The sequence below is a fragment of the Cryptomeria japonica genome, chromosome 1 (genome assembly GCF_030272615.1).
Source record: "Cryptomeria japonica chromosome 1, Sugi_1.0, whole genome shotgun sequence".
Lineage (NCBI taxonomy): Eukaryota > Viridiplantae > Streptophyta > Pinopsida > Cupressales > Cupressaceae > Cryptomeria > Cryptomeria japonica.
Genome location: NC_081405.1, coordinates 682,073,947 through 682,146,035, shown reverse-complemented (window position 1 = coordinate 682,146,035; position 72,089 = coordinate 682,073,947). Strand labels below are relative to the sequence as shown.

Genomic DNA, 72,089 nt, shown 5'->3' with positions numbered 1-72,089 from the left:
AATTCTCATGTACTTTATTTAATGTTGTACTATGATAGAGTAGTTCTTTGATATGTTCATATGTATATGAAATCATTCATGGATAGTCTGTGTTATTACTTTCTTGTGGAAAAGTTAAATTTCATTTACTTGTGTTTTTTTTTTAATTTCAGTTTTATGTTTTGTCAATTGTTAAGACTTAGAATGTTAGTTTACATTCTTATTTTGCTATAAAAGTTAGCATGTTACACTATCCACTCAATTTATTTGACCTATAGTGCACATGGTAGCAAACACCCAATTGATAAAGATAGTTGTAGAGGGGAAATTTTGATTCGGCAATTTACAACATAGAAGGGAGGAAAAGTATCATCAAGTAGAGGAGGTAAACAAGTGAAGGGTCGAGTTGTCATCTAAGTCTCTGAAGCCTGTAAGTATTGCTCATGTCATATGATGTTAGAGCATAGGGTTGTGGAGTCGTGAATTAGATTCCTAGTTTGGTTAGCCCTAGACTATCAATTAAGTTGTTAGGGTTCCTTCTTCATTATGAACTCGTGACATTGACCTAAGCTTTCATATAACTAAGTTCAAACTTAAGAATTGATTTGATAAATCATTTTAGACTTATACTTTAATTTAAATGAAATATATTCAATACATAAATGATTATGTGTGTATAATATAAAGAGTATATATATACGTATATGTATATATGAATATACGTGTGCTACATGATAATGATGACACATTATGTATATGCATATACATAAATATGTATATACCTCATATTATATGCATACATAATCATAGAAGTATCGTGGTAATACTAATTGAATTGTATGATTCATTCTTTAAATCATGTTTGATATAAATCAATAAATTAATTGATGGCCATATTAATAAAAGTATGAATAACTTATAATTTGGTGGCACCAAGCATTTATGATACTTTCCCTCTGGTCAGTTACTATGGTTCTTAAAGATTAAGAATGGAGTCCTAATGCTATAAAATCTAAAATTCTCATGTACTTTATTTAATGTTGTACTAAGATAGAGTAGTTCTTTGATCTGTTCATATGTATACGAAACCATTCATGGATAGTCTGTGTTATTACTTTCCTGTGGAAAAGTTAAATTTCATTTACTTGTGTTTTTTTTTTAATTTTAGTTTTATGTTTTGTCAATTGTTAAGACTTAGAATGTTAGTTTACATTCTTATTTTGCTATAAAAGTTAGCATGTTATACTATCCATTCAATTTATTTGACCTATAGTGCACATGGTAGCGAACACCCACTTCATAAAGATAGTTGTAAAGGGGAAATTTTGATTTGGCAATTTACAACATAGAAGGGAGGAAAAGTATCATCAAGTAGAGGAGGTAAACAGGTGAAGGGTCGAGTTGTCATCTAAGTCTCTGAAGCCTGTAAGTATTGCTCATGTCATATGATGTTAGAGCATAGGGTTGTGGAGTCGTGAATTAGATTCCTAGTTTGGTTAGCCCTAGACTATCAATTAAGTTGTTAGGGTTCCTTCTTCATTATGAACTCGTGACATTGACCTAAGCTTTCATATAACTAAGTTCAAACTTAAGAATTGATTTGATAAATCATTTTGGACTTATACTTTAATTTAAATGCAATATATTCAATACACAAATGATTATGTGCATATAATATAAAGAGTATATATATATATATATATATATATATATATATATATATATATATATATATATATATATATATATATATATATATATATATATATATATATATATATATATATATATACGTGTGCTACATGATAATGATGACACAAGTATGTATATGCATATACATAAACATGTATATACCTCATATTATATACATACACAATCATAGAAGTATCGTGGTAATACTAACTGAATTGTATGATTCATTCTTTAAATCATGTTTGATATAAATCAATAAATTGGTTGATGGCCATATTAATAAAAGTATGAATAACTTATAATTTGGTGGCACCAAGCATTTATGATACTTTCCCTCTAGTCAGTTACTATGGTTCTTAAAGATTAAGAATGGAGTCCTAATGCTATAAAATCTAAAATTCTCATGTACTTTATTTAATGTTGTACTACGATAGAGTAGTTCTTTGATCTGTTCATATGTATATGAAATCATTCATGGATAGTCTGTGTTATTACTTTCTTGTGGAAAAGTTAAATTTCATTTACTTGTGTTCTTTTTTTTAATTTCAGTTTTATGTTTTGTCAATTGTTAAGAATTAGAATGTTAGTTTACATTCTTATTTTGCTATAAAAGTTAGCATGTTATACTATCCACTCAATTTATTTGACCTATAGTGCACATGGTAGCGAACACCCACTTGATAAAGATAGTTGTAAAGGGGAAATTTTGTTTTGGCAATTTACAACATAGAAGGGAGGAAAAGTATCATCAAGTAGAGGAGGTAAACAGGTGAAGGGTCGAGTTGTCATCTAAGTCTCTGAAGCCTGTAAGTATTGCTCATGTCATATGATGTTAGAGCCTAGGGTTGTGGAGTCGTGAATTAGATTCCTAGTTTGGTTAGCCGTAGACTATCAATTAAGTTGTTAGGGTTCCTTCTTCATTATGAACTCGTGACATTGACCTAAGCTTTCATATAACTAAGTTCAAACTTAAGAATTGATTTGATAAATCATTTTGGACTTATACTTTAATTTAAATGCAATATATTCAATACATAAATGATTATGTGCATATAATATAAAGAGTATATATATATATATATATATATATATATATATATATATATATATATATATATATATATATATATATATATATATATATATATATATATATATGCGTGTGCTACATGATAATGATGACAAAAGTATGTATATGCATATACATAAATATGTATATACCCCATATTATATACATACATAATCATAGAAGTATCGTGGCAATACTAACTGAATTGTATGATTCATTCTTTAAATCATGTTTGATATAAATCAATAAATTGGTTGATGGCCATATTAATAAAAGTATGAATAACTTATAATTTGGTGGCACCAAGCATTTATGATACTTTCCCTCTGGTCAGTTACTATGGTTCTTAAAGATTAAGAATGGAGTCCTAATGCTATAAAATCTAAAATTCTCATGTACTTTATTTAATGTTGTACTATGATAGAGTAGTTCTTTGATCTATTCATATGTATATGGAATCATTCATGGATAGTCTGTGTTATTACTTTCTTGTGCAAAAGTTAAATTTCATTTACTTGTGTTTTTTTTTTTAATTTCAGTTTTATGTTTTGTCAATTGTTAAGAATTAGAATGTTAGTTTACATTCTTATTTTTCTATAAAAGTTAGCATGTTATACTATCCACTCAATTTATTTGACCTATAGTGCACATGGTAGCGAACACCCACTTGATAAAGATAGTTGTAAAGGGGAAATTTTGATTTGGCAATTTACAACATAGAAGGGAGGAAAAGTATCATCAAGTAGAGGAGGTAAACAAGTGAAGGGTCGAGTTGTCATCTAAGTCTCTAAAGCCTGTAAGTATTGCTCATGTCATATGATGTTAGAGCCTAGGGTTGTGGAGTCGTGAATTAGATTCCTAGTTTGGTTAGTCCTAAACTATCAATTAAGTTGTTAGGGTTCCTTCTTCATTATGAACTCGTGACATTGACCTAAGCTTTCATATAACTAAGTTCAAACTTAAGAATTGATTTGATAAATCATTTTGGACTTATACTTTAATTTAAATGCAATATATTCAATATACAAGTGATTATGTGCGTATAATATACAGAGTATATATATATACGTATGTGTATATATGAATATACGTGTGCTACATGATAATGATGACAAAAGTGTGTATATCCATATACATAAATATGTATATACCCCATATTATATACATACATAATCATAGAAGTATCGTGGTAATACTAATTGAATTGTATGATTCATTCTTTAAATCATGTTTGATATAAATCAATAAATTGGTTGATGGCCATATTAATAAAAGTATGAATAACTTATAATTTGGTGGTGTGTACGGGAAAAGAGGGTCTATGAAACTCAAAATGTGAAAAAGTGGTCTCAAAGAGGCTTGCTCACACACCCACAGGACTTCTTGGTGCAAGTTATGGAGTCATGAAGAATTACTCAACTTCCCAAGGCTAGTTCCATGGTTCTCTATCTCAAAAGGTCCCTCAAGCCAATGCCTTTGCTCTCAGATCATTGAGCAAAGTGACTTAGGGATGGCTAATGCAAGAACAAGGGATGCTTTAGATTGATTTAGTTATGGCAATGCATCCTAAGCTATGCATGATTCTATAAATGCAACAAACTAGATTATAAGATTAGTGGAAACACTATCCTAACATGATATACTAGTTGATGTTCTAAGATAATGATAAAGAAAATACTCTAAAAATGCTTATTTAGACTATTTCCTAATACAAAAGAGGCTAAATGTGTGAGCTCTATTTATAGTGAAAATAGGGCAATGGATGGCCAGGATTGAAAGAGTTAATCAAGGGTCAAGTTTGAAAGTTGGTAATCCATGTTTACAATTTCCACCAATGAAATGGTGATAATTGTCAACATAAGACCAGTTGAGAGGAGAGGTAGGAAGCATTAAATGCTTGACAAGACCTCATGGTTACCCTAGGGGGTAAGGGTTAAAGTTAGGTTAAGACTATTCATTGGATAAAGCTTTTACCCAAAGGATAAACTCTTGTGCAAGGGTTAAAGGGATAACCATGGTCAAAGCAATGAATGCTTGATGAGACCCCTGGGTTAGATGTGGGTTGAGTTTAGAGAAAATCTCTAATCATGCTAGAGGGTTGAGTTAACCATTAATGGTTTGGAAGACTTTCAAAGTTAAGTTGTTGAAGCCTTTAATGGTTTTCAAAGACTTTGAGGGTTTGAGAAGTGACTTCCCCTTGCTTAGGGATGTGACAATATTTAGGAGATGGGTTAGGCTAATTTAGAAGTGATTAGAAGAGTCTAGAAGGGGGTTTAGGAGGCAAGTGGGAGATGTAGGATTTTGCAAGTGGATGAGGAATAAAAGGATTTAATTAAAATAAAATGTTTTATTTCAATTTAGTTATAATTTGGGAAATTGAATAAATTAGATTTATTCAATTTGGGGTAAACTATTAATTAAATATAAATTAATTAAAAGTAGAGAGAAGGGGTTTAATTGAATAAAATGATTTATTCAATTAAATAACATAAGTGAATTTAACTAAGTAAATTGAATAATTTACTTAATAAAATAGAAGAATGTAGGTAATTTAATTAAATTAGATTTAACTAAATAGAGGAATGAACATAAAATATTCATTTTAGGAATATGGTCATTTTTATACGTCTACATTTTGCCCCTCTTTGAAGTGACGTGTGTGCACATGTTAATTCAAAGAAAATGATGTGTCGTCAAAATTTGATTATGATCAGTGTGATGTCGTTTTAAGATTTTCATGTCGTGCCCCAGATTTGATAAATGATGTTTGATAATGCCCCCTTGAGAGATGAATCAAAATTTGGAAAATTTGATAATTTTGTTTCCATTTTTAAAATTTTGTCAATGTGGAATGTGAAAAGTTGATTCATCTCCTGATAATAATGGTTGTTAGGGTTAGACAAAGACCGCAAGCAAGATACATGCCCCATCTCCAAACCCTAATTTCAATTCACCCTATAAAAGGGGAAAAGTGCATTGTTTTTGTCTCATTTATGCTTGTTGACCTTGGAGAGAGAGACTTTTGGAGAGAAAGACAAAATGTCGGTTCCTTTCTCTTCTCATCGATTTGAGCACATTCGGAGGTATTGAAGGCCTATTGCGTATGGACCACCGGTAAGTCAACCTTTTTTACCCCTTTTTGATTTTTGATTTTGTCATTTTTTATCATGTTTTGAATTTTGTCATGTGGATTTTACGTTTTAGCGCGTCGGGCTCGTTTCGTAGTGCATACAATAAATTTCATAGCGCATAGGGTTTGCCAAATTAGGTAGCGTCCAAAATAGAGAGGGTAGTGCATAGGTCAACTAGATTAGCGCATAGCAGTAGTTTAGTGCATTAGGTGCACAAGATAGCGCATTGGGTAAAACAAGTAGCACATCGGATAGACCTGGCGCATAGGGTTAGATAGGTAGCGCAAAAGCGGGATAGGGTAGCGCATGGGGTAGTTTCAGCGCATAGGGTAGATTGGATGGTGCATTGGAAGGAAAGAGGAGCGTTTAGGGTTTGTCTAGCGCATAGGGTAGGTTGGGTAGAGCATGAAGAGCACAGGTTAGCGCATGAGTATATTTTTAGCACATAGACAAGTTTGTTTACTGCATAGGGAAAATTTTTGCGGTAAAGTGTGATTTTTTGGATGAAGAAAATTGGTAAGTGGAGGTTAGTTCTGCCAGGATAGGTGTGAATTGTCCGTTTGTGTGTCTATTGTCATAAGTTGTCCAATATGAGTTCTAACATAACTTGATTGGTTTTGTGATGTTTCAAGTTATTATAGATTTGATGTGGATTTAGATATGATGTGAAACTTGATTTAGATTTGTTCAAAGTTTTCAAGTTTTGGATATGAATGTGTTGGATATGATTTGCGGAGCTTGAGTTGTGTTACAAGCTGGTATGATTTGAAAACTTGAGTTGTATTACAAGTTGATATGATTTGAAACTTGAGTTGTATTACAAGTCAATATGATTTGACGGATTGATATGATGTGAAACTCGATTTAGATTTGTTCAAAGTTTTCAAGTTTTGGGTATGAATGTGCTGGATATGAATTGCGGAGCTTGAGTTGTGTTACAAGCTGATATGATTTGAAAACTTGAGTTAGATTTGTTCAAAGTTTTCAAGTTTTTGAGATGATTTTGATTTTGATATCTATGTTTTGATGAGGAAACTGCTATTGGACTTATTTTATTTTTTGACAGGAGCGTCTTGGAGTGGTGCAGTCGTGTGAGCGTTTTCCTAGACTGTGGGCATTGATACCACGATTGACATAGGATGACAGAGACATTATTGATATGTGTGGCCTGACCTCCTTATTAGATATGCCTAATTTTCTTGAGGACCGGTTGTTATTGACAGCGCTGGCTGAGAGGTGGCACAGTGACACGAATACCTTTCATTTGGCTATAGGCGAGATTACAGTGACGCAAAGGATTGCTACCGGATTCTTTGGATTCCCGTGGTAGGTTCATTGCTACTCTATGAGCAGTCGGAGGAGGGTGGGATAGAGGCACTGCATCAGATCTTTCAGGATGATACAGTGTGCGGATACGAGATCCCTTAGCAGGAGTTTCTGGATTTGGATTATGCTCCTCTTCCATCAGTACTGGCAGGTTTCATAGGTGGGTTCTTATGTCCCGATCGGAGATCGAAGGGACTGTCCGTAGGATGGGGATTGGTTCTGGAGGAGATGGTGACACAGGGCCGCCGCTTTGCATGGGGGTCAGCTATGTTGGCCCACTTATACAGGGATTTGCATGAGGTGGTATATTTGGGGTATGGTAGTTGATCAGCGGGAGTGACACTGTTACAGGTATGGTGTTGGGAGCATATTCCTGCAGCCAGGTCACTGGTGGACAGAGATAGGTCTGTTGGGTGTGCGTATGCGTACAGATACCAAGGGATAGTTGTCCAGCGTAAGCTGGGCAAGCTAGAGCACTGGAGGAGGGTTCTAGATGATATTGATACGGTCATCTGGCGACCCTATACAGGTTGTGAGGTATGGGCAGAGGATGGGATGGAGATGCCTTATGTCTTCATGTCCCGATTTTTGATAAGGCAGATGACCTTTGTAATTGAGAGATTTCTAGCCACTCGAGTTTTGCGACAGTATGGACGACAGCAGGGGATACCACAGGGGACCTACTTATATGCTTGATAGAGGCATGATATACTAGATTGGGGACCCACTATTGATAGTGTGGTGGTGGTAGAGGAGTTCGTTCAGCTAGCGGGCCAAATATGGGACTATGCCCCTGAGATATTAGATGCAGGCATGACAGAGGAGTTTGCCAGATTGTTTGCAGCTCGTGCAGTGGCGAGGATATCAGATCCAGTGGAGATGTGTCCTTTTGACGATGATGAGGAGGAGGGAGGTGGTGACAGAGGATTTGATGATGGGGGAGATGATGGAGGAGAGGGTCGAGGTCGACGAGGGAGAGGAGATCGGGGGAGGATAGGAGACAGAAGTAGAGCTGGAGGGGATAGAGGGATTCGGGTGGAGAGAGTGGTACGGCGGGCTGTGATGGATAGAGGGAGAGGAGGCTTGGCGATTATGGAGGAGGGGTGAGGAGAGAGTAGGAGAGGTGATAGCAGCGGTGGGAGGGACTGATGAGTTGAGATGGCCAGCTCAGAGGAGGACTGATGTGCTACCCCCACCAGTACCGAGGTCAGGGGGAAGGATGGGGAGTACTTCTTCCCAAGTGCCCCTTCAGATTCGGATCTCGACTCATCGGTAGGATGCACAGATTAGGGCCCTACAGTTGTCAATACAGTAATTGCAGGCACAACTATTGGCACAGCAGTGACGGATCACACAGCTGACCACGGAGCAGGATACAGTTTTGGAGCGGTTAGGCCGAGCTGAGGAGCTTGCAGGGAGTTTGTAAAGAGCGGCAGGTGGCCCGATGAGAGACACTTTGAGAGAGCTGGCTTTGAGAGCCAAGAAGGCAGAGTACTATAGGAGGCACTATGAGGACGCGGTGCCCAGGGAGCGCCGAGTTACGAGTTATACAACCTCGAGATCAAGTCGATCCCGAGAGACGAGGTCGAGGACAAATTGCAAGATAGCATAAGCGTCAAGGTATAAGTGAACCAGGACAACCTGAATGTTGCTTGCGGATAAACAGACAAGATTAAACCATTTGTATGTGCAAAGTGGAATCATGTCTTCAGTGATGTGCTTTGAATCACGTCGTGAGACAAGTCTTTGTACAATACAAGTGATCACCTCCCAAACAGAAGACTAAAAAGATATTGGAGTCCTCATTACTTTCTCTAGCTCGATGCATCGTTGAGAAAATGTAGAGGATCCAATAGTTCAAAAAGAGTTCAAATGCAAAAATAGTCAAAACTTCATGCAAGATGCAAACATTTGTTACTTCAAAAAATCATCCATTATGTGTTGTGAATTCGTTAAATGTATCTGTGTTTGATTCTCCTCATGTTTTGTTGAATTTTTGGTTGTGACATGATTTGCCTAGTCCGCCGCAATGCGTGATGTTGATAGGACAGGATGCAGATCAATGTTGCCCCTAGCGAAATGCATGGCCTAACATGGATATGTATAGTGATTACCAAGCCATGGTGGGATATGATGAAATAATTTGTGATAAACAAGGACAGTGACTACGCTCAGTATGTCTTGGATAATGCTTAGTTTGATAAAGGTGTTGGTCAATGGCCAATAGTACTTGGATGTATGGATACAAAAGTTTGATGAGAATAGATGGAGGAGCCGTCCTCTCACAATAGCGCCTGTTTGCCAAGTTTTCACCATTTGTTTTTATTGCATCTTTTTCTTTGCTTTTTCTAATTTTATTTTTTTTTGCATTTTTACCTTTTCCGTGTATTTAGACTGCTCAAGTGTAGTATTTCTTCAAATGGATGTTGTTGGTGGGTTCGTCGAGAACATCTCCTTCTGAGGTAGTTAGTTGATAAGCGCCTGATCCATAGGCTGATATGATGACATAGGGACCTAACCAATTAGGTTCAAATTTCCCTTTCTTTTCCCGATCCTGTTGATTTCTAGGATTTTCTTTGAGTACTAGATCACCTAATTTGAAGTTTCTAGGGATGACCTTGTGGTTGTAACTTATGTACATGCATTGCTGATATGCTTTGAGATGAGTGTAGGCACGTTGGTGTCTTTCATCTAGAAGTTCAAGTTCTTGCAGTCGGTTAACTCGATATTCTTCATCTGGGATTAAGCCTTTCAAGGAGACTCTGAGAGATGGAATTTCTACCTCCAGGGGTAAAATTGCTTCTGATCCATACACCAATGAATATGGCATAGCTCCTGTCGGTGTGCGGATGCTATTTCTATATGCCCAAAGTGCTTGATTGAGTCGTACATGCCAATCTTTGCCTGCATCATTGACTATCTTCTTTAAAATTTTCAATATCGTTTTGTTGGATGCTTCTGGATGACCATTTCCCTGTGGGTAGTATGGTGTAGAGAAACAATGTTGGATTTTGAATCGTTCACATAGTTCTCTCACATCCTGATTTTTGAAGGGTTGCCCATTATTTGTGATGATGGAACTTGGAATGCCATATCTGCAGATCAGATAATTAAGGATAAAAGAGGCAATTTGTTTCCCAGTCACTGTGGTCATGGGGACTGCTTCGATCCACTTGGTAAAGTACTCTGTTGCAGTGATAATGAACTTGTACCCATTTGATGACGAAGGATGAATTTTGCTGACTAAGTCTAGTCCCCAGTGACAAAAGGGCCAGGATGTTGTGAATGGTTGCAGTTCCTATGCTGGTGCATGTATAAGATTGCCATGGATTTGGCATTTAGGACACTTCTTTGCAAAGTGATAAGAAACTTCTTCCATTGTCGGCCAGTAATATCCCATTCTTAGAAGATTTTTAGCAAGAGTAGTACCACTGAAATGTGTGCCATAGATACCTTCATGAAGCTCGTTTAAAGAGGAGTCAGATTCATTACGATCAAGGCAACAAAGAAGAGTACCATCTAGACCTCGATGGTACAAAGTATCAACAGTAAGGGTATAACGGGCAGCTTGTCGGATAAACTTACGTTTTTGGTTTCGAGACAAGTCAATGGGTAGGATATTGGTCTTAAGATACTCATATATCGTTCCATATAAGGGGGAGTCTGAACTAGTTAAGGCATAGATAACCTAGGATGTGGAATTGTCATAGGCTGGGGAAAACAATTACTCTACCAGAAATTCATAACGAGACTGTTGCTCTAGAATTTGCAATAGTGAAGTGATAGCAGCCATTGCATTGGCTGCTCTGTTGTCCAACCTTGGTATTTGTGCAAAGCTAATGTGTACAAAGTACTATTTGAAGTCATCCACCATTCTTTTGTAGGGTAGCAACTTGTCATCTTTCGTCTGATAGTCATCATTGATTTGATTGATAACCAGTTGTGAATCTCCATAGACTTTTAGTTCTATGATTTTCCATCCTACAACTATCTTGATTCTTGTGACTAGTGCTTCATACTCAGCAACATTATTTGTGCACGAAAACATAAGTCTGTAGGGTCTTGGTATGGTGTGTCCTTCTAGAGTGATGAATAAAATGTCGGCACCTGAGCCGTGTTGGGTAAATGATCCATCAAAGTATAGGGTCCATTGTTTTGTAGAGATAGCAAGAACGTCCCTGTCTGGAAATTCGATCTCCATTGGTTGTTTACCAGGTAGTGGTGCTTCTGCTAGTTGATCTGCTATTACTTGTCCCTTGATAGCTCTTCGCTTTGTGTAGTGGATATCAAATTCACTGAGAATCATGACCCATTTAGCCAATCGGCCTGTAAGAGCCACTTTGCTGAGTAAATATTTGAGAGGATCAATTTTTGCGACTAGCTTAATTGTGTGAGCTAACATGTAGTGGCAGAATTTTTGAGAGGTGAAGACCACAACTAAACGGGCTTTCTCAATAAATGTGTAATTGATCTCATTGTTGTTCAATATCCTGCTGATGTAGTATACTACTCATTCCTTGCCTTGTTGATCTTCTTGTGCAAACAGTGCCCCCAGAGATTTATTTGTTGTCGAAATGTAGAGAATAAGTGGCTTTCCTGCTATCTGTGGTACCAGAATTGGTGGGTTCATCAGATATTGCTTGATTTGATAGAAGGATTCTGCACACTTGGCTTCCCATTTGAATGGTACATTTTTATGTAGCAGATGATTGAATGGTAGACTTTTATCTGCTAGCTGAGCGATGAATCGCCTGATTGATTGGAGTTGTCCTTGTAGAGATCTGAGTTGGCTGATATTCTTTGGTGGTGGCATTTCCATGATGGCTTGCACCTTTGTTGGATCCACTTCAATTCCCTTTTCTGAAACTATGTAGCCTAACAATTTGCCTGATGTAACCCCGAAGACACACTTCTTAGGGTTGAGCCTGACTTGGAATTTTTCCAATCGTTCAAAACTCTTTTCTAAGATGCTTAGATGTTCTGCTTTGGTGAAGGATTTAGCTAGTAAATCATCCACATAGTCTTCCATGAAGGTATGCATCATATCATGAAAGATTGTTGTCATTGCTCGTTGATAAATTGCCCCAGCATTCATTAAGCCAAAAGGCACGACATTCCAACAATATGTTCCCCAAGGACAAGTGAATGATGTTTTATCTTGATCCTCTGGAGCGATCTTGATTTGGTTATATCCTGAAAAACTGTCCATTAGTGATAACATTGCATGGCCTGCTGTGAGGTCTACAATTATGTCAATACTTGGTAAAGGAAAGTCATCCTTTGGACAGGCGTTGTTGACATCTCTAAAATCTATGCATATTCTGATACTGCCATCTGGTTTTGGAACTGGCACAATGTTTGAAATCCATTCAGCATAGTCAATAGGTTGAATAAATCTGACATCTAATAGTTTCTTTAGTTCAGCTTTGACCATGAGTGCCACATGTGGATTCATTTTTCTCAGTTTTTTCTTAACCGGTTTAGCTCCTAGAGCCATAGACAAGTGATGCATGATTAATTGTGGATCAATTCTGGGCATATCTGCATATGACCAAGCAAAGTTGATATGTTTTTCTTTAAAAAAAATTATAAATTATGATATTTCTTCCTCCGTTAGAGAATCTGACAGGTGTATGTTTTTGGCTGCTTCTGTAGTACCAATGTTGATTGATTGAGTGGGCTCAATCAATATGGGTGATCACTCATGATAATGTTCAGGAAGAGTGTCAAGTCTCCCATCTTTAGGTGCCTTAAAAAGGTTTTCACCCTCAGATGCGTCCTTTATTTTTACTTTTTTGTGATCCATAGCTGCCATTGACTGTTTTTCAGCAATAGATCCCTTATTTGGTTATTTTTTGCGACTGAGAGACTTGGCACTCCCTTGGTTGCAGACATCGCTATTTTGTTCACTGGTAGAGCCCGTTTCCGGGTTGACGGTACATAAGTAATGGATAATGGATTCATCATTCGAGAAAATTGGTATATCATGAATTTCGGGTTCATCTGTGTCTATGAGGTCCGGAAAGACAAGTGGTAAGGAATCGTTTGGTGGATCAAGTTCTGCTGTTGTAAGTGTCAGGATAGAGGTTTCATTGTGATTGGTTTGGGTGTTAAAGAAGTCAAGGATTCGGTCGAGGTCTCCGATAGTATCATCTTTTGTATTGTCTTGTTCATAATGTTGCTGCTTGTTTTCCTTAGCATGATAGATATTTTGTGGTCCAAATACAAGTAGTCTAATTTCGGTGTTATGTTCTTCTTGAGAAAGGGATATAGAACTAGTATTTTCAGCAGTATCTTCAGTAGCATTTGAGTAGCTACTCCATTCATATTCATTGGAATCAGTCTCAGAGGTATCATCCCATATTATATTAGTGTTGTGAACTGGTATGTTATATGGTGAGAATAGGTCTTTGACGATTGAGACAAGTTTGATAGTTTTCTCTTATTCTGTGTCAGATCCTGCTTCAATCTTTTGTATTTGTTCATATATTGTCCCTCCTTGGTGAGGAATGATGTTATCAGGAGATGATACTGCTTTGTTGGATATTTATTCTTGAATATAATTGACTTCTATAGATGTTGTCTTCTTGTGAATGACGGACTCCCCTTGATGTTGCTTCCTTTCTTGATGTTCACGTTCCTTACGGATTGTCTCTGCTAACTCAAATAGTGCTTCTTGCTAGGATTCTTCTTTGTACTTTTTCTTTGCTTTCCACTGAGGTTTTTGATATTTGTGTGGTACCTTCCTTGGTAGTAGAGTGAGTTCAAATCCCAATCCCTTTTTGTCTTTACTAAATTGTGAAGGAGGATCCAATGGTTCTGTGACACCTTCCTGACGCTTACCAATAGGTCCTTTGCCATTGTATCCCATTTGCTGCATGATTAAGTAGCCTTTTCCATATAGGTGTGTGGGTATAGCTACTTCCATAGTAGTTGCTTTGTCTTCTTCCTCATCTTTGTATAGCCAACTAAGGATATCCTTTTCCTCGGATTCATGTGCTAAAGTGCTGAGTTGAATGAATGTGCCATCAAACTTGGTGATGGGTTGAGTTGCTTGATGTGTTGATGTTGTAGGTAATCCATGAGATCTAGGTGATGTGGGTAAGTTAGTTGAACACATGGGTTCCAAAGAGTATTCCCCCATGCCTTGTTCTTTGATTTTCATTTTCTTCTTGAAATCTCTAGGTAATGATTTAGACTTCTCTTGTTGAAGATCTGGTGCCGAGGAATTCTGTTTCTCTCTATTATGTGGAACCAAACTGTCCTGGGCTGCCCCCATTGCATTACAATGTTGAAATGGATTGTGATCAACAGATATAGAAACCTCCTGCCCATTATAGGGGAATTTGACGCACTGGTGATACGTAGAAGGTATTGTTTGCATTTCATGTATCCAGGGTCGACCTAATAAGATATTGTATGTGAGGTCTATGTCTAAGACCTGGCACATAGTATCTCTTTGTATCTATCTGACTTGAATCGGCAACACCACTGTTCCTTTAGAGGATCTTTCTTCATCATCATATGCCTTTATAGTAATCTTTTTGCGTGGATCAATAGACTCCTCCGAGAAGCCTAATGCACAGATAAGTTTTAAGGTACATATATTAAGTCCAGCTCCTCCATCTATTAATACTCATTTTACTCGGTGTTTATAGACTATGACTTCAATATGGAGAGGAGTATTATGTGGATGACTCAACGAGATATTATCGAGCTCAGAAAAAGTGAGATTATGAGGCCCTGTCATATGAGCGACCATGGCTTGGAATTTGTCAGCATCCAGATCTTGAGGTACATTCATTTCTAATGGCACTTGTTCCAATATGTCTTTGTGTTTTGGCAAAAGTTTCAGCAACTCTAGTATAGATATTTGAGCAGGAGTTTTGTGCAGTTGGCTGACTAGATCATATTGAATTTTGGGTACGGTGTTTGTTGTCGACGTATATCCCTTTAAGACATATTTTTGAGCTCAGGTTGTTACGTTGATAGATTCATGATCACGTTGATCTCGGATTGTGATGACATTGACTTGATTGTCCTCAGCTGATATATGATTGATGGTGTTATTGTAGATGTGATTGATACGAGATCCACATGTATCGTTCAAGGTTGAAGCTCCATCAATCATGTCCTAAACAATGTTTTTCAGTCTCATGCAATCATTTGTTTGATGACCTTTGTTGCGATGAAATTCACAAAAGTGTGAGTCATTCCACCAAGGTGGTTTGATTTGTGGTTCATAGTTGCTGATTGCTGGTAAAGAGATAATTTTGTTTGCTAGGAGTTCTCTGAATGCTGACTCCAGCGATTGTCCCAGTGGTGTGTAAATGTGTTTTTGAAAGTTGTTTGTATTGCTCCTTGAGTTTGGATTAGGTCCTCGATTAGTGTTATTGTTTTGAGCATTGTTGGCGTTGTTGGTATTGGGTTGACCTTGATTGGTATTCGGTGTGTAAGTATTAGTGTCTTGGTTAGCACCCTTTGGATTCTTTGTAGCTTGTGGATTTCCTGATAAAGCCAATACTGATTGTTTGGATTTAGCCTCATTAGCTTCAGTGCTTCCCTCGTTACCAATGTTCTTGTTTCTGGTCCAGAATCTGGATTTGTCTAAGTTGTTATTGTTTTGATTGTTGTAATTGGATGAACTTGTTCCTTCTTTGAATAACTTCAATGTTCCTTTCTTGACACGTGCCTCTTCTACTTGGATGCCATTTTCGATCAATTTGGCGAAAGATGGTATACATTGGAGCTTGAGTATGTAACTCATCTCACTATTCAAGTTGTCGATGAAAATCTCCATCTTTTCCTTTTCGGGCACATCACGAGGATATCTTGAAACCATACATCGCCAACGTTGGAAGAATACCATGAATGTCTCATTGTTTTTCTACTTGGTATTACAAACATCTAGCATAGTGATAACATGTTGAATGTTATAGGAATATTGAGTTATGAATTTGTTAACTAATTCATCAAATGATCTAACAGGAGGCGTGATTTTGGATAGCCATTCCATTGTTTGCCCTCCCAAGCTTCTTGGGAATAACCTCATCAAATAGGTATCATCATGAGCGAATTCAAGACTCATTGTGCAGAATTCTTGAACATGATCACGGGGATCGCTCTTCCCATCATATTTGTCAAATTTGGGAACGTTTGAGTTTGGAGCAAAAGGTATCATGTTCAATCTTTTGTCAAACGGATAAGGACAAATTTCATTTAATGAATACCATATTGTTGTCCCTTGTTGCATGTCTTGCATTTGTCTTTGATACATTTGCATTTGTTGAGTAAGAGCAATCAAAGGTGCATTGTTTTGTCGAGGGAAGAATTCTTCCCTTGCATTAATCCTAGATTGAATGGTGTATGGAACGACATGTTTTGCTCGGGGATGTGTTGTTCAGGGATGTTTTGTCCTGGTGTATTTTGTTCAGGCATGTTTTGTTCAAGGATATCTTGCTCAGGGTCACGTGCTTCGCGTTATCGTTCTTGATATTCGTAATGTTGAGATTTTGTTCTAAACATGTCTGTGTCAAAGTCTTCAGGAAGTTTAACCCCTTTTCTTGTGAGCATGAGTAGGTATTTTTCTTTGTCATTTTCCATGAGTCTTTCCACAAGTTTTTGAAATGAAGCACTTTCTTGACATTCTTGAAGAAGTTCTTCAGAAATTTCAGCGTCCTCTAGATTCAGATGCTCGAAAGGATTTGATAATCTTTGATTCATGCTGGATTCTGATTGCATTTTGCTTTGTTTGTTTTGTTGAGAGCGAGTAACAACAGGCATCTAGTAGAAGCTTTATGTGACAAAAGGAATGAACTCTTCTTCAATGTTTTGTTCAGGGGTTTGTGGTTCAAATCGGGGGATGTTGTAAGTGATGCACTCGTTGGGAAAAAATGCTGGATTGATCTTTCCTCCATGATTTATTTGTTGACTGAATGCAGATTTTTGATAGAATGCTCTAGTCTTCAAAGGTTCCTTGTCAAATTCCTTTGATTTATTCTAAATATATAATCGTACATGACGAAGGAATGTTCGATGAGATACGAAGAGTTGACGATTGATGTATAAAAATTTATTTCTTTTGGCAAGTTTCGAAGAACTTGGTTGTTGTTTCTTCAACTTAATGTTACGATAAATATTCTTTCCTCTTAGAATATAAGGATTATTCATGCACAAGAAATCAATGGTTTCCTTTGAGTTGTTTTGGATTCAGTTTACCTTGTTTTGGAAACTTAAGATTTACTTTATCAAGTGAAGGTTTTGATGCCCCCTCACAACCAAGTGCGTCAAATGATATGGAATAGAGCTTTCCCAATATGGAAACTCAGTTTGACAACTTGGAGTTTTTAGAACAAGTGTATTTTGGGATGAAAATCCGTGAGATAAGAAAGGGCCTATTTGACACTTGTGATGATGCCTCCTAATTCTGATAGGATAGATATGTTTATCGTGCGACCAGTTTTAGATTTTGGACAACTTTTGTTTGATGAGAAATTTACTTTGGAAATAACTTTTGATACTCTGTTTTTGGTATTCTGATTTGACGAAGCTCAGGCTGATGAAAGGAGGTTTCCGAAAATGTTTTCAAAATTTTCCAATTTGACCTCTGTTTTGCCCCTTGTTTTTCTGTTTTCTGTTTTCTGTCACGCGCTAAAACAGAGACGCGATACGCTATAGAAAGTTCTCAATGCACTAATGAAAAGACCCTAGGCGCTATGCTGCCCCCTTCTACGTGCTAACTGATTTATACTGTTTAACTTTGTTTCAGTTTCTGCTCAGAAGGTCATGCGCTAATATGGGTCTTCTACGCGCTAACAATTAAACTTCCATGCGCTGCACTGTTTTCAGAATGTGCTAACTACTACTGTTGATTTTAGATTTTTGATGAAGCTTCACTGCTAAGACTTGATGCGCTAAAGAGAATGTTTAATGCGCTAAGAGATGGTTCCTATGTGCTAAGAAGTTGCTCTTACGCACTAAAACTAGCCTGAAAATATTAACTTGGTTGTTTTCTGCAATTTTGGCAGTTTTTTTTGAGTTTTCAGTACTGATAGATGATTTTCTGAGATAACAAATGAAAGCACAACACCAAAGAGACAACCATTTTTGCTTAATCTAAACAATAAGTGTATGTTCTGCGAGGATGTGTTCAAATCCCCAATGTTTTAACAAATTTTGGATACAAAGAATACACTTCAAAAAGACTCTTTATTCAAAGGTCATAAGCAATATCATAGCCCACTAGTTTCGATACTCCATTAGCTTAAACAGTCGTGTCACTCCCTAGGGGGCGCTTGTTTCTTTGCCTTTTGCCAGAAATTAACTCAAAGTGAATTACTTTACAATTGAGTAGTTATCTTGGGAGATATATGGTGAGTGATCTTGGGGGCGGATTCTTCCCCACCCTTGCACTATGATATTGCAAATGTCTAGTTACTGACTCGGCTCAAAGTTTCTATACTATGGTTCGTAATCAAGCTTCCCATTCGGTCTTCAATGATAAAACTTCCTCGGGAGGCTTCCCAACCTTTAGAACAAAGGCTTTACGTATCTCAAGGATATTGGGGGAAGGCTAATCGCTGAGCAAAACCGTTGAAGGGACTTTCATCAACCTCCACTTTTGATTATAGTGGGTTGGAACTCTTGGCAACAAAGTTGTTCCCCACTTAGGTCATTCCCTTCACACCAGCCATAAATGGCTATAAGAGTTTTTCAACCCCCCGGGAAGGCGGGCCTGCTAAAGGATTTAAATACTGTATGACTGAAAGCGTAAGAGTAGTCTGGCTTTTTGATCACCCAATTAAGGGGAGAGCATATACCTTCTACTTTTGAGACAAGGCAAACAAGGTTCTTTTTACCTTTCAAGTCAATGATTTTCTAAGATCTATATGGAGATGTTGCTCCATAAAAACATGGTGTTTATTTCAACCTTTCATGGCAATGATTTTCTGATCTATTTGAAAAGAAAGGGTCAACAAAGTAAATCCGACGTCTCATCAACAAAATAAATCGATTGCTGGTCCACAAAATAAATCGATCCAAAGGGGAAGATCTTCCCTCTTTGGTTTCAAATGACCTTTTGACTTTGTGTGATTCTTTACTTTGCTAAAACCTAAAATGGATCCTTTTATACACCAAAGGATGGTGAAATTCTTTTTAAGCCCTTTGATTTTGCAAAAATGAAAATTTGTGTTGTTCTTTTTAGAGCCCAAATTGAGAATTTTTCTCCTAGAAAAGCAAGAAAAGATTGTTGTTGTGGTTCTTTTAAAGCCCAAACAAAAGTGAGTTCAATTTTAACAAGAATCAAAATAAGTTTATATCTTAACTAACTTGACTAAGTTAGTAAAAACGTAAACTAATTAATGATCCTACAATTAAGCTCCTATCTGCAAGAAATTTGTTAGAACCCTGCAAAATAACAAGCAAAATTGTCAAACATTCTGTGGACTTCAACAAGTCTAATTTTTTTTTTTTACACTTGGTTACAAGTTTTAGTTTTTGTCTCTATCTATGATGCGCTACAGAAAGCACTGCATGCACTAAGATATAATTTGAATGCTCTATCAAATAGTCCAGATGCTCTAAACTGTGTTTCAGATGTGCTACTCTGTATTCCGGATGCGCCGCTCTGTTTTCCTCCTACACCGAGACCTATAGGAAATATTAGTGTGAATGATGCACTAAGATAAAGACTTCAAGCACTATAGAATAGACACGACGTGCTAAACAGTGAGCATGACACGCTAAACAGTGAGCACGATGTGCTAGAATGTTAACTGGATGCGCTAAGGGATGTTCCCCACGCTCTAATTCCTGTTTCCCGCGTACCTGTAAAAGTGATTATTTTTAAAAACCAATTCGATTAATGGGGTAGTGCCCCACGGTGGGCGCCAAAAATGTGTGCCGGAAAAGCGGGTCTATGAAACTCAAAATGTGAAAAAGTGGTCTCAAAGAGGCTTGCTCACACACCCACAGGACTTCTTGGTGCAAGTTATGGAGTCATGAAGAATGACTCAACTTCCCAAGGTTGGTTCCATGGTTCTCTATCTCACAAGGTCCCTCAAGCCAATGCCTTTGCTCTCATATCACTGAGCAAAGTGACTTAGGGATGGCTAATGCAAGAATGAGGAATGCTTTAGATTGATTTAGTTATGGAAATGCATCCTAAGCTATGCATGATTTTATAAATGCAACAAACTAGATTATAAGATGACAAGATTAATGGAAACACTATCCTAACATGATATACTAGTTGATTTTCTAAGATAATGATAAAGAAAATACTCTAAAAATACTTATTTAGACTATTTCCTAATACAAAAGAGGCTAAATGTGTTGATAAAATTGAGCATAAATGAGATACTAAAGCTTGCATGGATCCTTAAAATGGAGGAAGGAGAGCTCTATTTATAGTGAAAATAGGGCAATGGATGGCTAGGATTGAAAGAGTTAATCAAGGGCCAAGTTTGAAAGTTGGCAATCCATGTTTACAATTTCCACCAATGAAATGGTGACAATTGTCAACATAAGACCAGTTGAGAGGAGAGGTAGGAAGCATTAAATGCTTGACAAGACCTCATGGTTACCCTAGGGGGTAAGGGTTAGGGTTAGGTTAAGATTATCCATTGGATAAAGCTTTTACCCAAAGGATAAACTCTTGTGCAAGGGTTAAAGGGATAACCATGGTCAAAACAATGAATGCTTGATGAGACCCCTGGGTTAGATGTGGGTTGAGTTTAGAGAAAGTCTCTAATCATGCTAGAGGGTTGAGTTAACCATTAATGATTTGGAAGACTTTCAAAGTTAAGTTGTTGAAGCCTTTAATGGTTTTCAAAGACTTTGAGGGTTTGAGAAGTGACTTCCCCTTGCTTAGGGATGTGACAATATTTAGGAGATGGGTTAGGCTAATTTAGAAGTGATTAGAAGAGTCTAGAAGGGGGTTTAGGAGGCAAGTGGGAGATGTAGGATTTTGCAAGTGGATGAGGAATAAAAGGATTTAATTAAAATAAAATGTTTTATTTCAATTTAGTTATAATTTGGGAAATTGAATAAATTAGATTTATTCAATTTGTGGTAAACTATTAATTAAATATAAATTAATTAAAAGTAGAGAGAAGGGGTTTAATTGAATAAAATGATTTATTCAATTAAATAACATAAGTGAATTTAACTAAGTAAATTGAATAATTTACTTAATAAAATAGAAGAATGTAGGTAATTTAATTAAATTAGATTTAACTAAATAGAGGAATGAACATAAAATATTCATTTTAGGAATATGGTCATTTTTATACGTCTACAGGTGGCACCAAGCATTTATGATGCTTTCCCTCTGGTTAGTTGCTATGGTTCTTAAAGAATAAGAATGGAGTCCTAATGCTATAAACTCTAAAATTCTCGTGTACTTTATTTAATGTTGTACTATGATAGAGTAGTTCTTTGATCTGTTCATATGTATATGAAATCATTCATGGATAGTCTGTGTTATTACTTTCTTGTGGAAAAGTTAAATTTCATTTACTTATGTTTTTTTTTTTTTAAATTTCAGTTTTATGTTTTGTCAATTGTTAAGACTTAGAATGTTAGTTTACATTCTTATTTTGCTATAAAAGTTAGCATGTTATACTATCCACTCAATTTATTTGACCTATAGTGCACATGGTAGCGAACACCCACTTGATAAAGATAGTTGTAAAGGGGAAATTTTGATTTGGCAATTTACAACATAGAAGGGAGAAATCACCAAATCAATTTTGCTTAAAAACCCTTTACATTCAAAAGAGGGAAGAGAATCCACTAGATTCAATCACAAATCAGATTAAGGACTGAATACTGAATGGATTGATCAATTGTTGTGGGATTTTTTCTCTCTTTTGTAAGTTGAAATGTTGATTTAGGGTAAAGTGCTGAAAAATGAAGGTAAAACTAAGAAAACAATGAGCTACAGATGCGGGATCAAGTAGGGCACCTAGAATTGGGCAATATAAACTGAGTCGGATCTAACCCTCGAAAAAACTCCTAAAAATTCAGGACCAGGACGCGGCACCACGGTCCTCTGAACTTTTTGCGTGTGTAAAATGGTTGATTTGTCTCTGTGAATGAAGCTTATTCTGAAGAGTGCAACTCTGTACCTGTTTTCTACACACAGAAAGAAAGGGGAAAAGGTTGGGAATAGGGGCTTGCATTAGTTCAAACCTCGACTCTGGAATTAACCATGAAATTGAAATAAAGATAATTTAAATGACTGTAAAGAAAGGATCTCCTTTTGAGGAAGATTTTGAATTATGATTGACAATTGAATTATTATACCTCCTTATGAAGTTTTGTTTGCCTCCACATGGAATTAGGGTTTCATGAAATGGGATGTAGATCTCCACTTCAATGCTTGAATCTTGACTTTATTGTTGCTCCAAGGCTTGAAGGAAGATTGAAAATGCTCAATTACTCTTGAATGCTTGATTGCTTGATCTCATGTATGCTTGATAGATGTATAGGATGATTAATGGATGCCTTAGATTGTTCAAATGAGAGGGGAAATTCTCTTTATATACTTGCCTATTGAGAAAACTGATTAATTTTTCAACATGCACCAATAGGGAGAGGGAATTCCCACTTAAATTTGAAATGTGAAAAAGGGTTTTGAGGGGCACAAAAATAAGGGGGACCATGGCGGGGTGTCCTGGTCCTATTGAGGACCAGGGTGCCACACCCTGGTCTTGCCCTATTTTGGGGCAAGGATCAAGTGCCTTATGCATAGGAAATGTCAAAACATGATGCAATACGGAAGGGACATGAGCATAATTAGGTCTCAAGCAGGCCAAGGGGTGCAAATGCTAAGGTAAGAACCCAATGTGGTCGAAATAGCAAAGGAATGCAATTTTAGGACCCTACAATAGCAAAATAATTAGCAAGACTTATTTTGTCAAATGTTAAAATAGGGATAACTTCAAGGTTCCTTAGATAACCTTCTATTCCCATGAGGTTCATATGAAACGAACGTCTAATTCCTCTGTGTGGTCTGCTTTGTTTAACAAAAGTATTGTTTATTGTTTTGTGGCATATATTGTACCACTTCATAAAGATAGCGGAATTTTTAGAAAGATTTATTTCTCAAACCTTAAAATAAGGACAACTTTAAAGGTCCTTAGATAACCTCATATGCACATGAGGTTCACATCAAAATAAGGTTTAATTCTTCTATGTGTTCTACCTTTGTTTAACACAATTTTTTTTATCAATTTGTATAACATATATTGCAAGGTTAATACAAAAATCTTATTGGTATTGTTCACGTAAACATAAACCATCAAGGATAGATGGTAATCTAAAAGCGAAGAACAACCAACTACTTTTCAACTTAGTAGAACTTAGTTTCTAGTGGATTGTCTCTACTCAATTTGTGAGATTTTCCTCAAGTTATAAGAACACCTACCATCAAAGTGAGCTAGTGACATAACTACCAAGCCTCTGGCAACCAACTAAATGGATTATTGGTTTCTAAAGGAAATATGATCCATCTCCTACCTAGAGAGCTAAAAAACATCATATGGTATATATACTCATACTATCTGTGTGGGTAAACATGGGCAGATATATACTATACCTTAAATAGGTGGCATTAAGGCTCTACTTTTGCATTTAAACCTTGTTTTTAGGCAATACTAGGATAAAGATTCATTATCAGTTGACATTATTCTTCCACCTTTAAATTCATATAGCAATATGATCAATTTGAAAAGTATAACAATAACAACTCATTGCTAGCAACTTCAATTCAATATTTTTCTTATAAAAATTAATGATATTAGTAACCTTATAGCAAAATGACAATGAAAAAAATTAAACAAAAATTAAGCAACTATTAATATGGAGGATAAAAGTACAATGAGAACAATTAACCCAATAATAATTATTAGTCATTTGTTTAACATCCATTTGTTTTTAGTTACTATAGAGCATAGTTCACCATATACATTTTAAAAACCGCAGAGACCAAAGTTGATTACTACATCTTTTGTCTTCTTTATAAAAGTGCCAACAACAGATGTAGACAAGGTAATATGTAGAGTTCACGAGTAATGTTGTGCAAACATAGATAAAGATAAACCCTATCAAACATTGTAGGTAGATAGGTAGACAGTAAATTTTACAGGCGAACTAAACTTCATGTAGAGATACCAGTAATAAACAGAGATGCCCATAGAGCAAGAATTTCATGTGACTCACTATTTGGGCGAAATACACTGGAAGGATGCTACCACACTTCCAAATGCCCATGCTAGCTCATCTCCATTCTATTCGCCCTGGCCCACACATTTGTTATCTTCCTTCTGCTACAACTTTGCCCTAAAATATATTTTATGGAGATCATGGCTCCTTTTTCCTGTCCTATGCTCCTTGTCCTAATTAGCAGTTTTGGACGGCCAGAGAGGAAACACCATGCCCTTTTGATTCTGTGGGCATTCCACAGCATACCCGCATCTTTCTCATTTATAATCATTGTTTTTATTTTCTACATGTTAATAATCAATTAAGAGAAAGGTGTCCAATGCTAAATTGTAGTTATTAATACTCAATTGATAGAATTGGAGGATTTAGTGATTTGTTTCCAATAATTCTTATACAGCGTTTATAAGGAAGGCAAGAGGTTGAATTGTTAAGAAAAGTGACTAAGGTTTAAGGATGCAATCAGCTTGCATTTCAATCTCTTTATAAAGGCAAGGTCAAAGGGCTTAAGATTGTTCTTAGCATGAATGGCTAAGTTTGCTTTTATTCCATTTCTATATCTGTAAAATTATTCCAATTTCTACACCATGTCGTAAATTAAAAGAAATCAATTACTTAATAACTTTTAATTACTCAATTAATGTAAAAAATAATAATTAAAGTATTAAATCTACAACTTCAATATTAGGCCCATACAACATTCAAATGGATCAACTAAGATTAAAATATCAACATTAGAGATCCCGCTTTAGTCTAATTACATCTAGACATCTAGAAATTAACACACTAAGATAATATAAGGTTTGTGTGGATGTGATAGATTGCCCTTAATTGCTCTATCATAATTCAATTTTATTGTCCCTTTCAAAAAAGAAAATCAATTTTCATTGCATGTTTCTCTCAAATTTTGCTTCTAATGAACCTCTTTATTTTTCTTTCCCCAAATCCTTTGAATAAGGGAAATAATCATTAAATTTTTAATTGTCTAGCTAACGTAACTTGGTCAATAAATAAAATTAATCTTTTAAAACTATAACCATTGAAGCCTAGAGGGTGACACAATTTTTGAATTTGAAAAATGATAAATGATTCAAAAATTGTGTGTTGAAGTATATGTATGTCAAGAATTCAAATAATGTGGGTTAAAAATAAATAATAATTTAAGTATTAAAATAATAATGAAGAATAACTTATGCTTTTAAAATCCAAAGAGTTTTGTCTCTAAACCCTTCTCACCAATTATTCTTGGTTAAAAAAAGTTTGTCAACTTCAAAGACAGTTGAGGAAAACTTTAAGATAACACAAACACATGATTTTATAAATATTTTAACTACTTTTGAGATTTTCACTTGCCTAAATCCAAAGTAACTCCAAGACATTTTTTTTGAAGGAATTCAAAGTCGAGCTAAATATATTAACACTTTTTTCATCTAAATGTTAACACTTTTCCATCCAATGGGTAATTTTGTCATTGCAATTGTTAAATCCATCATAATTTGGCACCCAACCAGCTATCAAATTCTAAAATCACACAATGACAACTCTTGTAGTCAAGTACCTTGATGGTAGACTATATCATTTACCAATTGCCATACTAACCAATCCAACATCAACACAAGAATTTTACACCAACATTATGCATTGATAGACATAGTAGAACTACACCATGAGGATTTGTCATCAACATCAAGTGATTTTGTATTCCTAAAATATGTACTGGTCAAGGATTTTACCTTTCTCTTACCATGGGGCACCGCCATATTATTTGTTGTATATAAATGTACATATGCGTCAAATATTTTGAGAACTTGCTAGCCTCTTATGTCATAGATCCATTCCTAATGTTTATAAATGTTTCCATTATCTAACTTGTTCTAAATCATGTTTCTATTGAAAATGAATAAATATTGAAAGATCATTAGGTGGATCAACTAAGTCCATACTACACTCCAACAAACTAGAAAATGAGATATAAAAGCATGTTCCAAATCCATAAAAGAATGATAGAATAAATAGGATTAATCAAACCATTGCAATTATCTACCACACAAATAAAGTTTAAGCTCAAATATCAATAAGATATCATCAAATTCTAACTCATAATTAGCAAGAAAGAAAGCCTTAAACATGTGAAGTTACAACAATAATGCCATTCAATCATGATGCAATAAATCCTCACTAAAATAAAATCTGTCATAACAAAATCATCGAGGACATAATGAAGCATTAATAACCTTTCCATGAGAAGCTAATGAACTAGTGTAAAATAAAGATCATCACCAAGCATATCATGATGTATAAAGTAGCTCACATAATTACCTTTATAGAGAAAGATGCACCATCAAAAGAACATGAACGTATAACAATAGCGCCATAATGGCAAGCAAGAGGAATACCGTCACTAGGTGCAATGACATTATCCTTGGGTGAAGAAGGTATATAACCTCATCAATATCCATCACATAAGGTGTACTGATGGAATGAAAGAGGTACCATATAAAAAGAATAGGGATCCATCGCCAAGGATTGTTTTACTCTGTTAAATTATTGCACAGACGTGTTGCCAAATAATGCTATGCCCATTTCTTAATCTCCAAAATTAATGCATCGCCAATGTTGTAAACACTATTGGATAAAAAAAAGCAGTATTTAATTTTTCATATTTGACATGTGATGTATATACCCTACTTCACTGTATAATCATATATTGAATTCCGGCTTTGTTAGCCAAGGCTTGTAATCTTGTTACAGATCAGAGAACGGTCCCAATGAGAAAATGCTCTGAAACTAATATTTTTGGATCTTAGTCCATTTTAATTTCCTTATTTCCTTACTGTTCTCTGGGAAATGGTTCTTTGTAAGTACAGTTAAAAAGAAAACTAAAAAAGAAAAGCTTGGTTTTGATAACAATTAAAAATATTGATGATTTGTCAGATATCTGATTGATTATGCATACAATCAAGATCTGTATGATTGATTACATATCCAATCAAGTATTCGTACTAGATGTACAAGTACACAAGGCATGTAGCTGTTCCCTTGCTGTTTCAGATAAACCCATGTAATCTGCAACCATGAGAAAGACTACAACACCTGAACACACCATATACCATCCTCTTTTACGGATGATATAATCAAAAGATACCAGAAATTCTATGAGCATATTCCAAAGCGCCTAAGTTCGAACATACTTGTGCATGCCAGATACCATTCTCTTTTATGGATGATATTATCTAAAGATACCAGAAATTGCTATGAGCATATTCCAAAGTACTTAAGTTATGACATACCTTCCTTTTCAAATGAATTACTCGGAAGGAATGAATTTCAAATTAAAAGAGCAAAAAAAATCAGAGGTCAGAGAACAACATTCTCAAGAAATTTCTTACAGGAAAAGTAGAACTTAATGTGGCACTACAACCACACTCAATCAAACACCATAAGTGGGAACACCAAAATGGCTTGAACACAAAAACTTAACCATGATGACAAAAACCACTTTGTTAGTGATTTGTGCTGAAATTGCTATTCAAGCATCTCTGACCAAAACCACAATAAAAATCATATTGTGCTCTGAATAAGTAGACATTTACAAAGAGAAACAATTGTTTTTTCAACAAGCAAAGCTTGAGTTTAAATTCCTCAGACTGTGACACTAAACTTCACAGCTGAACTCATCTTGACATGTCATCCTCCATTGAATCACCAAATAAATCATCATCATCGTCATCAAAGAGTGCGTTAGATTTGGAACTTTGGGACTTGGCAATTTCCTTGTTGCTTTCTGAGTTACTTGAATCAATCCCAGACGTGCCATTTGGAAGAACTTCTACCGTCACATTTGAAGTGACTTGTTCTGAATTGGCAACTCTTCCTTTTGATGTATTTGCCCAGGAAGCACCAACCTGACCAGCAAAGGAGTCCCCATAAAGGTCTTCATAAAACCCACCTTTTGCGGGGGACTTGACTTTGTTCAAACATTGTTGCAACCTTGATGTGACCCCTTTTGGTGTATCAGCCTCATCCTTTTGCATTACATGGTCCTGACCTTTAGGTATGACTGTAACCTGCACAAGGGACTCATATTTTCCAACAAGACTACCTTCCTTTACACCAATGGGCCCAGGCTCAGTGCTAACATCTGCACCATCGGATATTCCTACAACCTCTACTAACTCTCCACCATGTTGATCTCTAAAAGCCACTCTTACTCTCCGTTGTCTCTTAGCAGCTCTTTCAACTTGTGATTCAGATTCTTTGCTGCATGTAGAACCCATGCCTGCTTCTCTGCTCGGCTTTTGTAAGGCATCTGTTCTGCTTGCCCCTAGACGGTTAAGAAGAGTGTTATATGCCACAACTGCTTCTTCATCTGAAGGATCTGGGGGAGAAGGTAGGGTGAATTCTGCAGGCAACTGTTGCACAGGAAGAAGAGCAGCAGTATTTTTCCTCAAGATATAACTTCTTGAAGAAGCAGCAAACCGTAGAGACTGACCTATTTCAAGTTCAACGGGATTGTCCTTTGTCACACGCTCATTTGCAACAAACGTGCCATGCACTGAGCCCAGATCAATAACATAAATGCTGCACATATAACCAATAGATCCATTACAAATACTAGCTTGGAATTAATCCAGAAGATTTTGAATAGCAAAAGTTGGCCTACACTAACTGAATAAGATTTAACTATAGAAGATCATAGTGACTCGGGAGGGAGAATAAAAATATTTATTTATGCAGGTTTAAAAAATGAACGGAAACAGACATTATCACTGGATAGTTCAAAAACCATCCATCATAGTAAAAAGCTTTCAACCAAATATAGTGCTGCTCCTTAATTGCAGTCTCAGACAATGTAAAAATGACGAAATTAGATGGCTAGTGAGTAGCCAAATTGTGTATTGAGATGCAAACCTGCCATTTTTATGTTGCACAACAACTGCATGTTGTCGAGAAATGGATGGATGATCAAGCACAAAATCACAAACAGCAACCTGTCTCCCAAATATGTGCCTCCTCTTGTCCAAATTGATCTGGTCTAAAACCTCACCATCCTTCATCACTTCTAAACGATAGACACCTGGCCTAGGCTCCACAGCCCAGTCTGGTGGCTGCCAATTTGATTGTCCGCCCCCTATTGCAGTCGATTGAGTACTTGGTACTGCTGCTGGAGCTGGTTCTGGTGCAGCAGGCCGAGCAAACCCATGATACTGTACCTGTGGTTGAGTCACCTGTGATTGAAATGATCGGGGTATGGATTGCTGCTGCTGCTGTGGAGGTTGCTTAGTAATTGGATTAGCATTGACAGAAAATGGCTCTAAGGATTGTGCTTTCTTGAATCTATCCAGACCAGATCGGTTAAACATTTTGAAAACCAATCTGACAATCCTGTCTTCTATGTTTAAGAGCTTTAACACCAATTAAATTAAAATAATTGCTCTGATGACACACTGTGCTTCGCTCTCTCCTTCAAAACCTGAGTTCATCTATGACATGAATCTTAGCTTCAGCTTTCATTATTCTTGTCTCAAATACAAAAACATACAAAGTGATCCTTCAGCCTACTCTCATTTTCAACATTTGCAATGCACAGTGAACAATGTTGCCCAAAACTAAATGAAAAACTCTTTGATAAGCATATCAATCTGTAGTAGCCCACATGCTAGGGAACCCAGTTCACATACAGCTAGAATCTAACCATCCTGAAATGCAGAATTCAGAATCATTACTATCCAGATAAACATAAGCATGAAATTTAAAACAACAAACAGATTTGACTTCTGATTAATTAGCTATATGACTTATTGTCTGTTGTAAGAGATCTAAATGAATGCCAGGAATTTTTCCATGCAAAAAAATTGAAACCCTAACCACCTAATCTGCAAGTTATCAGTTGAAATTAGCCTTTGACAGAAAATACTGGCAGTGGCATAACTAGCACCTCCAAAATAAACACCATATTAAAAAGATCCATAGATTTTACAGATAAATGCTCTAATTCAAACTCTAGCCAGCACTAAAAACCTACTACCTCTACAAAATTCCAAAAGATATATAGTGAAGAAAACAGGTTTTACAAAATATTTAGTCATGTCCTCATATCTTATTTACAAAGTGCCTACTGGACAGTTCTCGTGAGTTATTTTCAGGACTGTCCAAAATAACCCTGTTTTGTTTTTCACTGTAGCACTTATTGTGGCACTGTTGCAAGCAGAGCTCTCTTTCAGGTATGATCCCAATAAAATTTCTTTTTTAAGAGAACTTTGTAGTTGCAACTTGTTGGAGGAAACTGACAATGCAAACCTAAAAATAAGCTCCATACGATGTCACTTCATCATGAATTCCAACTCTGATATTTAATCATGAAGTCGCCACCAAAAACATTCCTGGAAAGTACAGTGTTCAGCTATTATTTACATATAAGGGAAAAAAATGGTTTTGCAAATACACAGATTTTTGAGATGTTGTCGCCCATACAATTAGGGAGAGAGAGAGAGAGAGAGAGAGAGAGAGAGAGAGAGAGAGAGATTTAACATGTTTTAGGCCAACTTGGTTGATGGGACCTGTCGTAGTGTATACTAATATTCTTAATGGTTGTTTAAGTTTTAAAATAGTTATCCAAGTTTATTTTTCTAGGGTTTGACAGCAAACAAACTGTGTAGTTGTGCCTGATATGATCCCTGAAAAGCAAAAGGTACAGTTAATATCTACAAAAAGGGAAAAAGAACAAAAGAATTTTGTGCCTCCAAAGACTATAGAGATGTGCTGACCTCTGCAGCTAAAAAATAAGCATTCTCTCACCAAAATAAAAAGGCACAAACATCTTAAGGTATTAAATTTATAATTCTTAGGTCGATAATATTTTTCACAAAGCAATAATAAGTTAATAACATGTCAGAGGGTGAAAAATATAAACTAAATATCCACAAATAAAATACTAAAAGGTAATACACTATGGAAGCCCCTGATTACTTGCAACAAAATTATATTGGGTTGTGACAATCCCACATTGATAGTAACTCTGAGCTACAAAATACTTATAAGGTGCACCCTCATCCAAAAGATTGGTCAATGAGGAAAGAAGCTAGAGGGTGAGAAGCTTTAAAATTCATCATTCCTCCCCCTGCTAATAAATGCTTAAGAGGTAGCCAACTTAAGGCAGGAATCTTCAAATCTCCTAGCTACAATCACCAACATTTACTCCCCAAACAATCCAATGGACAAGAGAGAGTGCTGACATTCCATTCATGAAGATGCCATCCTCACAATCTTGAAAAATGGATTCTTGGAGAAGACTTAAACAATATCCTTGATCAGAATGAGAAGGGAGCTTACCTATCCAAGATAGAGAAAAGGGAACTATCAAAGACCTAGTAAATGCTCATGACCTATAAAATCTTAAACCAAAAATGGTATCTACTCTTTGGCCTTAAAAATGAGCAGGACTCGCCTCGATTGTAGCAAGACTAGATAGATTTTTTTATCTCAAATAGGCTTTTGGAGACTTTCCATATTACCTTGTCATGCTCCATCTTGACAATAAATACTTTAATAATTAGAGTATTTATTGTCGAGGCGGGGGCTTGACATTCCATAAGGAATTTGTTTATCTAAAACACTATCCATTATCATCATTGTCCTTAGGAATAGACTGGATTTCTAAAAACCTTTTCTCTCTTTTGCATTTTATTTGAAATCATTCTTAGAATAAGTTTAAAAGAGCATCAATCATTATTGCAAAATCTGATGCCATTGAAAATCTTGAGGTCAAGCATTTGCTAAAGTTTTCCTTAGGAAAGAATTGATAAAATCTTGAACAATTGTGTAAGTCCCTTTGTGCAAACAGCAAATCACATCGTTTTTCACTGAGTTTATCCCTTGCATCGTCAAAACCTGAAAATAGGAACCTTGGGGTAACCCTAATTGATCATATCTTTGGCATTTCAGGATTCCTTATTCAAGAGAGGATAGAATACTTAGCGTATTTTATTCTCTGTTGGAGAGACTCACAAAACACCAGCCAACAATTACCTCTGAGCCAAGGGAGAAACCATGCAAAATACTACCATTTTCTGAAACAATGAGCAATCGTTATTGCTATCTCCATTAGATTGTCCAAGAACAAGTGAGAGTCACATATTCAACTCCATGCTCCTCAAGATCTCCTCAACAAACAACTCAAGCCTATACTCACGGAAGCCTATACAAGTGATGAAAAACCTTCATTCCAAGACTCCTATTTATAGACAAACGAGCAACAAGCAAAGAAACCTTATTACTTTTCTTGCCACCATTATTTAATCCCCAAGAACGCACCTAAGTTTGCAACCAAGACAAATGACAACACATTCTCCGAGGCACCAAAATTGTTCCCTCCAATTCTAGCACCCAAGTTTGACTTGCACACATGACCCAAGCATTAAATCAAAATGTTCTTTACAATATTAAATGAATTTTTGCAATTATCCCCAGTCATTAAATGCATATTCCTAGAATGAGCCCAATAAACAAGTGCTCACTAATCCATGACCCCCAAGTATTAAATGCAATTGCAACATTACACAACAATCCAATAGGAGGATATTAAGCTCTTCCAAAGTATGATACCCCACATCAACATAGACTACAACTTTACAAAATATCCAATATTTCTATGCAACATGTAAACACCTTATCCCAACAAAAAACTCTACAGCACTAAAATCTTGATGCTATCAGTAATCTAAAAAAATCAAATAAACGATGGATTGAATGAGTACAAGACATCACAAATCATTGGTGATGTGAATGGTGTTTACCACCAATCCAATTTCCCTTAGGGGTCCTTTTCATACTTGTTAATTAAGACTAATTGAGGCATTTATTTTTTGTGTCTCAATTCACAAGAATAACACAAATCATGATCTTATGTTGTCCTATGTCTCACCCTTGCTTATATATAGATGGGTTCCTCATTGTAAAGCAATGTAATCATTATTGAATATTTGCATCCTTTAATAAGATAGAATTATTCTCTCATTTTTGGGTCTCCCTATGCTTTCATTGAAGCTCCTTGATCTTGTGTGGCTATCTCCATAGACAATATTAGAGATTATGGGATTGTTTCTTGTTACTCTGATCTAAATTGCAAATCTTGTATTTTCTTGAAAAGTTGAGTATGTTTTTCTCTAGCATTCAATGATAACTAGAGAATTACAATGATAGAAATACCATATTTATGGCTATATATTGCAGGTTGCTTTGAAAGCTTGATGGAGCAAATCTAATCACACCACTGACTTCAAAGAATTTGAGAAAGTAAGTTTTGCCTTTTCTTGCATCCAGTTTGGACAATGCAAGCCAAATCTGCAAGGATTTTAAATTGAGAGGTGTATGCCAAAGCAAACAAGTACTTGATACTTCAGAGCACTTTGGTCAAATATGATCCTACCATGACATTTAAAAGGCCCAAAAACTCATAAGATCTATCAAATCATTGAAATCTGAGCACTTTTCCTTGGGCCATAAGGGAATTTTTTTTTCTCTCTATCATTCATTTGGTTGTACAATTCGTACTATAAAATTTGTAAGTTGTTGCAAGCACTTTACAATCAGCATCTACAAAGAATATTTCTATCTACATTGCTATTTGCATTAGCATTGCATGTTTTCTACATCATAGTACATTTTCAAGAAAGTTGCCACAATTTGATTTGTTGCTAAGTATTACCTATGTCACTTTTATATGAGAATTGTGCACTACTCATGCCGGCACTATGCCAACAAGGGCCTCATAGATGACATTACAAGTCCACAATGCTAGAGGGCTAAAGCCTCTACTCATCTACAAACAGCCTTTATATGCTAGCCATTGGCCTACTTTAGAGGGTAGGCCAACCTCGTGTCACACCCAAGTGAGGTGATCACCACTTAGCCACTTAGCCAGAAACTATCCATTGCCATTGTCTCCTCCACTCACTAGACACAAAATCACCACCTCATGAGCATCCACTACCACTCCACTCACATGGCCCAATCCAACCACTACCCGAATCCACCACCAAAGCTTCACCCAACTAGTGACACCACCATCCTACCACCAAAATAGTGATAATCCATAAAGGGTCAAACTACTTTTTGAATCCATAAAGGGACAATTGTTTTGAGGCCTAAATTTCACACATGGAGCCCATTTTTATCCTTCGTATAGGCATTGAAAAGGTATTTTTGATCTCTTTGCAACCATCCATTTGGCTTTTCCAGACTTTACGCCAAGTACCTATTATTTCAAATTAAAGTCAATTTTTGAACTTTGACTTGTATTTTGGAAAAGTTGCATATAAGTGGCTATTTTTCATGCTAGGTGAGGGGGAGGTGGGGTTACATGGGGGTTACACTAGTGTTTTCTCTTTTCTACACTTCTTTCTACATCATGGATCAAAGTTTAATTCCTCTTCTTACACCATACACTATTATGAGTGGAAATCAAAAATGGAGATCCACCTTAGACAACTAGGATTATACTGAATCACTATGGATATGAAAGGTGAATCTATACATTGTAGAAAAATCAAAGTGATATAATAGGTGTCACGAAGCTTATGGAACATTATGCATGTCAATTTCCCCTAAAATTCTCTTTCACATTGGCCAATCAAACCTAGACTACATTGGAGGGTGGGTTTGGGCAAAAGGATACTTTGAGAGGTTATCAATTGGTGAGAGCTCATTACTTTGAATTCTACTAATGTTAAAACCATCAAAGACTTCTTCATCAAGCTCAAATCGCTGAGATTGCAATTAAAACACTGTGGTGCTGAGAAATAGGAGTCATGATTGATTCTTTCCATCCTTGCAAAACTTGGTATTTATTATTCACGTTTTGTTTCTACATTTCATACTGTAGACACCTAAAAGTTGCACAATGAGTTAAGTGAATTTTATTCATTTAATTATCCCTAATTCTTCCAATTAATTAAATTAAGATTTAATTAATATCCCTATTCTTCTAATTGACCTTTTAATCAAATTAAAGATTTGATTAAATCTCCTTCTTCTAGCCTAACCTATTAATTAAACTAAGGTTTGATTAAGTACCCTTAGCCATTTGATTGAATTAATCTTATTTATTTAATTAAAATCCCTTCTCATTTAATTAAAAATCCCCTTTGAAAATAAATAAATCATTATTTATTTGTGAATAGTCCCCCCACTTGCAAAATCCTACATTCTCCTAATCATTCTTCTAGAAGCCTTCTAATCCCATCCTAATCATGTCTAATCTCCTAATCATGTCACATCCCTAAATTTGGAGGAGTCATTTCCCTAAAAATGGGGAAAGTCTTCAAAATGTGTGGAAGACTCTACCTTCTCCAACAATTTAACTTGTTGAGTCTTCCAAAAATGTAGGGAGTCATTTCCCTAAAAATGGGGAAAGTCTTCAAAATGTGTGGAAGACTCTACCTTCTCCAACAAGTTAACTTGTTGAGTCTTCCAAACATGTAGGGAGTCATTTCCCTAAAAATGGGGAAAGTCTTCAAAATGTGTGGAAGACTCTACCTTCTCCAACAAGTTAACTTGTTGAGTCTTCCAAACATGTAAGGCTCTTTCAAAATCACTAGAGGTTTTCCTCTTTGGACAAGCTAACCTTCCAAAGCCTTCCCAAAGGCATTTAATGCCTCTTACAAGCCCATACCTCTTGGCCATGATGGTTCTCCCTTAAACCATTTTCCCATGTTGCACAAGAGTTTACCTCTTGGGTAATAGCATGCCTCCCTGGTTAATGACATTATCCAATGATGTCACTCCTTGAGGTTGTCCCTAATTGCTTGTTTAGCATCCTCTCAAGCACTCTCAAGGTGACATTTGTCAACTTGGGATTGGATTGAATCTATCCCATGGATTGATAACTTTAAATCCTAGCCCTTGTTGAGATTACTCAATCTCAACCATCCATTTCTCTATTTTCCCTATAAATAGAGCCCATTCCTTCTTCAATTCATCCAATCCTCTTGTGCATCCAAATTATAGTCATTTTGCAGATTAAGAAGCTCAATCAAGTCATCTTCAAGCATCCAAGCATTAGCATCATAGCATTTTAGCTTTATTTAGCATGTTTTAGGACATCATCTAGCTTAATTGCATATCTTTTCATAGCATCTTATCTTCATCTAGCTTAAATACACCATCTTAACTTTCAATTTGGAATCAACAAAGGTTCATATCATCTTCATCATCTTGAGCATTTAGTCTTGCATCGTAGCTTGCATCGTTCATCTTCATCTTCGTCTTTTAGCAATCACTAGAATCCTAGTTGCATCCATTTCGATTCTAGTAGCATTTTCCATATAACTCGTTCTCTAGGTTGTCATCTTGAGGATCAAGTGCTCTTCCAAGTGAGGGCCACCTTGACTCTTAGAGATCTTTAGAGATAGAGGACAATGAGGCCATTTTAGAGTTTTTAATCTATTCATGTGTTTTGATTTCTAACATCTAATGCAATGCTTCATTGGTGTGTTTGAAGCGTTTTCCCTCTTGTAGGTGGAAGACCACATTTCTAGCATACACATACTACTAAGGATGGTCTTTGAATTGCATGGAATATGCCTTCACTTGAAGCTTTTGCTACCTCATATCGAGGTAGCAAGCAAAGCTCAAACAAACGTGTACTCTTAAGTCTACAAATTCAAATGCTCTTATTGCTAATAAAGGCACAAAAAAACAAAAGGTTTCAAATAACAAGGAAAAGAAACATAAAATGGGGCAAAAAGAATAATTAGTAGGACAAGGAATGAAAATCCAAAGCAACCCCTAAGTCCCCCTCCTCTTCCAAAGGGGAATCGTCTACGGAAAAATTACAACGTGCATACTACAAAAAAATTGGGCATCACGAAAACATCAATGTTATGCAAAAGCATAACATCAAATTTCCTTCCACTATGTCAACAAGTTCATCTTCTTCATCATCTTCATAGTCAACAAACATGAAGACTAAGGCGCTTGTCTCAGTTGCAGATTTTGATTTCGGAAGATGTATCCATGATTCTAGAGCTTCACATCATATGGCTTCATCACATAGTATGTTTTCTTAATTCAATATCTGTTCTACACCAAATATCTTGATGGGCAATGGCACACATATGCCTATTTGTGGGAGAGGATCTATTGACATGGGTAAGGGATCCTTCAAGATGTACTTTGTGTTCCTTTGTTGTCAACTTGTCTCCTTTGTATCTATTAGATTACAAATACTAGAGCACGGAAGATTGTTAAATCAAATCAGATTACAAATTAAGATATTATATATATAAGTTGTGTTATCCTTGATGCTTCCAATTAGATAATTGTGATTGTAATTAGATTGAGTGCCAAATGTCTTAGTTTTTGAAGGACTATTCTAAAATCCTAGACCTGAAGGTTTCAATGCAATTTTTCCCAAGACTTTTGGGATGGCATTAAATTGGATCTCTTAGAGAGGGTAGGGGATACAAACAACCACTCCAAACTCCATGGGGTGTCATTTCCTCCTACTGGACACTTATTCCAAAGGAGCCACAGGCTGGAAGCATAGACAGCTAAAGACCTATCTCACTTTGTAAGACCTCCTAAAAAGTAATAATTAACAAGTTAATTTCAAAGATGCCAAAAAAAATATTGCCCAATCTAATTTCAGAAGAACAGACAGGATTTTTGCACATAGGCACCTCTCATAAGGAATCATCCTCTCCCAAGAGGCAATTCATTTGAGCACAAGGGAAAGAACTTAATCATGCTCAAATTGCTGATGACACCATTCTCTTTGGAAGAGCTACCCCACATATTGCTAGGAGGTTTGCAAGAGTCTTTAAAGAGTTCACAATGCTACTGAATAGTCATATTTTGTTCTTTTACTTCTCTCATCCATATTTTGTTCATTTACTTCTCTCATCCTAACAACCGTGAGGGTGCTAACATATCAAGAATTCTGGATTATAATGAGGGAAATGAGAAGACATTCACCTATTTGGGGATTTAAATTTCTTTAACAGGCCCAAATCTCTACATTAGAATAAGCTGAGCTGTAAAATGAAAGCCCAAATCAACAGTTGCCCAGAACTTGACTAATTCTTCCTGCTAAGATGCTTCTAATCTGCCCTCCATATATACCAAATTTGGTATTATTAGTGCCCCTAAAGAAGTCATTTAGAAACTCAAATAGCCATTGAGAAAATTTCTCTGTGGGGGAAGCAAGCAGGACAAAAAGAAGAATTTCTGAGTTTTATTTAATTAAATAGAAGCATCTAAAAGGAACCAAAAGCAGTGAGGTCTGAGCCTGAGAACTCCACACAACCATCAGAAAGCTTTGGGAGCAAAACTTGTATGGAGAATGATCTACTAGCCTGACAGGTGGTGAGCAAAATTCTGTGTCAAACGTATCATTCCAGCTTAGAAGAAAACCATCTCAGTTTCCTTCTGTCATCAAAAAATCCCAAATAGGGGGACCCTTATGCTAATCTCTTTATATCCCACCATCTTTCTTGGCTACCTGGAAATAGGGCTAGATTCAAATTCTAGAGCACAAAATCATGGAAAATGCAAACCTGGAGAGGCCTAGCCCTTTATACCCTCTAGCAGAGTATTAAAGGGATGGGATCATCCCACTCTTCCAAAACGGAGGCACATTTGACATATTAGCGCCATCCCCAAAGTGGAGTTTTCCTATTGGCTTCTCTTAGAAAACCAAAAATTGACATTTGGCAATCTTCAAAAGAGAAAATTTATTGGTCCTAACAAATGTGCTCTATGTTTCAAATAGAAAGAAATTTGAGATCACTTGTTAATTAAATGTAGCTAATGGAAAGAAGCATTGGAAGCAGCACTTATCCAAGGTTTCTACTCAAACTCATTCCAAAGAGTGATCAAAATGCACCACACTCCACAGCCTTCATGATGCTCATAAAGAAGCCACCTTGGTCACTTCAGTTTGATCTCTACTCCTGCGATACATATTTTGGAGTGTACGGAAAGCAAAGAACCATCAAATCTTCAAGAAAAACAGCCATGAACACCCTTGCTCTACTTAGAGACTTGGCCCAGCATTGTCCTGAGGTGAGAAGACATTCCGAAAAATCCAATGCGAACCCCCCATCTATCCAATATGACAGCAACATTCTTTACTTTGATGGAGCACTTAAGTCTAACCCAGGAGTTGCAATGGGTGGTGGCATCCTCCTATTCAATGGAAATTTAATCTTCAAATTTGTTGCAGGTTTGGGAAAAGCCTCAAACAAATTTGCAAAGTCCCAAGCATTAAAACTTGGCACGGATCTTGCAGCAGCAGAAGGAGTACATCAGCTCCAAGTCGATGGAGAATCTGAGTTAATATTAATAATCAATGCAGTTAAACTATCTGATAACAAAAGAGCTTTTCTACAGCATATGGTTAAGCTTATAACTGTATTAGCAAAAAATTTACTTTTATAGCTTTACATTACATCCCAAGAAAAAATAGCAGCATTGCAGATAATTTGGTTAATCAAAGTACAGATCTCCCAGCTGGAACACTCCTCAAAAGGCACAGTCAACCATGCTCTTAGTGTTTTCTTGGTTTCATATGCTCCCTCTCCTTTTGCAGAGTGTTGGTTTCAGATTGATGTTTGTAATTGTGCAGCTGATATTTAGCTGCTGCAGACATGTTTTCCATTCTCCGACTGTTGGTGTGTGTTCCAGCAGTGTATATAGTGTGATATGTTATTCTGGTGTGTCCTGGTGCAGCTTGTTAAAGCCCGACTGGCTGCCCAATCTCTTTATTTTGTCCGTCATTGTATGTTTCAGAAGATGCACTGGCAATCCTCTTGAAACTATCCGGTGTTCTTGAAGGAACGTAAACTGCAAAATGCTGTGTGGATCTGTAACGAGCAGCAGTGTCAACCGTTGTATTTTTTTAATGATACCCAATAAAGGTAATTATTTTTTTAAAAACAAAAGCTTAGAGGTAAGTGCTTTGTGGGACTCCTTGGCTCGTGATTATTAATTTATTAGCCAATGTCTCGTGCATTCAAAGGTCAACGAGAAATGCCTACTCATAGTAATGGTCATCATGATGGTTCCTTGAAGTTGAGTATATCAATGTAATGAAAATTCCACCAAAAGAAAGTTAAAACTAAACATTTAACATGTTTACAGCAAAATTGGTTTGTTACAATAGGACCTGCCATACTGTATCTGCTTCTTAAATGATTGTTCCTATCAGTGTTAAATTTAGAAGATATTATCCAGACTCTTTTTAATTGTCTTAATTCAGATTCACATAATAGGCCATGACTATGAATATGCATTTTGAACCTAAAGGCTAATATCATTATATCATGGGCAAGTCAAAGAAACCTCGTTTGATCTTGCTTCTCTTTTCAGCCAGCCTATTAGACTCCCCTTTTAGAAAAAGACTTTCAATTTACCCTTCTATTCCTTATGTATGATTGACTATTATTAGACAACTTTGGCCCATTGGGAAGATTACCTGCTTAAAGAATTTTTATTCAGATCATTTCTTCGAAAGGTCCATCATTCATGAATGAGATATAACTCACAAAAACCCATCTCGAAGGAGCTTCAATAGTCCACATGATACTTAGTGCATCGGGTTGCTGTAAAGGGTGAAAATTGCGCTTGTTGTATCAGGCTGCTTGGAGGGGTGAAGAACTCCGAGTGAAACTAGCAAAATGAAACTTCACATAGCTTCACTAACACATAAATTGAGACCTTCTGCAAGTTCACCCATCCCAGTACTAATCTAGCCCACATGTACTTAGTCTTTTAGTTTTCCCACTTGAACAAATTCTGTAACTCTTAGTTTTTGTACCTCAAAGGAGTCATCCTTCATGAGTTGATTCATGAAAACCCATCCCTACGGAATTTGAATTGTCCACATGGCACTTATTGCATCAGGTAATACTCACAGAGGTGAAGTTATGGGATTACTGATATATAGCGTTACATATCTTCACTTACCCACAAATTAAGACCTCCCTGAGATTCATCTATCCCGCACAATCCTCATCCCAGTATTAATCCAGCCCAACTCCGCCTTGAAGTTTTCCCCACTATCAAACCTGGGAACATGTCTTGAAGAAATTTGGTACCTCTTAGATTTTGAAGTCGCGACCAAACCTTGCCAATCCACGTAAACCAAGAGTTACATTTATCTATTTGTCAAATAGCTGATTTTAATTCTCTCTTTATTTGCTAGACGATTAATCCTAGTGCCAGTTGAGTTTCAGAAAAAAATTTCCAATTTTATTGTGGTGTACCTATGTGCCCGCTGCCGTGGTTGTACTGCTTTTTCCCCCTGGTAAAAGGATAAAACTCAGGACCAGTCAATACATAGAATTCATTGGTGGGTATAAATGGAGAAGTCGAGTAACTCTGTTTCTGTATTGCACAAACCCTAATATTAGGGTTTTTGTTATAACCCTCTTACGTTCTATATACATAGTCAATCAAAACACGAAGAAAGAAAATTTGGACATCGGATAAAAACTACATAAACGAGATATTCAGAAAAATACAGTAGCGAAGAGTACCTGAAACAGACGCCGATTTAGATTTTTATCCTTCCTCTGTAAAACTGCCATGTAATAAAACAAAAAACTAAAACTGACCGTGTGTTCCGTAGGGCTAAAATGGTGATCTATTTTGTCTACAGGGGAGTGTTTTCAATCGGAAAAAATAAAGAGCAGATGCAAAGAAGTGGGAAGAAGCATAGTTAGTGAGGAATCAATGGTGGCAATGATTTATTATTACTTCTACTGTTATTACTACTATTATTATTGTTGTTGTTGGATTCACAGATGGGAAATTTCTTCGCTAGGTCTGTTTTGTTTTGCGGCTGTCGTCTCTTTAATTAGGGATGATCAAAAAAAATTTAGGGATGAACTATTTTGTTTTAGATTGAATTCAAATAATTTTTCCAAATTGCTAATATGCTTGAAATTTCCAATGCTTAGATTCATAAATGGTTAATGTTTAGATAGTATCCATGGTATTTTTTATTTAATTTTAGTGAAATATTTATTGTGAGGATTTATGTTTTTTCTTAATTGTTTTTTTTTTTTTTTTTTGGAAAGACTCTTGGTTAGTTTTGAATAAATTGTTTGTGGATAATATGTCTTAATTTTTTGGGATAAGAAAATGCAAAGTTTCATAAAGATTAAAACTATCAAATTTATAGATGTCAAGATTGTTTTTGGTAAGTGTATGTTTAGATAAATTTTGTATAATAGGATATTTGAACTAACACCATCTAGGTGCTTATAACTTGGACTTTGCTATTAAATCAAGTGTGATTTTAATGTGTGTGGATATATATATATATATATATATATATATTGAATTCATCAGTGATAATTATTTGTAATGTAAATGAATTAATTTCAAAATATAAAAAAATTAATACAATTGATTGCAAATTAAATTGAATAGTTCATTTTATTTTTTTTAAATATTAAAACATTTATTTAAGAGATTGATTACATTAAGTACATTCATTGTTGCCCATTGAGATGTCTTCTTTGTTGTTGATGTTGATCTCTTGAAAATGGTTTTGTCATTCATTGGAGTCAATCTTTGCAAAATAAAATTTACAGAGAGTCAAATCTATGTATTGATTATAATTGAAGTTTTGTTTTAAAAATTATTTGAAGAAAATATAGTTCAATTTCATCGTGTCTCCTTGTAGATGGGTTTGTTTTCCTTGGAGTAGATCTCTGCAAAACAAAAAATTGAGAAAGTGAAATTCATGCATCGTGAATTTAAGAAAGTGTGCTCGGGAGATTAGACTTAGAGTTGTGTACCTTGATTTTTAGAGGGATAGTTGTTGTAGTCGAGCTTCCTCTTTTTTTCTTAGAATTGTGTATCGATAGTTTTGCACTTTAGAGTACCACTCAAAGAAGAATGTTGGTTGAATGCGAAGGTCATTTAATGATTTGACTCTGCATATAATTACAAATGTCAATCCTTGTATTTCCATTTTGCCAATATTGATTATTGCTTTTTATAGTGTTGGGTCTTGGGATTTGTGTATGGTAATAGTGTTAGGATTAAGGTGTCGTCTACCTTGTAAATATTATGAAACGGTTCCAACATCCTTTGGAAGTGTCCTAAGGCACCTAGGATTTATTGGAAAAATAATTTGTAATGCATTCCTAAGGGGTGATGGATTCCACTAGCATCAATTAAAGTGGGTTGTGAACACCATTATTCAATATCGTTTTGCCCACTTATGGATGTCTAGAATAAGATATTTAATGACTTAAAAAGGTGGAAAAAGAGTGACCTTTGGGATTCTCCAAGTCGAAGCATGGAAGAGGCAACAAGTCTCTCTTGGTTTTGGTCATTTATTACATCTAATGCAATGTCTATCTTGCAAATCTAGGAGTCCATTTTGGAGAGAAGATATTGGAAGCTAAATCAATGTCTTTTCGAGTTTCGTGGAGGCATTCCAAGGGTTGTGGTTGTGAGGAATGAAGAGTCTTCTTTGGGAATCTTTATTGGTGGTTTTCGAACTCTTGTCATTTTATAAATATAACCTTTTAGGTATATAACTAAGCAAAAAAGTTGGTTGTAATTTTCTCTACAACAACAAAGGACAGATGGGAGGCATAAGGAGGTTGTTTGCATGTGCATAGATGTAGCTGTGGTGGAAGAAAAGAGAATAATTAAAGTGATTGTATTGTAAGCACTTTTATTATTGTTAATACAAGTTTGTCCTCTTTTCTTGGTGGATTTTTTTCCCTCGAGGGTGTCTCCATGTAAATCATATGTTATGTGGGGATGTTATGTTGTTGATTTATGCCTTGTTGTTGTTATCTTGTGTTGATGTTAATCATTATTTATTGTTGTTATAAGTTCACATAAGATAGGTTTATTAAGCATGGTTAACAAGTTGTTTTTTCAGCATCATAAAAAAGAAGGATCTAATCATGGGTTTTCCACAATTAAGGCAGCTTAATTTTTAGATTTGCATATGAGTTTCAAATCTCCATTTTGTTGCTATCCAAGCCTTGAATTTCATCCTTTGATAAATTTATTGGATAGAGATTGACCTTAACAATCTTTATTATTGAACTTATTTATTTCTTAACATTTGGTATCGGAGTTGAAGGTCACCGGTTCAAGTTATTCCCATGAAAAGCTTGTGGGAATCATTTAGAAGGAATTAAAGGTTGTTGAAACACTTATGGGGTTGCAATGTATTTTTTTGTGAGTTAACTTTGTTTGGCAAATTTGTGAGATTGGAAACCATGGATGTTATTAATGTAAACTACATTGGACATTTAAAGCTCATGTTTATGAATCTTCATGGAGTTGGTTATGCTTATGGATCTTCACAGAGTTTGATAATATGTATGCGTAGACACCTAAAATTGTCCTGTCTAATTAAATAAATATTTTTATTTATTTAATTACTTTAGCTTAGTTCTTTTATTAATTAAATAAATCTTTATTTATTTAATTAATTCATTTGTCTTCTTCTAAGCCTTTTCTCATTTAAATGAATACATTTATTTATTTAAATTTGTGAGATTTTGCCAAGATCAAGAGTTCAATGAAATGTACAAAATAGAGACACAACATAGGACAAGAATAAACTATATTCTCATCAATAGAAAATGATCAATAATATCAATTACATACAATGTAGATGAGCCTGCTTATATAGACAAGGCTAGGGATATGTGAGCACACAAACATGACATGTGGCTCAATAAGAAACAAGGGTAGGTAGGAAATAGGTGTGGGTAGGTAGGAGAAATAATATAATAGTCCACATGAGGTGGATCACCAACTGAATGTGGAGTGTAACAACAAGATCAACACCATAAAAGGTGGAATTTCTCCTACACACACTATCCCAATGTGGCACAAACACCCAAGTGTCTCATACCCAAACTACTATGAAATGCATTTCCTAAGTAAACTTAAGTAAGTGTAATAATATCCAAGATGAATAATTATTTACACCAACAAAATTGTCCTTTCCTAAATTAAATAAATACTTTTATTTATTTAATTGATCCCACTTCTTCTATTAATTAAATAAATCTTTATTTATTTAATTAATTCATTAACCTTTTCTACCCATGACACATGTCATTCATCTTTTAATTCCTACACTACTTACCCTTTTATTATTTTCTTATTTCTTCTACCTACCCTCTAATCCTAACCGACCATTTATCTTTTACACCTCTTAATCTTATCCCTCCATTTATTATAGTGTCTTCTATATAAGGAGATTCTTCCTTCATTATCAACCCTAATCAGCTATTCTACCCAACTAAGCTTTTGAACTTTCATATGCGATCAAGCCTACTTGCAACCACATTTCCGTTCTTTGTTGAGCTCTTGTGCACACATAAAATCTGAGAGCAAATATATCAAGCAAGATCAATGGAGATAGGAAGAATGGAGATCCAAACCCTATTGGACATGTGATGGTATAATCTTTGTGATTTCATTTGATTTGCATTGTCTTAGGTAATCTTCATATGTTATGGTGGATCTTTGTTGTTGTTAGGCTACGGTTTTGTGGTTGAATTCATTTAGTCTTTCAATATTGTTATTTCATTTTCACCATAAACATTTTGGCACGCCCGATGGGACATGGATTTGTGTTAGATTTATGTTTCTTGCGGGTATTTCTAACCCTATATTGTTGTTTTGTAAAAGAATTTGGAGAATAACCTTGTGCATCTAGGGTTTTGGACATAAAACCAAGATCTTGGAGAGATTTGATCCGATCTCACAAATGGATTGGAAATTTTGCACCAAAAATGTTTTTGGTAGGTTGAAGATAGTATCAACAGCTCTCAAACCAAAATTCAAATCTATTGGAGCATATTTTAATTTTCTATGATTTTTTATGAATTTTCATAAAAAAATTATTTTGAGAGCAAATGAGCAATTTTTTTGGATTTTATTATATTTTTGGAAAGATCTCTGATTTATACACATGATCTGTTCTTTGTGATTTTAATTTTGATGCAAAATATTTCCTAAAAAATTGGATTTTTAAAAATTAGGGTTTTTCATTATTTTGATCAGAGCTCACAAACTGGTTTGAATTTTGACATCAAATTTTTTTTGCAGGTCAACAACAATATCATAAATTCTCAATAAAAAAATAGATTTTTTGGATCATATGTGAATTTTCTATGATTTTTTTATGCATTTTCATAAAAAATTAATTTTGAGATAAAATTAGCGAATTTTTTGGATTTTGTTACATATTTAAAAATCTCTCAGAATTATACATAGTATCTGTTCTTTGTGATTTTAAATTTGATACAAAATCATTCCTAAAAAATTAGATATTTGAAAATTAGGGTTTTGCATTATTTTGCTCATATCTCACAAACAGCGTGGAAATTTTGCAGGAACTTTTTTATGAAGGTTTGAAAGACTATCATGAGTTTCCAGTAAAAATTTCAGATTTTTAGGATCAATTTTGCATTTTCTATGATTTTTTTATGATTTTTCATTAAAAAATTAATTTTTGGAGCAAATTAGCAATTTTTTTGGATTTTCTTACATTTATGGAAATATCTTGAAATTTTATAGGTAGTATGTTTTTTTATGATGCAAAATATCTCATGGAAAATCAGATCTTTGAATCTATCAAAAAAACGCATTGTCGAAGGCCCCTTTTCACAAAGTCTTTTGGATCTAAAATTTACCTAACTTGCGTGCTTGCAAGAGGGGTATTATTACAAACTATTAACAAATCTTTGTTGCAGGATCTTGACAAGGGTTTTATTTTTATCTTTATTGTGTGTCTTATTTTCATAGATTACCAAACACTTCAATTGGTGCACTAAAATTGAACTAGTGTCTTTTGTGTCTTGAGCAATAAGCTCTTTTTGTTTAATCTCTAGAGGGCCTGTCTCCTCGTGTGGTCATTAGGACTACTAGTGAGGAGAGAACAACTCAAGTGGTAGTGAAGAAAACCCACCTCTTCTGAACCACTATAAATAACTGTATCCATGGTGAAAGCCATGGGTAACATGTGCTAATTAGTTCATACTGACACTATGTCTCCCCATAAACCTGTTTGATCAGTTGTAGGGCGTAACCCCTACCGGCTAGGAGCCTTTTGTATTTACAGAGCTGAAAGTGTCGCATGTATGGCCACACGAGCGGATGCCCTTACTAGCACCTTTTTGTTTTAGAAAGCCAAAATCCTTCTAGTTGTTGGGGCAAGAGGTTGGACCTCTGGAGCGGCCCACACACATATGATTCTTAGTAGAGATACAAAGTTCACCACGAGGAGTTTTCGTGGGGACTGATGCTTGGTTGCCCCAGAGAAGTGAGTGTCGAGGGTGGGGTCAAGCATCTAAGTATCCGCTCTGAATAGCGTAGCCTTGGGGGAAACCCCACGTGGGATCAACAACTATTGTCTTGCCCAACCATAACAATTGTGCTTGTCTTCTTTTGAACATTCAAACATTCAAGACCAAACATCATAACATTGTGTCTTTTGTGTCTTCAAGTGTATGCAAAACATTTTTACATCAAACAACACACTTTTCTTTGAGTCATTTTGAGTCTAAACACTTGCAAACATTGAGTCCTTGTCAATATTATGTCCTCTTGTCACAAAAAATAGTCAAAAATTCAGATTTGGTCACAAAAACAACTTCACAAATTGGAAAAATTTACAGTTCAACAAACAAGAGCAATCAGTTTCAGAATTCTTTTGCTTCCTAAGTTATTTCTTTAGATTTTCATCTAGAATTTAGCCTATTTCTGGGTCTCACAAAGTCCATCATTGCTTCACATCTTGCATTACATTCACATTTGTCTAAACTTGAGTCAAAAGGTCACTTGCTTGTCCTCATCTTGCTTTGTCAACACAATACATACAACAACATTTTGCTAAGTGGTCCCTCATCAAGGTCTCTCACCTTTGGGTCTCATTTGGTCTTACTTAGAATCAAGGTCAACTTACCTCATCAAGAGAAACTATCATCTCTTTGGAAGCCACACCTACTCTACTACATACATACTTGGTCTTACACTTTGGACATTGCAAGTACACTTCAGATTCATTTACATTCCATCCAACTCCTGGTCGTCCATACTCTTTTCCATTTTCATCTAGTCTCACACATCTTGGTCAAGACCTAGCTCATGGTTTAAACCCGTTCCCAAAAACCTAGGAGAGAAACTAAAGAGGCTCACGAGTCCGCAAACATGAGTGTCTATGAGTATGACAGTGATGTCTTTTTCAATTCTAATCAGACTACATTACCGGACATGGATGCCTATAGAAACATTCCAAATGTTGAGAACATGGACACTACAAACAACAATGATACACACAATGACAATATGGACAACTTTTCCATACATTCAATAGAAGTGGAAGACTCCATTGTGGATCCTCGTTTTAGTCGATTGGTTGAGAAAATAATGAGGAGAGATAGACAATATTTTCTACAAGTAATGGCACAAAGTGGAGCCAATATTCCTCTTGATTTTGACATGTCTCAAATAATAGAAAATCAACCTTTGCAACAACCTCACCTCAACATGGATCAAAGGAGGCCTAATAGTGGAGGCAATAGAGGACTACATATGGTGCCTGAATCACCATCATCTTTGTTTCAAAAACCTAAGGTCCCACATACACATGGTCAAGCATATGATACTCACCTTCGCAAACCATTATGGAAGTCTTATGCAAAAAAATATACTCAATCACATGACAATGCTAAGAACCAACCACCAAATCAATTGGACATCCAAAGGCATGATCAAAATTTGGACACAAGGAAACCCCGCGTCAAATTTGGGGGCAACACACTAGAACAAATTTATGACATGCCTATAGAGTATGGTATACATGGACAAAACATATATTCCATTCCTCATCATGACTCTATGCTAAGCGGTCCATATACGCAGCATCATTTTAGACCTCCTCCATATGAACATGTATATGATCAATATCATCCATATATGCAACATGCTCCTCCTCCACCTGGTAGTTCAGGCATGGGATATGATCCAAGAAGTCGATCTCCACCTAAGAACAATTTGGAACAACAAATAAAGGATTTACAAAAGAAAATGGAGGACATAAATACACCAAAGCCAACTTACACAATGAGAGACATATGTCCCTGTCCTTTTCCTACACATTTCATGACACCTAAGTTTGATAAGTATAGAGGAAAAGGGGATCCTAAGGCACATATAAGACAGTTTTTCACAACTTGCATTGAGGTAGCACCAGAAGAGACATATTTGATGAGATTATTCCCATAGAGCTTAGGTGATCAAGCTATGGAATGGTTCTCCCAACTCCCACCTGGAATTAAGTCATGGGGTGATTTAGTAGAGGCTTTTATCCAACATTTCTCATACAACATAGAGACATATATATCAGTCACCACTCTGTGCAACACCAAGCAAAAGGATGAAGAATCTTTTTCATCATTTTTACAAAGATGGAGAAATCTAGCCAGCAAATGCTCTTGTGAAATTCCACAAAAACAAATGGTAGAGATGTTCACCCAGAATGTCCGCATAGAAATTGGTTATGATCTAAGGAAAGCTTGCTTGTCCACTTTCAAGGATGTCATTGAAAAAGGCTTAGCAACAGAGAAGGTCCTACATGAACAAGGAGTAATTAAGACAAGCCAGGATTTTGGAACAAGAACAATAACACAATTAATGATGGTGTTGTTGATGTTAATAAAGTGCGACCCAAAATCATTTTTTCTGGATCAAGTTCTACAAATAACCAAGTGAATATTCAAACAACTGCAAAACCACGAAGGAAATACACCCCATTGGGAGAACCACTCGAATCAGCTTTCAGGAAGCTAGTGGCAAACAAGATAATAACAATTTCTGACAATCCTCCATACGAACCAAAGGTCAAACCAAATTGGTGGAATGATGATGAGTATTGTGAATTTCACAAGAGCAAAGGACATAAAACAGGAAACTGTCATCGCTTGAAGAACATCATACAAGATCTTATTGATAGAGGTGACATTGAGATCGAAGGACTTTCATCCAATCAAGAACATGACATGTTTAAGGAGTCATTCCCTAAACATGACAAGGGAAAATCCAAAGCCACAGAGGAGCAAACCAACTACACCAGAGCATCCTATAACTATGATTCAACTATTAATCACATTTCGATGGACAATTGTGTCTATACCATTATCATAAAGGACAAAAAGCCTGAAATTTCTACCCAAATAGCCAAAGTTGTCCTAAAAGGCATTGGACCTTCTTTTGAATCTACCTCTGAATGTAATATCACAACTCGATGAGGTAAGGTCACTTTTCAAGGTGCTTTAGCTAAAACCACCGCTTCCTCATCAACTAAACCTGAGTATGACCTAGTAGAACGGTTAGGGAAGACACTCGTGCTTATCTCCATCCTTGAGCTTTTACACATATCCGCCGCACATAAAGTCGTCCTTGATAAAACTTTGAGAGAAACTTTTGTCCCCACTAATCTGAACATGGACCAGTTTCAAGCCATGGTGGGATACCTTTCCATTCCACATTCTCTTACATTCACTGAAGCCGATGATGCATCCATAACCCAGCCTCGTAATGCACCTCTACATATCAAAGCCTTTCTCCATAAAAACCGAATAAAATGAGTCTTGATAGATGGAGGAGAAGGTCTCAACATTTGTACATTGAATACTCTTAAGCAATTGGGATATTTTGAAAGGGTTATGAATTCTACACATGCAATCACCATTAAGGCATATGATGATGAAGAGCGCTCATCCGAGGGCACAATCACCTTACCTCTCAAAGTAGGGATAGTTACGAAGGATGTGGTTTGTCAAGTCCTTGATCTAGATCTCACATAAAACATACTCTTGGGATGCCCATGGATTCATGAAATGAGAGTTATTCCCTCAACATATCATCGATGTATCAAGTTTCCTCATAATGGAGTTGAAGTAACCATCAAAGTTGATCCAAATCCATTCATACATTGCAACAACCTATGGTCAAGATCATAAATAACAATCCCAGTCAACAAAGAAGTTGTTCCTTCATCAACATATGTGGATCCAGAATCCTTAGAAGCTTCTACATCAAAGCGAACAGAGATCAAAGAAAAGTTCAAGGTTAAAGACCTGGGATGTGGTGAGTATATCTTTCATGTTGATCAACTCCCACTATCTCCTAACACATTCAGTCGACAAGAACAACCTACAAATAATTTGCAATGCCAAGGAATTGGGTGTGAACCACCTAGTTTTGTGGCTACTAAGTCTGAATGCAAATCTCCTCTAGTGGTGCAAGCATCTCTTGATATCAATAGTCCTAAGAGTGGTTCCAACGAAGAATCTATTGAGCATATCGCCAGCCCTTTTGAGAACTTACATAGCTTTACCATATCATCCTCTCATCCCATTTCCACTCCTCTCCTAGAATTGGATAAAACAAGAATCAGAAAAGCCCTTACTCATTGGGGATGAAAAATTAAGCTTTGAAAAGAAAACTCTAAAAGTAAAAAATAAAGAGAAGTCCTTTAGTTCAAATCAAAATCAAAAGCTATTGGACTTTGAAAAAATCAAAGTCGAGGACCAAAATCCTATGAAAGAAAAAGAGCAAGAGATGATCTCCCCTAATATCAAAATAACTGGGGGCAAAAGTTATAGAATTTTAAGTCATAAAGCATACTTGTTGATCCTAAGTCTCCATCATGTCATGCTACTTTCACTTCTTTTCGCAATCATAAGACTTTATCACTCATCCACTTGTTTTGCACATTCTTTCCCTTTTGGCGATACATCATGAACCTTTAATGTAACTTCCTTGAAGGACTTTGTTATCGGGGATGCCCAAACTTCTTTAGGTCACACGCATACGGGCCTGTGTAGTCCACACGCTAGTAATTATATCTCAGTTCATTCATCAAGGAAAATAGTCACTCGAGCTACATATCATTCAGTCAAGGAACAATGCAACTACAATCATAAGGTAAAGCCTCGCACATTTGAGGTGGGTGACTTAATTCTAAGAGAAAATCCTAAGAATCAACAAGACAAACAGAAGAAGGACAAGTTCGAACCAAATTGGCTTGGTCCTTACATCATTACAACAGCCTATGGATCCGATACATATCAGCTCTCAACTCGAGAGGGAGAACCTTTGGAAGATCCTATCAATAGCATGCACCTTCGCAAGTTTTACACATAGCTCTTCAGAATATCCTAAATTCAAAAATACAAAAAAATAAAAAAATCAAAAATACAAAAAAAAATCATAAACATAAAAAATCGTTACTTGGCGAAAACCTGGCAAATAGGCACCTTCTGACACAAAAAAAATGAAAAATGAAAAAAGTAAAGAAAAACATTTCATCCAACAGTGAAAACCACTTCGGTGGCGCCTTGGGCAAGTACCATGGTGAAAACCGGGTCACTGGCGCCATGCGTAGAGACACTGCTCCTCCCTCCTTCAGGATTCAATTTCATCCTTTCACTTTACACACACTCACAACCTCTTCACCCATAATAAAGTTTACACATTCCCATCATGGCTTGTTATTGATCTACCCAAGATTGGTTAGCCATTCATAATAATCCCTCCTTTTCACCCCTTTCCATCCATAATAAATTAGCTCCTATCTGTGGCTAAGGCGAATCCTAAGTCTAGTGATGGGTGTGGAACTAAGAGCATCACACTTTTCGAGGAGTACAGTTTCTTCCACTTTTCTTTTGTCTATCCACACACAATCCATAATAAAGCAACACTTGCATCACGAATCCGCAATAAAGTATCAGTTTCATGGATTCAATCAGTTTTAGATGAGACGCAAGCAACAGTGGGCTTCAACAAATCAAATCTTTCAAAAGACTCAGACAACATTATGGTTTAGTGCTATCTATCCTTTTGTGAAAGTAAACATTGTGACCACAATCAAATCGACTTATACAAGTGACAAGAGACACTAAACTTGAGGACTGCAGTGGATGTTGGTGTCGATTCTTTGTTTTCTTTTGATTTCATCTTTTGGTGACATGTCTTTTAGCTTTTTCGGGATGTCTTTGACTAGAGATTCTATCTCCAAGATGTCTTTTACTAGAAAGACGAGGATGGGGTATCGTCACCTATTTTTCTTTGTTGTCTGTGGATTGTCTCTTAGTAATGCTTTGACTTGTCCAAGGATATGAGGACATAGTGAGTCTAGTATGAACTGGGGCATTCTTTGTTTGCGACTATCTGATCTCCATGCAAACGGGTACAATGACTTTTAGGGACGAACATATATCTGGATTGTCATAACCTATTTTTCCATAATAAATCTCAATGATAATAATAGCACAAGAAGCTCTTTCACTTCCATACCTTCTATCTTCCATCCCCCTTTCTTGATTGACCTCCATCGTCCTTCTTGAGTCCGTGTAGCCTGCTATCATATGACTGAGTATAATGACATGCCAAAAAATATTTGCATTTCATGTAGTTTGCACCTGCATTACCACATTTTAGCATTTCATACATACATATAGATATCACAATTACATCACATCCTGCACACAACACATGTTAGCACATTTTACATTCTCATCCTGTAAATAGTTATTTGCATTATCATATTCATCTACATTTCATACATTCACATTTGCATTTGCATAACGTATTAAAACATAAAAAAGAACAAAAATATTGCATTTCATCATGTACATATTTGCATCCATATATATATATATATATATATATATATATATATATATAAGTGTCATGATACAATGATGTCAAAATCATATGGCTACAATCACCCGAAGGTGTCATCATACAAAATGGTACAAAACTGATACATAGGGAGCCCTCTAAGGCTATGATGAACTCCCTCCCTCGGAGCCAGCTGGCCTCGATGGAGTCTGAGCCTGGAAGGACCCGCCCCAAGATCATCTCTCCTATCCCCTCTATCTGGTGGTGGTGGAGGACCCATAACCCCACCGCTAGACGCTTGTCTCCTGTCTCTACCTCCAATGGTCGTCGCAGTCCATGATGGTCTACGGAAGCTCCTAGCCCGCTGACCTAATGGCACCACTCCGTAATATAGGTCTCTCTAGTAGCCTATCTCCTCCCCTGCCCGCAAAACATAGGTGTATCCGTCCCCTGTGTCCTCTGATGCCTGCCTCCCTGCCCTCAGTGTTGTCTCAGCCTCTATATAGCGTTGAATAGCCTAATCCCTCTCTCGCTCATTGTCCCTCAGCTGTCTCTTGAGCTTAGTTGTCTCCCTCTCCAGATCCTGGATCTCATCTACCTGTCCCTGGCAGATCTCCCTCAAGGATAGTAGCTCATCCTCCTCCTCTCCCTCCTCACCCTGTCCTTGTGGCTACTCTTGTGGCTGCTCCTATCCCTGTCCCCGTCCCTATCCTGTCTAGGAGCCTGTACCTGTCTGGGAACTTGTGTTGTTGGCACCTGTAACGATAAATCCACCTCTACCCCTCACTACATGCATCTGTCTCTCCTCTAAGCCACCCTCCTCTCTACCACTGCACTTTGCCTCTGTCGTCGACCTCTGCCTCCACCATCTCCACTATCATCTCCACCATCTCCACCGTCTCCCTCTATCGCCTCCTCTGGATCCATCAGTCGTGGAAACATATTCTCTCCCCAATATGCAGTGTACTCTGCATCCATCCCTGCATCCTCCACATCTGCCCATATGTCCCAAGGCATGGGAAGCATCTCCTACAACTGTGTCACAGCCTGACCATACAACAATAATGGCCCCAAATGCACTCGATCCCTCATTGTTCGTGCATACATCCCTGAACCCCGTGGCATCCGATGTATCCTGTCGAACTGCCTGCATACCATGTCTATCAACTGCCTCTCAATCACATATGGTGTCCTCCCTATCAGATACCTTCTCTTGAATGCATATGGCATCTCCACTACATCATCCTCCCACTCCTCACAGTCTAAGTACAACCTCTATACCACACTGTCTATCTCATCGATAACCCTGCGCCAATACTTTAACCTCCCAATCTGTGGCTGATAAGTAATCATACCATACTGATGCACATAGCTATGCCATGTCCTCTACCCCTGAAGTGTATCGGACGTGTAACCGACAGATGCTCATATGCCCATACCTATAGCAATGTCACTCTGCACCCCAATCCCGTTGATCCATGATATACAAACTGATGCAACTCATAATACACGTGTGCCAACAGACACGACCCCCATGCAAACCTGGTGTGCTCAATCATCAATGTCTCCAGAGTCCTCCCCCATCCCACAACCAACCCTTGTGTCGCCCTGTCCGGACATAGGAACCCACTTATCACTCCTGCTAGCACTGCTGATAGAACCAATCCTGTAGTTGTCATGGTGTCCCATGCCACATGTCCAACCCTCATCTCCAGACCTGGATCCTGAAACACTCATCTTAGTGCATCTCGATCTCCCTCTCGATCGTAAGGAACTAACTCCCCAATGATCAGTATCTATAGTATCCTGTACACATCATCTAAGGTGAGTGTCATCTCACCCATCGACAAATGAAATGTGCGAGTCTCTAAGTGCCATCTCTTAGTTAATGCAGTCAACAATCCCATGTTCACCTGAAACTCAAGCACATACATAATGTATCGCAGTCCCATAGCCTCTATTGTTGCTTTATCCTCAAGTGTTAGCTTTGGTCATAAACTCTGAGTCAAAGGGAATCTCTCCCGTGACTCCAGCATCGGTAGGTCCTCCTGCAGTGAAGCAAATCAACTGTGTCAATCCTAGTGGCATTCCCTATTCATCATAAAGTGTTGCTTTTTGTCCTAGTACTTATATCTATCATATGACACTCTATCCTAGTAGTACTCCCTGTTCATCACAAATTGCTGCTTTTTATCATAGTGGTACTCCCTGTTCATCACAAAGTGTTGCTTTGATCCTATCTTTTAGGACACCTACTTTAGTGTATCCTCTTGAGTAGTTTCCTGATTGACAATGTATGTTCTATCATAGAATTATCAATTTCAGCCTAACCTAATTGGCAACGTATGTTCTATCACATAATTGTCAATTTTTTTGGTACTCCCTATTCATCACAAAGTGCCTCGATCTATCCTATTCTAGGGCTCTACTTGAGTGTATCCTCTTGAGTAGTTTCTTGATTGGCAACGTATGTTCTATCATAGAATTGTCAATCCTAGCCCTATTTGCTACCCTAGTCTTCCCTAGAGGACTTGCTTGAGTGTATCCTCTCAGCAGCTTGTCCAATCGACAATGTATATTTATCAAAAAACTGTTAATTTGGCCTTGAAGACATAAACGTGCATTCATGACGCAAACGCACCTGGCACCAACGCAGACGCGCCTAGCCTACCCAACCGCGCCTGGCACCAATGAGAGGCACCTTACCATTTTTACCCCACTTGACATTTTTCTAGACCTACCTAGAGCACATTTATTACATTACCTGACATTGATTTATGACAACAATTAATGCAACAAAGTACAAGGAGGTTCTGCGGTACTCACCGACTCTCCTGCATCTGTTGGCCTCTGATATCAGCGAATGCGATCGAATCTATGCACCAATGCCATCAATGTTGACTATTGACTTCTCTTTGCTCTCTCTGCACTCTGATCTCTTAGGTGTGTGGATGAAAATGAGGATGTTTTCCCTCCTATTCTATCTTATAGACTACCCTAGCCCTAGTCTCCCGTGTCAGTTCCAGACATTTTCATCCAATCTCTCGAGGGGGCATATCATTCCCATCTTGGGGCAACTTTGTATCTGTTCGTCTTATCTTCTTTGAAACAACGCGACAAGCTGCATTGTATCAAAGGTTTTGTTCCTTTACCTTGTGCTCATGTGTAGAGAGAAGGTGTTTGTGTTGGATGAGTATTGGTGTCCTAGTCGCATGGAGATACATCAACTATTTGGACTATGAAATGGAGTGCTTATTATGATGTTGAGAGGGTTTCACCAAGCAAATCCACTAAATTACCCAATTAACACGACTACATTGAAAGAGCAGTGAACTCAATAGATCTAGCCTCAATCCAACTGAGGGAAGGGTTGATATTCTAATTGGATTCATTGGTTATTACAAGTTATCCTTTTTCTTAGTTGAATTTGGAATGCAATTGTGAAATTAGAGTAAACGTATGAATAGTTGAAGTAAATTGTTGAAAACAGACTGCTACAAATGTCCCATAGAGCTACAAACTGAGATTTGGGATAAAGAATATGTTTAGAACCTATTCTTAGAAGTTCAACCTAATTTTTTAGGGCCAAGTAGCGTGCAGTGTGCAAAGATCCACCTTGGTCCTTCGAATTTTTCGCTGTCGAAAGTTGAACCTATTTGTCATTATTGATACTATCAGAATTCCTGAGTACAACTCCTGCACCTATTTCCTACACACACAAAGAAAGGTAAATATGTTGGGAATAGGGGTTTTCCTTAGGTCAAACCCCAATTTTGGAATTAACCATGAAATTGAATTGATAAATGCAATGAAAAGACTAATAAAATACTTTCTTTTTGAGGGAAAGGTTGAAATGCTTGAAACAATAGTGAATACCTTGATGAATTTTTTCTTGACCTTCACACAAAGGTTTTAGAGTTTCAAGTAGGATGTCTTCATAAAACATTGATTAACGATGCCATCTTCAACACTTGAACTTGACTTCACTTCTATAATGCTTAATGAATGATTGATTGCTTGCTCACTTGAATTGAATTTCGCCAAAGTGTAATTGAGATTTTAATTTTGATTAGGTGATTAATTAGGTTTCAAATGAGAGGGGTAGACCTACTTTTATACTTGACTGCTTGAAAACAAATTAAATTTTTGGAGTAGGTTGACATAAGATCAAATTTCCTGCTCAAATAAAATGACAATTGCAGGGCCAAAAAAATGGGTCTTGATTAGGAGGACCAGGGTGCCTAATGCCCTGGTCTTGAAAAACCAGGACTCAACAAGAGGGGAGAAGAATCTAAATGATGAAAAAGTAAGATTGATAGAGGGTGTGAGCAGAATCATTATAGTAATCAAGCATCAGAAGACAGAACACCAAAGTGAGGCCTAGGTGAGGACAAAATTGTAAGTGAGTACAATTTAAGCTATTATATTTAGCCCCAACTTTAGTGCGAATATGAGACTAAGCATACTCATGGTAGAGTATAAAGTTGCATTATAAACTTTCACCAAGATATCAAATAGACAAGAAGCATTAAGCACCCAGGGAATAAAGGATCTTATTACTCTAACATTGAGATAAAAGGGACGACATAAGAAAGGAGAAGAAATAAAACATGGTTGTACTATCCTAGTAAGATTCGCTTATTATGAGTCAGTCATGAAAAAGAAAAAGACCTAATTACAAAGCAAAAGGATTAGTTTGCAAAGTAACTTAAGTATCAAAAACATGTCATGGTATGTGCAAAAAGTGTAACATTGAGCGGAGTGTATGCCCCCATGTTAGAGCGACTACAAACACCTTCTCAAGATAAATTACTTTAAGGTACCATGCATCCAAAAGAAGATTCCCCCAAGAAAGGACAAATCAAAGGATAATGGTCACAAAAAATGTAGGAAAAAGCACATAAGGAATCCACTGACTCTGGGCTCAATATGCTCTTATGATAAATAATATATATGAAGAATATGTGTATTGAATTGATCTCATCCCCCAAAGGTAGTGGAACTACAAACACAATGGAAGAAGAGCACGAGTGTATTTTTGAGTCAACATGGAGGAGACCAAAAAGGAGGTTTTGATGCTTTGCATCATCCCCAAGTAGACAACACAAGGCACAACATATAGAAGAAAGGAGATGCAAATAGAAGAATGTCACAACAAATTTGGTTTCCTTATTACCTTGCACCAATGGAGTAACAAGGATCATCTAAAGCGAACCCAACATGACGCAAAAAAATGTCAAGTTTCACATCACGGGGGAAGCACATTACGAACAAGCAAACACACAAAAGAGAATCACGACATGAATGAGGTTACTCAAGCAAATCATCTGCCTCCCAATCTTGTTGAACACCATTTAGGGATGGTGGACAAGATGCAAGAGGAGCCACTTCAAGCACAACAAATGGAGCTACTACAAGTTCCAAACAAAGACAATTCTCTAATGATGAGTCACTTTATTTGTCATTAGGAGCTAGGGTTAATGCTTTTGAAAAATGTAAAGATAAATCATGATTGACATCAAGAAGCTCATACATATCATCAAAAACATTGGAATCAACGTTGTTAGCATGAACAACACCATCATCCATAACATCATCTAGATTAACAAAAATAAGATCTCTAATGCAAAAAGAACTTGAACCTTCATTTTTCTAAGCATTTTTAATTGGTGATTTGAGTTGAACTTCCTCCCTAGGGTTAGGAGAAGGCTAGACAAATGGCATCAAGTCAACATTTGGTGTCTTCAAGGAGGAAATAGTTTGGGAAGCAAGCTCGTGAGCCTCGGCATGATGTTTTTGTTGACGTTCTCTTGCACAATGGTTACTTTTAGTTTTAGTCGAGGGTTGCGAACATTGAGGATCAATAGACACAGGCTTCTTTTTTTCCCTCAAAAGGTGGGTGGGGGGGGGGGGGGGAACGAAAGAAACCCCATTAGGTTGAGACATAGAAGATGCCAAGCATTTGTTTTTAAGGTGTAGGAGGCAACATTGAGGCATATATTGGAGGAACATAAGGGGTAGGTACCAGGTCCATTATGACGAGGACGAATATCAATAGGTATAGGGTCTCTAAGCTTACTTAAGGACATTATCATCTCATCTTTCCACTTTTAGTAATATAAAATTTAAAAGATATCAATTTGAGGCTTAAGAGGTTCGAATTGTTTGTGCCAAAACTAATCAAGAGTGAAATTAATACTCTTCATTGTGGGTTGATAAAGGCTATGATTAATTGTTATGATAGTGTCATTGTCGGGGAATTTCAAACATTTATGAATTGTAGAAAGAATAAATTTCATGAAAGAGAGTCAAGGATGTCCCAACATCACACGAAATTGATTCTATGTAGGAATAATAGCAAAGGTGACATCTAAGCACTTAGTACCAACGTACCAACCTAGGAAGAGTAATAGAACCAATAGTAGGGCAAGAGAAACCATCATACACCTTGACCACAACATCGGATTTATCATATTTAACTTGATGCAATTGTAAAATATAAAAATGTTCTTTGGTAATCACATTTACCATACACACTGGATCAATGAGCACCCCCTTGCGAGATTTTTTATTTGATCTTCACAATAATATGTAATGGTCCATCGGGTGCAACAATAGTCTCACTAGGATCAAAAGTAATGCATAGGTCCTTTGGAGGTGTAGGCTTGTCAACAAGGTTCATGACATTATTAGATTCCATACCAAGGTTGTTAGGAGAAAAAACAAGAGATTCAGAGTCAACAACATTGGTATAATGAGAAGGCAATGAATTGTAAAAATTTGGAGGTTTTGATTAAGAGGAGCTACAAGCTTGTTTCCTTTGTCATTCACACCAACTAAAGATACAGTGTTATTATCAATGAAGTCTTGAAATTTATTTCTCAACATGTAACATTTCTCGGTATCATGGCTAGGTTGATGGTGTTGTTGACAAAAGGCTTTAGGATCATGGTAGGGTGGCAGTGGTTTACAAGTGTCAATCGGCTTGATGGGAGGAAGTTTCAACACATTAGCATTTATCAACCCTTACATTACTATGTAAAGACTTAGAAAGAGGAGTTAATTCTTTTCTAAATTATTTGGATAAGGGGGGCACACTTGATGCCATAGTTTCCACTTGAGTGTTGATGTTGTCATTTATCTTGATGTAACCTATGTTGGGTTTAAGCTTAACAAATGATTGTTGAGCACCCTCGTTCTTATCAACCAGAGCCATTAAAAATAATAATTCAAATTGACTCACTTAAAGTTGATAATTATGAAGTATTGCACATGATTGCATAAAGAAAATAAGCTCAAAAAATAGAAGCTTATCTCTAATGCCTTTTTTAAATTTAGCAATAAAATTTCTTTGACCATTATGATCAATAACTTGATAAGTAATTTGAGAATGAAAATGTTTATATCTACCAATAAAATTAGTCACTTTTTCTTAGCAAGTTGATTAATTTGTCATATTAATGAAGTAATTAATAAAGGTGCATTAATGAACTAATTAATGAACTATTCTTGCGAGTTGATTAATTACTCGCATGAACGGATTAATCATAGACCTTAATCTAGCATATTCTAACCCTTCTCTATAGTTTGAGTGTGAAACTATACTTGGGGAAGCAGGGTGGGCCCCTACTATTCCAAGGGCCCTACTATTATGATTATAAGGGGCGGAAACTATGGGAAAGGGAAATAAATTATTTTGAAATTGTTGAATGAAAGAATTAGCCAATTCTTGGAAAGAGGTAATAAAATAAGGAGACAAAGAACAATACCACTACAAAGATTTATCTCTAAAGGTTCTAGTAAACAATTTAGTCATAAAGTCTTTCGTCATGAGCCAAATCACTACACAAAGTTTGAAATGTCTTCACATGATTCAAGGGGTCACATTTTCCATTATACAAATCCTATTAAGGGACTTTCATATGTTTAGGGGGAACCACATGAACAATATCATCAGATAGTGGGCTTGCTACATAAAATGTGGGGACATTGAACTTGGATTGAGCAATGGAAGCCAATTGATGTTGTAGGGTTGTAAGAGTTTGGGATAGGTTATTGATGGTTGCTTTGGTGGATGCATTGAAATTGGACGTGTTGGATTGTGATGTAGTAACATTGTTATATGTAGGTGGAGGTTGAGAATAAGGAGGTGGAACGTTGTGGTATGTTGGAAAGGGAGATGGTTGTGAAAAAAATGGAAGACTCACAAAAGGGAATATGTAAGAATATTGATTAATAGGATTATCGCCATGACTAACATGGGTAGAATTAACATTTTGCATGGAAGTAGTCATGATAGAATATGTAAATGTAGGCACATTAGGCAACGATGCAGGCATAGGAGTGGAACGATTGAATTGACTAGTGGGTTGAGAGTAACCAATGACTTCAACACAACTTTTTATTGGCACGATATTAGTGTCAACAATATGAGCAAGGCCACACAACAAATCAACACCAATTTTATCACTTTGCACCATTCTTATTAATTCTACAAGCAAAGTGATTGCCTCACTTTCTGAGTAATGTTGACTCATCCATTGTTGAAGATTTTTAAATTCACTGTAAATCTTCTCTAATTGGTCAATAGTAACCATAGTTAGAGATTCATCCACACCATGAGAAGGATGAGGATAATGGGGATAAATGATGTCATTTGTTGGATTAGAGGAAACCCTAACAATCTCATGGAACAAGTGATCCAACCGAGGCCCCATATCCTTACTGTTTAAACCTTGGGAAGCCTTAAGTCTATAGCTTATTCTCACTAGAACATTGTATGTAGGGATAATGGTAACAAAACTCATGCACAAACGAGGAATATTTGAATGCCAAAATTGAAAACTATGACTACGCAATACATTTTTTCTTATAAAAATGATTGATTAACCAAGAAATTAAACAACGTGATTTATGAATTTAAAAAATAATAATAACATGACATGTCATAATAATCAAATTTGAAAACACACTTGAAAATTATGCAACTCACAAGTTAAATTTAGAATAATAAATTAGGTTTTTTTATGAATTTAATTGTAATGTCCCCAATTTTTCAGGTTCTCTAGCAAGCTCTAGTAGCTGACACTTTGCGTTGACGTCAATTTGTTCAGATGAGTAATCTGATATTTCTGATGAGCTCAGTTGGTTTAGTGGAGTTATATGCCACTTTTCAGAGCGATTTCTGGGCTCTGGATTAGTCACCAAGAATCTTGGAGAAGCTGTCTATTTTTAATAAATCGCTAAATCAACCTCATTTGCTATTATTCGTCATCAAGATCACTTCGGTGCAATCGGAACTTGACTTCAATGTGTTCTAACAATTTTTCACAAATTTGGTGCATTAATGAGTTGTTCTAATTATTTTACTAAGGTTGCTTAAATTTAATTAAAATATTTAATTCCAACCTTAGTGTTATAACTTGTTATAACCGAGGCGAAAAGTTTTAAATCTTGGGCGCATAAAACAATGACCTTAAAGTGTCAAAATATTATTATATTATTGAAAGGGTCATTTTTCAGAGGAAAAAGGGAGTTTAAATTAATAAAGTGACTATTAAATTAAAGTACATTTATTTATAAAGTCACTTTATTTTAAAAGGTACACTTTATTCACTTAAGAAAAAAGTGATATTTTAAAAAAGAAGAATTATTTATCCCACATTCACAATGTCTTGGGAAATGAGCCCAATGAGAGCTATAAATGAAGGCATTAAATACAAATTGGGACAACTTGGGAAATGGTTCTTTTGGTATTGGTGATTTTGGAAGTTGCTTCTGGAGATTTTGGCCATTGAGGACACAATCCCTCACAACCAACAATTCCTACACTGTTGAAAGATAGAGCCTGGGAGTTTTTGTATTGGAGGAAAGGTAAAAATTAGTTAGTTTCTGCAATATAAACTTGATATGGTATTCACAAAAATATGAGGGTTTGAATTGGAAAATACTTGTTGAGTAACCCGAAGTTGATAGAAGCTACAGGAGTCGTGGTGTAGTCACTAATGAATTGTCTTAATCTGCTACAATTAGGAGTCACATAAATAATATTGGTAATTGCTTGATTCCATTTTTAAAGTCCAACTAATGGTGTTGTTGAATGTATGAATGGAAGCCATTATAATACAACATTGAAGGAAGATTGCAAGTTGGGAATGTTATTGAGAGGAGTGGATTTAGCACCGACTCGCCTTCTTACTGGGATGTTTTCAGTTAACCTATATCTATTGTTGAACTTTCATATAGGCTGCACATCTACGCATTACTTGGAATGAACATCACAGGGAAAATAGATGTAAGGAGTGCTACAGGAGTTTGGGTTTGTTAGCATCATAGTCATCCAGGAAGTTGTGTAGAGCGTTGTAGCTGAGTCGTGGTGAAAAGGGGTAGAATCGTGCCACTGTACTGCTCATCCTTGGGTGTTTTCGACAACGGATAAGAGTTAGAACTACTTCAGCCAACGAATAGTGGGTTTTTGTGTAGTATTGGAATTATATTTTTGTTGTAGTTGAATTCTTGTAATTTCCAACTTATTATTATCGATAGAGCAACATGTATTGGAGGTTATAGTTAATTTCAAAATCATTGATGGCTGGCCAGTCATGTTTTGCCTTGTTTGGTTAAGATTGCTAACATTCATGATGTATTGAAATGTTTCAAATGAACGATGTTAATCTATTACCGAATTTATATCTCTTCAGTAGCTGTCTAAATGTTTGTAATATGTTGTTAAATCAAAATACATGAACCTCCAAATACACCAAGTATCAATTAAACATCAAAACATTGCATATTAAAAATTCAGACCACAAGGAGATTGATTGGCAAAAATTTGATGAAATGCCCTTTTGACTGATTAGGGGAAATTGTAGTGTAAATGGGCAGCCTGTTACAGTGGTATCTAAGTAGGTGTACCCTGCCATCCTGAAGGGTTAATCAAAAGATGAAGTCTTACGAAGAGCTACTAGAAGATCTTTAGTACTTGCATGAGCATCCAGGTTGGTTTAGAACCATCTTTAAAAAGAAATCAGAAACTAATGAAAAGGATATCTTCAGTGTCCAAATCCAAAATGCCAGCGAAAATGAAGAAATTAAAAAGGTCACGATGAAGGATGTTCTAATAGCTTTAGAAAATAATAATGAGTTAGGAAAAAGGGTGTCTATTGCAGGAGAAAAGTTTGGACACTTATCTCTATCAAAAGATGATCTTATTAGCTCATTGGAGGAAATGATAGAGTGCTTGCAAGAGGTGGAACAGTCACCCTCTCAGCTGATCCAAAATGCAATAGTTTCGACAGTGAACTCTTTGGGAGAACATAGGTTGCTGAGACACCTGAAAAAGGAGGTAAGACAAGTTGTTCCTATTCACCTAAGTGAAATTATAAGAATTATAACTCCAGAAATTCCTTACAAAGATGATATAATGAAAGAAGTCTTACAGCTGACTATGGTGAGTCTTCATGGGTTGCATGATGACAAAGCTCCCACTTCTAATAGAAGGACAAAAAAATTAGACATTGTGGCAAGGACTAGATTTTTTTTCATTATGTTGGTCCTTCACCGTGATGAGTTGATTCTACAAATGTTTCAATGTTTTATTACTGAAATCAGGCAACATCACCCTAACAAGGTGAAGACAGATATTTTTGACATCTTGTCCATGATCCTGGATGAGAATGATATTGTTTGTGAGTAGTTTGCAGTATGATTTGCTAGACATTTGGAGAATAGAGTTGCATGTTTCAGCTACAACTTATGACTTTGCAAGAAGTTTGATTGAGTTTAAGATTGAGAAGTTCAAGGAACAACTAACTTCAAAAGAATTGGTCATGTGGGGTTTACAGGTATCTCCTCCTCTTCAGGTGAGAGACAATCCAGATGTTGATGGGAATGTTTCAGCTATGATTACACCTATTACCTTGCATGAGGATAACAATAAGGGTAATGACTGCCATACCATGGAGGAGGATTATATGGAGTTAGAGTCATTCAATATAGGTGAGGGGTTCTCAAAACTCTTCATTGGTGATGTACAAATTTTCATTGATAAAATAGTGGAAGGGAAAAACTTCCTTGAGGAGTTTACTTATGATCATATTACTGTCCAAGTACAGCTACAAGATGAGAACATGCCATCTACCAATCAATTAACTAAGTGGGAAGATGAGAGCATGGAGAAAACTAAACCCACTTGTACAAAGACACTTAATCAGGGCATTGAGGTTATTTCTTTAGGTGAAATTAGTGTTGATCTAATAAAAGAGCATAGTGTGTGCATACGAGACTTTGTAGAAGAAGAGCTACAGTCACAATCAGATGCTTCTCATAGTCTGCACAGTTTGTGGAATCAGCTGAAGGTGAATGAGGATGAGATTGTGGTAGCCTTATCCCATCATGATGATATGAACGAGTTGGTTGAAAATTACTTTTGGATGTTTTAGTTAGAGAGAAGACAAAAGGGAATTGAAGCAGAGTCTTCTCTTGGTAGCTTGTAGAAGATCAAAGAGGGTATGGGAACAATGAAGAAAAAATATTTGCATCTTCTTTAAGATCGTGATCATCTTCTCAACCCGGTCGAGATCTATTCAAATGCCTCGAGAAGGAAGGAAGAAGAAATTGATGATCTTTGCTTAGAGTTGAGCATGGCCCACTCTTCCTTACACAAAGCAGAGGATACCATTGCTAATCCATTAGTGATCCATGAGCATGATGTAAGAACCTCGGAGATCAAGCAAATCATAGAGGGAATTAAGGAAATTTGTAAGTATGAAATGACACAACAGGACTTCAATACCTTTCCTGATGATTTCAGTTTGCAGTTTGGAGAGGAGTATGTCATTGATTGATGGGCCATTACCTCCTATTTCATTGATTGATGGTTGTCCTACGTTGCTGATCAAAATTTTGTTAGGTTACACTATGAGAGTAGCAGCTATTGAATTGAATAGGAGAGATTGGAACTGCCTTTTTGGAGTTAGAGGATGGGAGAATGATGAGTTCTTACCTTCATGGGGTGGTAGAGATGCGTTTTTCTTCATTTTGGATTTGGTTTATTGGTTACATGGTGTTGTTCTGATCTATACCAACAACTTGACAAGAGTTGGAATTTGTTTTTATGCACCTAGGTTGGGTGTCATCCATATTTGTATGAAACCACTATGGGTGGAATGGATTATTGATGACTCAGACACTACTAACTTGGTCACAGACTCAAGCATCTTTAGATGGTTGAATGGCTCTCATATTATTGATGGAGTTGATCTTTTTGCATTGAGTTGTGATTCGTCTTCTGTTGTTGCTAGAACAGAGGGAATTACACATGCTCACTTTGACATTTCATTGGGGAAGTCAGAAGTGTTTCATCTTGACTGCATATTGAGATGTGTTCACCAGTTTACCTTTAGCTCACATATACAATATTTGACTATGTCACTGATGGTAGGGAACGATGATTTGAGTATGGAGATTTGGGGGCCATCCTGGTATGACATGATTTTGATGACAAGTGATGAGACTAAGTTTGGCAAGTCTCACACCCTGTTCTCACCAGCTAGTTGCTTACATAATCTAGTGTTTGAGTTTTGGTTTGATTGGATTGTAGAGGGTGAAAGAGTGATGCAGCGTCAACGTGGTGGATTTTTTCCTTGTGGAAGTGACTCATAATGTAGAAGCAATTTTATTGAAATAGGAGACCGTCACAGTTGCTGCAGGTGGATTGGATAGAAATTTTAGTTAGGACTTGGTTTTTGGTCAATTTGATGTTGTAGTTTGTGGTTTCGGTCTTGCTTACTTACTTTATTGAGTACTTCCAGTCATCTATGCAGACAGTTGTGGAGGATTTCTTGGGTATAGCTTAGTTACCTTCCATCTCTACAGGTGGGAGTATTAGACACTACAGTCATCACATGATGTCAATATACATGCCCCTAGATGGTGATTGGTTGATTGCAATGAGTTGGGTTGGTTTGTGCTCTCAAGTTCCTTTCCAAAACACTTGGCGATTAGGTGACGGTGAGGGAATCACGGTCTATGATCGGAATGTCATTTTCATGATGTATGATTTTGAGGTTGACTCTATGATTACTATTTTTTGATCGGGTAATGATTGGCGTCACTTTTGGGACATCTATTGAGATATATTGAGGGTCATCCTTTGAGGTGGAGCAAATTCCATTTCCTATTGCCTAGGATCAAGTTAGGCAATGAGGTTTCAGATACGAATCTCCTCGAGGCACCTTGGCAAGATATATTGCATGGGATAGATCTTAGTTTATTGAGGATTCTGATGATAATTTGATGATGGGAAACCAAGAGATGACATTGCAGTTTGATGATGAAGGTTTGTCAGTTTCAGAGTCCATTCCTATGGTTTTGCAATTTGATTCTTTGGGAGAGCATTTTTTGGAGGAGATGAATGAGTTTACACAATATATTTTTGCTCTTATTGTTGGAGGTTTTCGGGAGGTTTCTGATTGGGGCACCTTGCAAGATAATGCTTCCAGTAGATGGTGTTGCAAATTTGTTAGAATGATTTGGGACCCCAGGATTATTGTTATTTTTAGTTGGATTAGTCAGAAGATTGTGGGGTTGTATTGGCATTGCTTGAGGACAAGAAATCTTTGGGTGGGGCGAACTGTAATATCCCCAATTTTGCAGGTTCTCTAGCAAGCTTTAGTAGCTGATACTCTGGGTTCACGTCAGCTTGTTCAAATGAGTAATCTGATGTTTCCGATGAGATCAGTTGGTTTAGTGGAGTTATACACCACTTTTCAAAGTGATTTCTGGCCTCTGGATTAATCTCCAAGAATCTTGGAGAAGCCGTCTATTTTTAGTTGTAAAGTGGAAAATTGAACCCTAGTGACTCCCCACCTAGGAGAGAGAAAGGAAGTCACTAGGATGGTTTTCACTTGGAGGAAATTTACATTCAAAAGAGGGGCTTGAATCCACTAGATCCAAATCCAAAGATGTGAATTCCAAGTGGATTGCAAGAGTTGAAGTGTAATTTACCCTCTTTTGCAAATGGAAAAGTTAACTTGTTGACTATGTAGGAAAGAGAGATAAAATGGGTGAAATGAAGAGCTATCAGTTCGGGATAGCGTTGTAACTTTGGATTTGAGATATTTAGACTGATACAGATCTGCCCTGCAAATTTGGAGAAATGTTGTCGGGACCGTGTTGAAAGTGCACACTGTCCTCTGAAAAATCAGTGAAACGAAAAGGGTTTTTCCGCCTCTGTAAAATGGAGTCCAAATCTGAAAATACAGTTACGCACCTGCAACCTACACACAGAAAATAAGGGAAGAAGGATTGTGGATAGGGGTTTGTCTCAATCAAACCCCGATTGAGGAATCAACCTTGAAAGAAAGTAATTGCAAATGCTTGAATGTAAATAATGGAAATGTATACCTTGTAGATCTATAATTTGTTGATGATGATCGCTTTGCTTCTTGAATGGAATCACAAGTGTTGCATGAAATGGCATGTAACATGACAAAACCCTAACACACACACACATGCTTGCAAATAAATGTTGTAATGTTGCTCCAATGGATAAATGAAGAAGGGGACTTGATGGATGCTTGAAGGCTTGAATTCTTGATGAAGACCTTTTGCTTGAATTTTGCTTATTATCCTTATCTTGCTCATGTATCGTGTCTATCAAATGAGGGAATTAAATCTTCTTTTACACATGCCTAGAGGATTAATTTTCATCCACCGAAGGCAAATAAAGAGGAGTGCAATCCCCGAAGAACAAATTATGCAAAAGGGGTTGGATAGACCTATTTTAGGGCCACCTTAAGAGGTGGGGATAGGGGTACCACACCACTGTCCTAGGGGGACAGGGGCGCCACACCCCTGTCCTACCCTATCTTGGGGCTCGAACAAGGTCCTGAGACTACCTCAGGGCTCAAATAGGAAAGGTTCATGGGGTGAAAGTGTAGGAAGAGGTCTTGGTCAAGGAAAGAGATGTTGTTGCCAAGATGAGGGCCTCAAATGTGGTTAAAATTGCTAGGGTTACAATTTTATGACACTACATTTAGTCCCCACTTTAGCGAGAGTATGGCTTATGCTAATACTATCGGTAAAGTAGAAGAAGGAGAGAGATAAAGAGGAACAAAAAGCCCCCAATCTTAGGATCTTAACTCACTAAAACATATGCAAGAGCACACAAAACAAAAAAAGAGCAAGGCACACAAACAAAGCACAAAAGATACATGACAAAAACAAGATACAAGATGACAAATCTACTAGCCAAAGAGACCTTGACACTCAAATGTTTCAACAATTGATTGAAACACAAGGACCAATGCCACTACATAAACACAAGTGATCACATAAAAGAGAAAAGTTGACATCATCCATGAACCATCAATAGTAAAATATATGGGTTCATGAGAGGAAGAAGAGAGAGAACATGAATACACACTTTGGTGATCCATGAGAAAAAAGGTGAGCAACAAAGAGACCATGGACATCTCACCCCTAAAACTAGGTGATCCATGGAGAGAGGGAAATGGGAATCTAGCCCCCAAAGTCTGTTTGGGTGATCCATGTAAGGGAGGAGAGTGAGAGCATCGTTAGTTCCACACAACCTCAAGCGCATGTGTGCAAGAGAGGTTCAAAGCGCCTCATAGGAGTCTATGCCCGAGTACGCGACAACTTGTATGTATAGTACATATGTCAAGAAAGGCGTGACATCTCGCTCTAAGAGTTTGTGCTCTAGTTTCGAGAATAGTCACCCTGCATAAGAGAAAAGCGGTTTCATCTCGCTCTAAGAGTTTGTGCTCTGGTTCTGAGAATAACCCATTGTATAAGAGAAAAGAAACGTCATCTCGCTCTAAGAGTCTATGCTCTAGTTCCGAGAATGACCCACTATACAAGGGATAGGAAGTGGCAACATCTCACTCTAAGAGGTTGTGCTCTGGTTTCAATAATGACCCACTGTACAAGAAAAGTGATGACATCTTGCTCTAAGAGGCTTCCCTCTGGTTCCAAGAATATCCCACTATGCAATGCACGAGAGAAATATAGTACAAATGGGCAGTGTGGGTGCCCCCCCCTTAAGATGTCAACATAGGTTGATGTTGATATCTTAAGGAAAGTAGAACAAGGATACCTACCTTCATCACAAAGAAGATATCCGCTATGCAACAACGCCATAAATCCAAGCAAGTGAGGGAATACTCTTCAAGCTAGGATAAGATCGTTGAAAAGAGATATCTTGTTGCAAGTGTAAAGGAGATCCTTGGAGGATAATAGATCTTTGTTCAAAAGACATCTACTCCCCAAGAGGAGTTGTTTTAGACAAACATAACATCTTCTGGAATAAAGCAAAGAAGAGAGCAAGAATTAAATCCTTCCTCCTATTTGATGAAGGATGACACACTTTTAGCTCCCAAGTGGGATGGGTGATATTATTATAGATGTTCATTACCAAGTGTGAAAGAGGTTGTAGTCAAGGACTTACACCTCTTGTATAAGAGACAATCCTTGAGCTAACAACCAACAACTGCGCACAAGGAATGACTACAAGTAATAAAACTCACACCACCCACATAATAGGGTTGAGTGGATCCATAAAGAAAGAGGGAGAGAGGGATAATTTCCCCCCAAGTGTAGGGACAATGAGAAGAACTTACACAATCTTCTAGAGATAGATTAAACATAATCAAATGCATAATGTACTTGCATGCAAGAAAAGAAATTCATATATGTAAAATGCATGTCTCAAGAAGTGGTTATCTTCTAAGAGAAGAGAGAAAGAGTATCACATTTTCCCTAAGCGGGATTTATCATAAGAGTGTACATATGAAAAAATGCAGCCCCTAAAGGAAATAGTGATACATGAGATAAAAAGAAAGAGAAACGAGCGAAAATCCTTGCCCCCCAAGTGAGGAGAACAAGGAGAAACATTACACATCTTTTGATGGTGATTATTTCCAAGCGATATACCTTCCTATTGGAACAAATCCTCTCAAGGA

The 72,089-nt window shown here is 36.6% G+C and overlaps 1 protein-coding gene across 6 annotated transcripts; it reads right to left on the bottom strand.

Moving 5' to 3' along the window:
* Window positions 1–27,778: 27,778 nt before the first annotated feature.
* LOC131044835 (protein phosphatase 1 regulatory inhibitor subunit PPP1R8 homolog) lies at window positions 27,779–42,341 on the bottom strand. Of its 6 annotated transcripts, none has more exons than XM_057978281.2 (5): window positions 41,961–42,341; window positions 41,688–41,808; window positions 41,389–41,547; window positions 29,335–30,122; window positions 27,779–29,004 (listed from the first exon to the last, which is right to left on the bottom strand). In XM_057978281.2, the coding sequence occupies exons 4-5, from the start codon at window positions 29,784–29,786 to the stop codon at window positions 28,098–28,100; spliced, it is 1,359 nt and encodes a 452-aa protein (XP_057834264.2). In that variant the 5' UTR covers window positions 29,787–30,122; window positions 41,389–41,547; window positions 41,688–41,808; window positions 41,961–42,341; the 3' UTR covers window positions 27,779–28,097. The 6 variants fall into 6 exon arrangements, with proteins under 6 accessions (XP_057834264.2, XP_057834262.2, XP_057834261.2 ...); XM_057978279.2 differs by having other exon boundaries at window positions 41,688–41,725; XM_057978278.2 differs by lacking the exon at window positions 41,389–41,547 and having other exon boundaries at window positions 41,688–41,725.
* Window positions 42,342–72,089: the final 29,748 nt, after the last annotated feature.

Excerpts from the sequence above, each read along its gene's own strand:
- LOC131044835 (XM_057978281.2), bottom strand. The coding sequence starts at position 29,786 with ATGTTTAACCGATCTGGTCTGGATAGATTCAAGAAAGCACAATCCTTA. Across the intron at positions 29,005-29,334 it reads GTGCAACATAAAAATGGCAG|CATTTATGTTATTGATCTGG; the intron begins GTTTGCATCTCA and ends TTATATGTGCAG.